Consider the following 61,656-nt stretch of genomic DNA (forward strand, 5'->3'; position numbering starts at 1 on the left):
TCATTATGTATTATTTTGCTTTTAAAAGGCATTTTCATTCTTTTTTCTCAAAAAACAGCCTCAAATAACAACAGCAACACATGTTTTAACATTCAACAATACACTACGTAGAATGCCATCTATCCAACAAATCCCAACACAAAACACATAAAAGGGTGAACTTTGAAAGTTTCTCGATAGCAAATACTGAATAAATCTGCATGGTTAATCGTTTTTGTGTAGCAAATTTCTAAGAAATTGGACAAGCCCTTTCAGAGAATACAGATTTTTTGACCATAAATGGCATAATTGCCCCAAAAGATAAATATTGAAATTTCAACACATCTATACACATCCAATCAATTTGGACATGCTGCTACAGAGAAATAGATGTTTTGATCAAAAAAGGGCAACAATTGCTCTAAAAACACAAATATGCAAATTTCACTATATTATTAGCTTATTTAGCTTCTCAGCTTGTCAAAATCAATTGTAATCATGAGATATGCATGATGTTTGGTGGGTGAATGTAGGCATTTCACCACGCAGTAGAAAGGGAAGCCAGGAAACCAAAATAGTCAATTTTCAAAACTATACGAAGCTACTGAGGAGCAAGAAGACCATTTTCAGAGGAAGATTGTAATCCTAAAAAAATGCTCCCAAAGTGCCACCAAATAACACCATTTTTATCTCTGTTTTTCAAAAGCTCCAACAGCAGGAGGGGGGACACCCCGCTCCTGACCTCCCCCCGCAAAAATACTCCCCAAGTGCCACCAATAACACCATTTAATCTCTATTTTCAAAAGCTCCAACAGCAGGAGGGGGGACACCCCCTCCTTACCTCCCCCAGCAAAAAACTCCCCAAGTGCCACCAAATAACACCATTTTAATCTCTATTTTTCAAAAGCTCCAACGGCAGGAGGGGGACACCCCCTCCTGACCACCCCCGCAAAAATACTCCCCAAGTGCCACCAAATAACACCATTTTAATCTCTATTTTTCACAAGCTCCAACAGCAGCAGGGGACACCCCTCTCCTGACCTCTTCCCAGTGACCGCTTGCGTGGCCGCTTGTGAAAAAAAAAATTTGCACAGCTAATCTCAATTGGAAAAAACAAATTTCAGAAATTTACGATAGTAAAAAAAAATGTCACAATTTCATTGTGACCATCCCCCTCCCAAGGTCTAATGGTCCATCCCTAATGGCTCTTTACCGCGGCCCCATGTCATATGATGATGCACACATTCCGTCTATTGGAGTCTAGTTATCAGTGAGAAATAACAATCCTTTTGTTGCTAATTCTTTAAGTCGGCAAAGAACAATGTGCTGTAAATTTTATACCTCAAAATCATTAGGGGTCGCTAAAGATGTCGTGGTAAATTCAGATAATTTAAATTAAAATCTTCGTAAAAGTGTTTAGTAAAAATAGATCATATTGTTTTACAAGGAAACTAAGAGAATACAAATTACGGTACAGTTAAATGCTTAAAGCAGCAAAATGGTGAAATTAAATCCCCGATAAATGTAATGCATGTACAATATCACACTCAATACAATTGCAATGTCCAAATGAAATTTAGTTGCGCCACAATTTTGGAATCCTGCCACAGTAAATATCTTAACCGTTGGAGTTCGACCTTTAAATCTGTATTGCAGGTTGCTTCTAGGCGCATAATGAAGATATTTATTATAGCTTTATTACTGAGTTTCTACGGAACAAGATGTCGAGAAGTATTTGCTTCATTCTCACATGATTCTCAAACCCCGGGTAAGTAAGTACGAGCTCATATGCTTAAAAAACAAGGAATTTTCCTCTGCTATTGTATCCCAAGGGCTTTTAAGTACCTTTGTTGCTATTCTGCGTTTTTTTAGATAGTGAGAGTTAATAGTGTGTCCCAATGATATGAAATGAAATGAACTTAATGTAAGATGTCTGTTGATGCTTGTATATATCCTTATATTGTGAAAATCTCGTTAAGATACCGTGTCTTGTCACATCATAATAATTCCTAAAGTTTACCTAACTATCATTGGGATTCACACGAGTAGTGTAAACAGTGCAATGCCCTCCACTTATCGTAGATATCGGTTATCTTTGCCTTGTGGGATAACACCAGTTTGAGTTGTCAACTTTTAATGATCGACAGGGCTAAGCCTTCCGTTTTCAATTTCAGTGGTCTGAGTTGTTGGAAAGTCTGTCAAGCTACCATGTAACTGTCTAACATCTATAGAGGATGATTTGTTTCCTGTTGGAGTACGATGGATCAGGGATGGATGGATGCAATCCTTCATTTTATCACGTCACAATAGCGGTAGAGAAATTAGTATTGATAACGAGAAGTACAAAATATTTGGAGAATCAACGCTTCTCATCAATAACGTTGGCCATGGAGATGAGGGAGTTTATCAATGTTCAGCATTTTTACAAACCATGCCTGCACTACAAGAAAACATGATGATTAAATGTGTCACAAACCTAAAGATATACGGTAATGATACAGCGCTGTAACTATTGAAATTGGGATCAATTTTATAAAAATGCATTAGTCTTATCAAAATGTTTTTAAGATAAACATGACACTCAAAACGCTTGTTCGAGCCTATTTTTCATTTGCGATGACTTCAGTAATGGGCATGCTTGAAGTTGTCAGATAGGATATTGTCATTCTTCTGATACCAACAAATGTCTGCTTTGATTTATTCTGACAATAAAAGCAAATAGACAAAGAGGGAGTTCCTGTACAACTTCTTAAGTCCTAAAGTATCCTTTCCCGACGTTTTTCCTACTATATACTAAAGATATGTATATATGCTGTGTTTAATATACAGTGATTAGACAACAATAAATTATGAGAAAGAGTAGTGTTCCATCTTGCTTTATGGGATACACTTTATAGCACTATACCATACTCTTTGATTTTATACAGTTTCCTCTGTTTAAGACAAATGTAAGCCCCTAAACATACAGGGGACGTGATAAAGACTGAAGCATATATATATATATATATATATATATATATATATATATATATATATATATATATATAATATATATATATATATATATATAATATAATATATATATATATATATATATAATATATATATATCACTTTGCATATAATATATATATATATATATATATATATATAATAATATATATATATATATATTATATATATATATATATATATATATATATATATATATATATATATCACTTTGCATATACTAGTAAGCTGTCCTAAGTAAGGTTTGTTCAAATCTTGCTGGAATTAGCATATTTGTTGGGAGGGGGAGGGACAATTTTCCGTTTTTTAAACCCATCTCTGAAACTGCTCATTGGATTGCTTTGAATTTGATATAAAGTCCGTGGAGATGATTTTTGTCAAGTCGCGAAACCTACAAATCTGTATATTTCGGACAATGTTTGTCGTCTCAGGTCAAATAATTCTTTAAATCATTTGAGTCTCCTTGTCCGATTATTTTTGTATGCAGGTATGTGTGGATGACCAGATTCAAATTTGTTGAAATTATGATAAATCTTGTATACTTCTATTTTTTTGGATTTTTGCCGGTTTGGATCAAACAAAACGTTTGTTTAGACAGTTGAGCTACATGTATGATGGTTAAATATTAGTATTCTGAGAAAGTGCGCCAGTAGTTAAAACCAGCACTGATGTGCGATTACAGGTTGGACTTTCACATCCCCCAAAATAACTAAAGCATATTCAGAATTAAAATATGTCCTATGTTCATCCATCATCCCTTAATTCACAAACCTGCAACAGTAATACCTTAATCATCTTGAATATTATAGCGGCACTATGTCAGCCGCTTGTGAAATTTTGAAACATTGCATATCAGTATGTAATATAGAAATAATGGACGACGTCCTTACCACTGTTTACTTGTAGGCATTACAAAACTATTACTTTGCATATGTGCTAAGTCACGTGGTTCAGGTTGGAGAAATAAATGCGACAGACAGGGTCATATATGGTGATATAATACTTTATTCAAGATTTCCTGTAACACGTGACTAAAACCACGATGTTAGTCATTGGTATCTTTGGCATACAACACACAATCATAAAACGTTCTTAACTCAAGCAAATATAGAACTAAGAACGTAAGAAATTAAAGAAATTAAAATTTACTTCAACAAGACCAGACTTTACTAACTATTATCATTGTATATTTTTAATACGTTGCCATAGACACCGAAAATCAAATTTCCCAACTTCATCAGTAAAATTACTACCTCTGAGTGGAAAGTTAACCTCAACAGCAAACAATTTAGATGTTAAAAAGGGACAGTTTCCAACATCTCCGGTGAATAAACCTTTAACTCAGGTAAGAGAATGAAGGTAAACGAATGTCCAACGATAGAACGTCCAATATAATTGGGCAGTTCGGATTTACTGATCGTGTGGATATAATGTACAGTAAAGTTCGAAGTGTGATTCGCATGATGCAGTGCAATGTAAGCAAGATGACATATTTATAAGTAGAAAATTATGTAATAGGTTGTCTGTAATATGTGAAGAACAAAACAAATGGAATTTCCTTTACAAAATTTGCTAATAGAAATTACTTCATGATGATGATGATGATGATGTCTTTTCTCTGTTGTTGTTTTAAGAAACGAGTAGAAGACGCACACGATATCGCAATTTAGACGCGTGAATAGGATTGTTGGATCGGATGTTATTTTTAAGTGTGATGGAAGTGCCACAAAAATGCGATGGTATCATAAAGGCAAAAGGATTCGAAAAAGTGACAATGTTTCGATTAGGCGACCTGCGAAAGGAAGACGGGATATGTTTGAGCTCATCATCCGTAATTTGGAATACAAACACGCTGGAACATATAAGTGTATTTCAAGAAACAAAAATGGCAAATCTTTGAATAAAGCTGAAAAGAAACATTTTAGGTTGATTGTTACTTGAAAGAGGAAGCTATACAAAACATTGATCACCGTGTCCGTCGCCATCGTCTACCATACCCCTTGAACTTTACCAAGAAACTTACTCGCTGGTGCATTTGAATAAAATTGAAAACCTGATGCAAAATGTTCGTAAATATAGCAAGTTGAAGTGATTTCTTTATCGTTGAAACTGTCAGACAAATATTGATCACCTTATTGGATATGCAGAACTTGGAGTGTTTGATTTATCGTAATATAAATATAAAGACGGATTGATTTCTAATTTCTTCAAGCGAAGCCTTGCCTTTTTTCAAAGATAATTAATCTGTACGCGTATTGACTCTTATTATTTTATGAGTTGCTTTATAATCTTATTAAGAGAGTTATGAAATGAACAATAAAAGAAGAAACCAATAATCGTCTGTCAAATTTTAAGTGCGAGAAAAACAGAAAGAAAGCATGCAGATGTTGGTCTAGATGTTTAAATGTTTATTCAAATGCGATTTAGGTACCACTTTTAGCACATGTATACAAAGTTTTTACCGCACAAAGAACGAATTTGATAAATTTAGTTGACAAACACAGCTTGCATGTATCTATCTTTTTAATTAATACCACATCTTTTGGTCAGGTAAAGGTATTACCCTTCATGGCAAGATAGCTATTTACTGGTGCTTATAGAAGGTGGCTTGAATTTTTGTTGTTCGTCGCAGAAAATCTTGTGCATTTTGTAGTCCATGTATTGAATAAGTAAGGTCCACTTCAAACTATTCTAAAAAGCTATCTCTGGCGTACATTGAATAATGAAGCACAACCATGATTTAACATTACAATCATATAACTATGACGTGTTTGATAGTTGATCCTAGCGAAATTAGTTGTAGGAATTGACGGTTTTTGACATTTGAGTTTTGTTACAGGTATGAACGTTATCGTCATTTTGCTATTAAATTATCAACTGTTTGTTGTGTCTCAAAATATTGTTAAGTTGAAAACTACAGTACTGAATTTACAAGGAATGTTTGTTCGTTATCACTAAATACTTATATATATTACAGTCAAAGTAAAATACAGTAACATACATATTCTGCACGCAGTCGATGGCAATTATATTGCTCTGAGACTCATGGAATTTCGTACATTATCTTATAGCTGGATTCATGTGCCTGTGTAAGCTACGGGAGCAAGCGCCCTCACATCCTTGCTTTTTTTAATTATTACACCCCGAGTGCCCATATTTAGATGAACTTTTCGAATTCCGGACCAACTGTTGTATGTAGAAATTGTACTGTAAACATATGTGCGGGAGATTCGGGTAACGCAGCCTTAACTGGGTGACTACCCGCCGCTGTTCTTTGATGGAAACATGATAGAACAGTAAACCAGGCACCACAAATCGTTAGGGTATGGGGCTGTATTCACAAACACATCAAAGGGGGAATCCAAAAACGTACTATGATTTTTTTCAAATGCTTCCGAAACAACCTCAAATCGCGTTTAAATGCCCTCTTTGTGACTTGCAATAACACCTCTTCAAACTAAAACTGGCCTGATTTAGAAATGAACAGATTTTATCGTAGTATGTGTGTGGGTCTCTCTGTGTTTCTCTTTTCTAGGGAAGAGGGACGTTGTTTTGACATATTTTCTTTTACAGGAAAACAATCTGGTAAAACTGAAAATCAGCGATCAAATGAAAAAGGTTTGGAAACTGGATGACTATCCTCACCTGTCAGGGAAACTGACCATAATTAACATAACATTAACATAACTTCGTTAAACTATAAATGTCCACCAACATACTTCTGATATTTTCAAATCTATCGTCAATTCCACCACCGCTGGTCCCCTTAGAGGTGTTTGTGAATGCAGCCTCACGGTGTATCAATATATGGTCTTATCCTTTGACATTTTATTAAACCGAAATGGTTGTGAAACGAAGGAGTGCAATGGAATGTACACAACATAAGACTGTTATATCTAGCTCGTGCGTTCGTTGTTGACTTTGTCAAAATTAATCCGGTGATAATCTGGTTACAAGCGTCCACAGATTAGTAATTTATCCTTGCTTGCTTTGGCGCTTCAGGCAATCAAAGGCATCAGATAATAGATGCAACAAAGTGACAAAACTTCAGTGAGGTAATATTGTCAAAGGGCAAATACATGACACAGCGAAGGAGAAAGGAAATTGTTAAAATAAGATCAAGACACCAAAGGTTGGCAGTATTCTTTATTGGCAATACATAGTCAAATGTATTAAAATAAAATAAACCATAGCAAGAGAAAACTTGTGCTGAGCCTAAGACATCCCTACCCGCCCCTGCCCCAAGAAACGGACATTTTGTGCAGGCCCTATGTTTCGAACCAATGTTTTCTCTTTTCGCAGGCGTTCATCTCTCCAATGTGAAAATCGAGATAACGTCACTCGAGTGATTGTAGAGGCCATTCGCCTCTTTGTTTCTGTGACCTTTCAAACATTTTGTGGCAATAGCATTTTTGTATCGTATTGTGCGGGGCACCGTAAATAAACAGTACACCCCCTGGCATATCTCCAGAGCAAAGACACAGTAGATATTCAATGTAAACAAATATCTGCAGTGATATCGTATCACGTACCGAAACTGAGAATTGCATCCGCCTCACTCGTTTTCGCTGGGACTGGGTTCACAAATTTCCACACAGTTTGGGGTTCGAGGAAGATTGAAAGTTGTTTCAGATGACTTTTTAAATGATGAATACGTCAATATTTTTGTTCTTTCAAAAAATCGACTCCATTAATGATACAATCCATTAATGAATTAGAAGATTGGGGATTTTTGTAACCCATCTTACTGGTAAGAAAAAAGCCTGTCAAAATATATAGCCAACCGATGAGCGTAGTCGATTTTAGCAGCTTTGTGAAATCCAGAAATATGAATTAACAAAACGCACATGGACGGAAACATTTGGAATAACAATCATTTATATCAAAATTTGCCTAACGGTTTCGGCTGCCTTAATCTTCAATGCCTTTTGAACTTGTATGACAACATGGCCTTCTATATCAGATTATACGTCAATAAGTAGATGATATCGATGAGCCTTAAACACTAGACTGACACGTCTCCAGTAGATGACTACTGGGACAAAGTTCGGTATAGACCTACTAAACGGTCATTTGTTCAAAATACAGTCACAGATGGGCCTTACCGTGACAGGGAACATGGGCTTTGTACGTCACCATTTATAAGCAGCTTAGTAGTAATACAGCATCGACTGAGAGAGAGAGAGAGAGAGAGAGAGAGAGAGAGAGAGAGAGAGAGAGAGAGAGAGAGAGAGAGAGAGAGAGAGACTTGCAAGCTGTCAAGGCCAGACATAGACTCAGAGACAGGGACAGAGATACAGCGACAACAGAGACAAAAACAGGGGAGACAGAGAAGTGGACAGATAAGATATGGAGACAAAAACAGTGAGACAAAGACAAAAGCGACAGACTAACAAATGCGCGGAAGTCATACAACATGGCGGAAACTAACTGGCAGAAGCAACGGATATTGGACATCAATGAAGGGATTAATAAACAACGTCAGAGACCGAGGTAGTCACAGGGACTCAGATTTAGGGAAGCATACATGTACGTCACTGTGAACTGATTTATAGAATCAGCTAAAAGAGAAACACAGCCTTTATATAATAGCCGAAGTGAACTTAGAACGAAACGTACAATTTATTTAGCTCGGAGACACTTGCTCAAAGAATATTCTGTAGTCTATCGACATCGACATTGAAACGTTTGTAGAATACTGTCATCGACATTTTTTTCAAAGTAACTGTTAAATTCCGTTGACACATGGTTTCATTATCGTAAAGCATCAATTGAATACAACAATCATACCTTCACCAGCTTGCACTAATAATATATACCCTTTCTTTAAAAGGCGAAATGTAATGAAATTATGATGTTACTTTCATCAAAACTGTTTGAAATTGGGACATTTGCAAAAGTTTATTCTAGCTGGCCACCCCTCGCAATGCCTATTATCGGCAAGGTGGCATAATAATGTATTTACAGTGTCAATTAATCACTTGCTGTACTTGTGTTTATACAGCTGTCAGTAAACAAAGAATCCGGCCCTTGCATGATGGGAAATGGTGTTATTATGTATATTCAGGTATGCAGCTTACTTGACAATACCCGATCAAAGTGTCAGAGTACAATGTATTCTGCACTCTGGTCGCCGTGTGTAGAGGTCAAAAGGCACTTTGCGGCTGTTTCAACCAGTTCACACCGCCACTTATCTCGTGTGTTGTTTATAAACATTGTCGGCTTTGTTTTAGTCCAGATCGTTGGGGACAACGTAACAGATCACACACTGTAGCCCAAGAAAACTTTGGCTGGAAGATACACGTGCGGTAAGAAATCTTATTCAGCGATTTGATATATGATGAGACAAGAATGAATTTCATAATTTCTCCCTGAAATGTGCTCCACGATTTCGCTCGATTACAGTCGTGTAGCAGTAAATGAACGCCTTTATAAAACATAGTAGACATGATAAGACGGAATGTCACTCCAACAGCAGATTTGACAAACTTTATATTTTGCCTTTTCCTTCTTTCTCTCTGCACCTCGGGCGAACACATGATAATTTTCGTCAATTTCATTGGTTGTATGAATAAACCCTACATCAAAAAACAATATTAATTTTCTTGGAAGACGAAAGTGCAACTGTCTTACGTGAATTGATACAATCAAACCTTCTGAAAAAGGCAATAGCGTAGGTGCCCTTTTCAAGTATTAATAGAGTGCAAATGCTTAGTCATCTTAATCATCTTGTGTCTACCGAATATGATTAGTTTTATAAGTGCAGTGTAGAAACAGCCTGTCATAAGTCAAGCTTCTAATGTTTCCATCTGCATCTTTGTCTTAAGTTCATGAAAAGAAATAACAGGCATACATGACAAGAACACCGTAGAAGTGTTACAGCACTTAAGTGATTTAAGTATCTAGTAAACTACACTTCAGGACTGGCATTTTAAAGTGCAGAGAATTTGTGATTTTATTGTATCCTGCAATGCGAAATAAATATGATCGCTGATAAACGCAGGTGACGGACGTTTGGAGGCTTTTGTACATACTTAAGCCATCTAGCACACTATCTCTGTGTGTGGGAGACTTCCTTCGATAAAATCGCCTTAAGTAACATGACTTAGTGTTTACAGTTGGAATTCGGATTCTTTGACGCTGTTTTTCGATACAGCTATTAACACATAAGATTTATCGTAAAATTCTTAAAAATATTGTGTATTATGTTACAATTTAATGATGACAAGCCCTGTGCATCCATCCAAAAAGATTTGGTTCCTTTCTGCCTTCCGCTGCTGTTTCGCTAGTTGCCATTCTCGGTATGTAATTTGTGGAATTCTGACAAAAAATAAGAAAAGAAAATCCTTTGTAAGTATTGTATTTTACAGTAAACAACAAACCAAAATAAATAATGATCAAGCAATTTTATCACATGTTACCTTCTAAAACTTAACTGCGCCACTATTTTGGAATCTTGCCACAACCAATCTCTTAACCTGTGAAGTCTGACATTTGGATTTGTATTGCAGGTATACACTTTGTGTATGATGAATATATTTTTCACAGCTTTATTATTGAGTTTGTGCGGAATAGTATGTCAAGAAGTGTTGGCTTTATCTCCCTGTGATTTTGAATTCAATGGTAAGTAAACATCTCAGATCGCAAAATCTTTGTGACGTGCTACCCTAGGAGTCGATCTCTTTCTGCCCCTTACACGCCCATTTGAGCAAATGTGACATCTTGAGCTAGGGAATACTTCATATACCTTCATACTGTGGACATTTCTCCCGTTACTGGTTATACTTGAATGTTAGGTGATTGTCGTGTTATTCTGATATTTAGCGTTACCAGCGAATTTCAGATGATGCTATATTCAAGTGAAATTATCAACGACAGATAATGTACATTGATACTTTTTGTAGATCTGTAGTTATTCATTAGATATAACGAAATATTCACTGCGTAAATGAGGCTGAATATGAAAAATGTATACATCATCAGAACTTACATAAGAAATGCAATCAACAGACAGTAAGAAATACTGCTATCTGTGCACAATCATGGCAACAGTAAGGAAGGCAACTTGTATAAATCTTTCTGTCAAATTCTTGGTTGTGATCGCATTAAAGCTTTTAACTCAGCACGAACTGGCCCGAATCGCCACCTGTGTGACGTAGAACAGGACGGATAAGAAATCCGAATTACTGTTCTACGTCATCAACACGGAATTATTTTTCCTGCACTTCGCCGTGACGCGTTCATGCACAGACCGATCATTACGAAAAGGTGATGCGATAAATTCAGAAATGTCATACCCAACGAAATTTCGAGTCGGTAAAGCCTTTGTAGCTATTCCAAAGAATAGAAATTAGAATGAAGGTGCCGTCTCGGCTAGCGCTCCAGTCTAGTCGTACGAACGACTAAATATGGAACCTTGAACGTTGCGATAAACCCGAAAGCTACACCTCAACTGAATTCAACTGAATAAATAAGTACTGTATGCTCTTCGGAAAGCGACATAGAAGGCAAAAAACATCAGATCATTCAACGAACAACAAAAAGTTCCTTCATCACATAAAAATTCCGTAAATTCTCGATCGGAATCGAACCTGCAGCATAGCGCTGTAGTGAAGACATCAGCTGTCAGCTATAGCAAAACTCTGCAGTGCAGCTCTATGGATGTATTATCGAAAGCTGACTCGGACAACAGAACAGAGTTTCCGTCAAGTGACAAAATTTGGAGGTATCTAAGGGCGAGATATGTGTCACTGCAAACATCAAAATTTGTTGGACATAGACATTGTCGACCATGATCGGGACTGACGAGTTGACACCGGCGGAGACTGGTGTTGACAGCCCGTTGTGGCTACGTACTTAGTCTTGGTCACAGTGGATGCCATCGAACTGAACTTCTCGGGCTCGCAAATATCTGAAGCTCCTGATATTTTGAAAGCTACGACACCTACTACAAGAAGATCTACTGTTACGATCTTGTTGTTTCTTCCCTTCATAAACACATTTGAAAATGTTCTAAATAGCTCAGGTATATTACAATGGCTGTCAGGCGCAAGTGCAGTGAAGCCCCCCCCCCCCCCCCCCCCCCGCCAGCCGATTGCAGACTTCCTTTGGCGTCGGGACAGCGCGAGACAATTATTAAAAAGTTCACGTGACCGAATCGTATGTGTTATTGGTTAATATGGCATCCGGCGTATCACGATTTCAACTTGATCGGATTTAATGAAAGTACTCAGTAACATTTGCATATCTCTAGGGCGTTGGGCCGTTTACTCATTGAAAGAAAGTAATCCCTGGAAATAAAACCTAAATCATTTATTTTGATCCATCCACATCAAACGAAAAGTAAGACTGTTCATTTTATAAATATATAATCCCATGAAAATTTTTTCTCTGTTTGTCATCATCGTGTACCCGTGTTTTTCGCGAAAATACTCGTATATGATGACGTCAAACAGAGAAAAATTTCATGGATTATAAAGGAAACACAAATAGTCATTATCTATGAAGTATGAACTAAAGTTAAGTGAATTATACTAATAAAGATCTCAATATCACCTTAAACATCTAGGATCTCGTGCTATTGGAAACAACGTTCTGTCAATACCAGTCGATTATGATGTGACTGTTCAGAATGGAAAGGACTTGATTTTGATTTCTGGCATCGATGTCATGGAAGATAGAGAAATATGTGTTACACGAAAAAGATTGGGTAGGTAGTAATTTTGTATGATATAATCAGTCAACAGATATCTGTTTTATCAACCACATCGAAGCACTAGTTAAGAAGATACTGTATAGAATTTGATTTCGAGGATGGTTTAGACATACTTTAAATACTCGTCTATATCAAATATGAGTGATAGAAATGTTTCAAGAAAGATTAATCTAGATAATGTTATCTCTTTACTGTTTTTGTCCAACCTGCTTCTGAACAGATGACGTCATTGTTATTGGTTGTACCAGTGGATCTTCGAACGCAATTGACTACACAGTTGCCGGCCACAGTCTCACAGAATACAAAGGATCCTGGAGTCTTAACATTTACAACTTACAGAGCAAACACAGCGAATCAACATACACATGGAAATATAGTGACAACGATGACGTCATTGGAGAAACTCGTATTCGTGTTTTTGGTAGTGTATGAACCTTATTCTCAAGATATATAATTATAGCTATTTATCTCTTATTGTGCAAATACCCACCAATGGCCATCGGACACGTGAACAACACTTACAGAACTGCTATGGGAGTGACCATAGCAAGATACGGAAAAGTCAATTTGCAAAAGAAAAAAATATATACATCGAGAATTCAAACTAATAGCAACGATGTCATTAAGGACATGGGATGAATTATATAAGAAAACGTATATGAAAAAGTAATGAGAAAAACAAAGGAAAATAAAAGATTTTTTAGTTCTGATTCAAAAGTCAGCAAGCTGGCTAGAGACGAAGTTCGAGAAAAACGTTCCGGGTATATAAAGGGTGCAGTATCGACTGAAGAGGGATTCAATTTGTCAACCCTACGACTGCTTTACACTTACAATCACGTGATCTGTTTTGGGTATCATAAAACTGTCAGTTTGCTATTATTAATTTATCTGATAATTTGTGTTCAGTTCGGTACTAGAGGTACACATATAAAGATGCCTAAACGAAATGTGACATACCCAATAGCGTATTTTACTCATTGTTGTTTATTTATTTGTAGATAAGAAATCTTCGAATATTCAGGTGACATCCTATGGTGGAAGGAATATGTCTGTCATATTGGAACTCAACGCATTGAATGCAGTTGACATCGGGTTTGAGAGCACTGAGAAAGTTGTCTTCTTTTTCACGAACATTAATGGATCTGCCGCTGACTGTCACGTCTCTGAGGGTCGTCCATCTATCTACCCTATACACTGCCACAATATTCTATCTATAAACTACATAAATGTCTCTAAAAGTGATATGCAGGATATTTACCATTTGACGGTGACGACAAATGCAACAAGCGAACCCCGAAGAACTGCCATAGACTTTCAAGTTCAAGGTAATGATTTCAAATCATCTAAAAGAATGACACAAATTGAATAATGTTTGTTTTTCTTCACAGAACGAAGCATTACGATTGTTTGATTGTCTTCCTTTTTACATATGATACGATATGCTCGAACTGACGAAGTAAATTATGTTAAAATGTAACCTGGCAAACATGGCACGCTGCATTATGCACACCTTCATCTCATCATATATTTCTTTCGTGAACTTAGAACCCCAAATATAGTAATGATCAGTGAATTACAGATTATTTCAATGCTGTGGTAAATGTTTCTTTTATTTAGTTTTCTTTTCTGGTATCATTAACTGCCATCAGGGGTATCGGACTGTGTCTGATATGGATTGAAACAAGTGGTTAAATATAACGAAAGCCATAGACGAACTTTCACACGTTAACCCAGCTTTACATACAGGATGAATTAAATTTTTGTCAAAGCATGCATGACTGTCTTTGCGCGTCCTAACATGTTGATGCTTGGTTGAGGATAAACACTATTATTCATCTCAATTCCTCTTCAGGGACACAGCAACCTGAAGCTTTATTTCCTGTGGTTTTGAATTCATTGGTGAGTAAAAACGCAGATCGCCAAATCTGTATTACGTTCAATTATATGAAATATACTGCCCTCTTCCTACCCTTCCCTCATTTTCAATGTCACTTCTCCCAGAATTCTCAAAACACCTTCATATTAAGGACATTTCCTCTGCTACTGTATCTACTTGGATGTTAAGTGACTGTCTTGTAATCCTGAGACTGCGCATAACAACGAGTTTCAGATTGTATTATTGCCTCGTGAAATTCATCGGCAAAAGAAATTGTCAGTCGATATATATTCGTAGACATGTCGTCAACACATTAGATTTCCCTAAATATGTCTTCCGTGTGGATGGGCCCTGAATATGAAACACTGGTACTTCATCAAGACCCACACAAGAAATACAATAAACAGGCAGTGATAAATACATGCTTCCTCTAGAAATTATAGAAAGTAAGAAAACATGTCAGTAATATTTTATCTCATCTTGCATATTGAACCAGAGTCTCAAAAGGAACATGCACAAATGTAATTCTATACACATTTTTGTATTGAAATCTTGGCCGTAAACTTTAAAACGTAACGGTCATAGTTGATGAAAAATGAACTAAATGTATATGGGAATTATCCTAATAAAATCTCAATATCACCTTACATATTTAGGATCTCGTGCTATTGGAAACAACGTTCTGTCAATACCCGTTGATTATGATGTGACTGTTCAGGATGGAAAGGACTTGATTTTGAATTCTGGCATCGATGTCATGGAAGATAGAGAAATATGTGTTACACGAAAAAGATTGGGTAGGTGTTACATGTCAGATAAAACCTGGTAACAATTGTCCCTCTTTATCACCTACATTAAAGCACTAATTTATGGAGATGCAATTCTAAGATCTTGATTTACTGGTCATCTTAAAACGAAACTTTCAATAATCGTCCACACCAAACATGAACGATAAAATGTTTGAAAGAAGATGAATCTACCGTTCTATTATTGTCCAACTTGCTTCTGAACAGATGACGTCATTGTTATTGGCTGTACCAGTGGATCTTCGAACACAATTGACTACACAGTTACCGGTCACAGTCTCACAGAATACAAAGGATCCTGGAGTCTTAACATTTACAACTTACAGAGCAAACACAATGAATCCACTTACACATGGAAATACAGTGACGACGGTGACGTCATTGGAGAAACTCGTATCCGTGTTTTCGGTAGTGTATCAAATCTTATTCTAAAGATACATAATTGTAGTAATTTACTTATGAGGCATATACCAACCGACGGTAGACGCGGGTGAAACTTACACAATCACTATAGAAATAAACATAACAAGAAATACAAACTCCAATTAGTTAAATAAAAAGGAACGATACAATGATAGCTAAATTTATGACCAAAATAAATAAGAAAATATACATTGCAAAGTCAAAGTAGTGGTAAAAATGTCATTAAACATGTGAAATCTTATAAAAAAGAAAATGGATATTAAAAGTAAAAGAAAAAGACAGGAAAATGAAAAAGTATATTGAGTCGGCAGGCTAGGTACAGACGGTAGTAGAGAAGAATATTCCAGGTAAGGGGAGCAGTCACGATAGAAGAGAAATCCCATATGTCTAACTTACGACTGCTTTACTCTGATAATCATAAAATCTAATTTGATTGCAAGTTTTTTTCATTATTGTATACAACGATCAGTGGTCAGTTCAGTAGGCCTACTACTTAGTACACCGATTCAGCACTTGAAGTACGCACATAAAGTTTCCGATTTATAACGTCGAAATACGGGATATTTCCTAATTGAGTTTTCAAACAGTATTTAATACATTCGTTTTTATTTGCAGATAAGAAATCTTCGAATATTCAGGTGACATCCTATGATGGAAGGAATATGTCAGTCATATTGGAACTCAACGCATTGAATGCAATTGACGTCGGGTTTGAGAACACTGAGAAAATTGTCTTCTTTTTCACGAACATTAATGGATCTGCCGCTGACTGTCACGTCTCTGAGGGTCGTCCATCTATCTACCCTATACACTGCCACAATATTCTATCAATAAACTACATCAATGTCTCTAAACGTGATATGCAGGATATTTACCATTTGACGGTGACGACAAATGCAACAAACGAACCTCGAAGAATTGCCATAGACTTTCAAGTTGAAGGTAATGATTTCAAGTCATCTTAAAAAAGAGTGAACTCGTTTGAATAATGTTTGTTCTGTTTACAGACCGAAGTATTTCAATTACTCTTGTTTTATTATCTTAATTTTTACACGTGATACGATGTGATCGAACTAACGAAAAAAATTATTAAAATGTAACCTGGGAAACATAGCCCGCTTCATTATGTATTCTTTTATCCCTTCATTTTTATTTCGTGAACTTCCAAGCCCAAAAGTAGTAAAGCTAACGGTCATTGTACTGCTGTTCATTTCAATATTGTGCCAATTTCGCATTCGTTTTGTCTTTTCAGAAGAGAATTACGCAAATCTGAACATTATTCGTCATCCATCATTCCATGGTGACATTGCTATTCTACAATGGAGCATAGAATATATTATTTTGACTTCAACATGGTTTTTCAACAATTCCAAAATCGAGGTAGGGTTTTACAGTAAGCACTGTTCTCCAGTGCGCAGGAGAGAAGACATTTTGAAAAAAAAAATTGTTAAATTTTCATACCATTTCAACGCTTTTTATCTGGACTGATCGGGAACGTACTTACTCATATTTTTCCCGATTATACGTTCAGTGCGTTCAACGCGCGAAGAATTCCTAGTATTTTGACGAACAGAAAAGATGCACATACAAATGGAATCACTAAACAAACTGAACAAAGAAAATTGTGAGACAGCTCGTTTTATCTGGTGGCAGTCAACACGAGTAAATGTCGTGATAATTTTTGTACAAAGGGTACAAAATTATGAACCATCTTACGATAAGTTTTTGTAGTGCTAATGGTATAACACTGAGAGCACGATTGTAAAAATTCTGTGACGTCTAGGTATGCATTTCTCTTCATTTTCCAGGCTGATGAGAGACATTCAACCGTGGACAATGGTACTTCAGGTACTTTAACAATTCATAATGCCAGCGAAATTGATAATGGTGTCTATCACTGCCAACTTAGAGTTCGCTTCGGCATCATTAACTGCCCCGTGGCAGATCTGACAGTGCCTGGTAAGTATTGAAACAAGTGGTTACATATAACTCAAGCCAAAGACTACTTTTTACCAGTTGACCAAGCTTTAGACATACTATAGGGTGAATTAAATTTTGATCAAAAAATGCACGACTGTCTATGCGTTTTGATGTTTGGTTGAGGTTAAACACTATTATTTGTTTCATTTCCTCTTCAGTGACACAACTTGAAGCACGTGATTGCAAATATCGATTTGCCGAGTTAATTTCCGTTGTTGTGTTGTTGATTGTATCTATGACTGTAAACGTGTTCCTAGGATATCGTTGCTGCGTGAGCAGAAAAGAAATGAAAACAGGTTTGAAATTTTGTGAATTGTCTAGACCACACACACACACTCTCTCTGTCTCTCGCTCTCTTTCAATATCCATCTTTCTAAGTATCTATCTAATTATCTAAGTATCTATCTATCTATCTATCTATCTATCTATCTATCTATCTATCTATCTATCTATCTATCTATCTATCTATCTATCTATCTATCTATCTATCTATCTATCTATCTATCTATCTATCTATCTATCTATCTATCTATCTATCTATCTATCTACCTACCTACCTACCTATCTATCTACTATCTATCTATCTATCTATCTATCTATCTATCTATCTATCTATCTATCTATCTATCTATCTATCTATCTATCTATCTATCTATCTATCTATCTATCTATCTATCTATCTATCTATCTCTATTTCTATAGATCTATAGATCTATAGATCTATAGATCTATCTATAGATCTATAGATCTAAAGATCTTTCATATTACATATATCTATATACACAATGGCATACAATTTAGAAATGTTGAACAAGAAATAATTTGATTTTGTTGCAATATAATGTACGAATAATAAACACATTTACAAACTTGCGATCAGTTTAATACTTTGAAATTAATTAACAGCTGCTCTCTCTCTCTCTCTCTCTCTCTCTCTCTCTCTCTCTCTCTCTCTCTCTCTCTCTCTCTCCTCTCTCTCTCTCTCTCTCTCTCTCTCTCTCTCTCTCTCTCTCTCTCATCTGTAGGATATGTATCATCTGTGATAGTTCACATTCACAGCTTAGTCGACTATGTTGTCGATAGAAATACTATATTTTAATATTCAGTTTTTCATTTGACACTTCTCTGACAGATGTATACGCTTGGTAGTTTGTTTTCCTTTGTATTTACTTTACGTTTGTTGTATGTTATCTCTCTATAAGACATTTAGTATTTCGTGAGAATTACATTTTTGATGTCAATTGGCATCAAAGGAACATCAAACTGTCCCTGTGTTTTGCAGTGGTTCAATTCTTTCTATTTGATTCACTTATCAAGCATTGTTATCATTTGAGAATTGAAAGTACTTCTAAAGCATGTTTATTATAATTTTCAAAACAGCAAACGTGACATTTCAATAACTTTCTATGGATAATGCATTTTTGTAAAGAAGTGGTGGATGAACAATTACAAATGCATTTTAATATGCATAGTATGACTTGCTAATTTTAATATTTTGTGCAAATTCCGAAGAAAATGTAAATTAAACTAATAGAAAATTACAGATTATATTTTTTTCAGATTTTATCGAAATAAAGTATTAACATCATATTGAAACATTGCCATTTCCCTGTTGTGTTTTTAGAAACAAAGTATCCAATTTTCTTCTCAATTGCAATGTAAGAATAGGACAGGAATCCTGACCCAAGGTTGCTAAAGTTTCACACTGCCTCAAAAGAGGGATAAAACTGCAGCAAGTGTAAATGGGGTGGCCGACTAGCGTGAAATACAATACTCGTTAAGATAAAAACTGCAAAGTTAAAACAAATACAGTAAAATACTAACCGACCAGCAGGAAATAAAACACTTGCAAGGCAGAGACTAAAATGCGCAGACGTTTCGGCTGCAACCTTTCCTCAGTACTAAAACTCGCTAGAAAAACGTGAAAACGTATATTTGACGCGTTTGATCGTTCTCTTGTTTTTCTAGCGAGTTTTAGTACTGGGTATGTGCCGCCCGAATGAGTTTCTTGATTGGGTCGATTTTTCATCCAGAAAAAACCTTAACAAGGGTCGATAACAAAGCAAATGTCCCATGCTTTAGGAAAACCTCCACGTGCAACAGAATAAAAGTGAAAAATTAAGCAAATCATAGACCCTAATGAGCAAATCCCTAATAATGCATCGTATTTTTGGAATGAACATGGGCAGATGTTTTCAAATTGGGCGGCAAACCCCCGTGTGAAAATATCAAGAGTACCCCCCCCCGCGGTGGCTAATGTACCAACAAGATAAACTTTAACTCGTTTGATACATGTAGATATTGTAAACACGTGCACGCATATCGGGAAATGCTGACAATAGCAACATTTTGTGAACTATGAACTCTTTATCCTTATTGTTGCGAACAACAAACTTCGTACATTCGGACTACTCAGCGTTGAAACAATAAAGAAAGGTCAAAGAACTAGGTTTCCATTCTTGGCTGTATGGTTAGCGCATGCACAGTGAGTGTATTTCTAATCACGCCACGTCTAAACGAGGTTTTGTGATAGGTGTAACATTTTTCAAGGTTGTTAACGTGATCACCGTGCTTTTCTGATATTTTCTATTTTAAATCAAAAGTCAAAGATACTAGTGACACTGAAGTACTTGAATTAATATCAATCATTTTCATTTCTTTTAAACGTGCTTTTCATTGTAAAGCTGTTGTAGTTTTGTCTCTTTACTCTAATAAAATGAAATATATACAATTCAGTAATGTTCCACATCTGTTTTCTTGGTCAACTCTTTGCAGGCAAAAAACTCTTTATGCAGCCAATCTCATCCCCCGGATAATGAAGATATGTTCCAAATTAGGGCAGAGTAAGTCGAAGGAAGACGGTATTCCCGTATAATGAATCTGCATCTACACCGGCAGTGTATACAGTATTTTATCAAAGGTCTTATGGATATTTTATACCAATCTCATGGGCGTACACTTCCTAAGCACTACCATACGCAGTTTTAGGAATGGTCAATTGTACATGTACATTTTAAATATTTCCACTTAGTCCAGATTATTTCCTTTCATAACGTAGCACAGATTATCAGAATAATATGGGTTTAAATGTAAGGAAACAAATTTTGAAGTTTTACTGAGTTAGAACTGTACTCAAAGGCGACTCTTTGCTTATCAACGGAACCCAATTGAGTAGATGATCAACGACTGGTATGGCCTTATTAAAATTAACGAACAAGTCACCGGTATCGAGATTGGGCAACGTGACGGACATTTATCTCGATGACATTGCGAAAAGAGAGAACAAACAGCACGCCTATACACAATATTAATAGAAAATTCACTTACGTTCACATAATGGATGTGAAAATATTACCCGTACATATCATATTTTAATATTTCAAATCATACGTCTCATTGGACAATATGAAAAAATGCCGACAGCACTGAAAATTATATGCTGGCAGTCTGGTCATGAGGATCTGTAAAATTTCCGGTGCTCTTAAAGTCAGTCTTTTCACACTCAAAGTGACACGTGATTTGATATGACGTGATGAAAAAGGTTTAAAGTTCATGGCACAGACATACCTTGTGCCTTACAAAGTGCCAGTACAAACTACAGCAGCATTTTTCCGCCAAAAGCTTCGAAACTCCACCCAAACCGCTCATACCCGGAGAAACAGAATCAGTAAGTAGGGCATCAATTCTTATCACCTAAAATTATAAGTTACTTCATGTAGGCTGAAAATGTCACCAGACTATTTTTCTCAGCCCGCAAAATAGGATTAGTTCACATGAAATATGGTATATAAAATCAGCAAGCGGCTTTTCGAATAGATAATTACAGTAAAGCATATCACCAACTTCGTCGTTGTTACAAGTTGGTGACAAGTTGTTTGACAGAAAAACGACTATATCCGATATCACTGATTTTACCGAAGATCTCAAAACAAATCGGACCCAAGACTCCATTTTTTCCAGAATAAGGTATTTTACCAAGAGGTACGTGTAAACATGTGACAGAGACAATGAAGAACCAAAACAAAATCGAGCGATTTTTGAGAGAGTTTGTCTAATATATCGCTTCCATTGAATTCCATACTTTTACCTTTCGTTGGTATTAAAACGTCATCAATACAGATTTTCATGTTTTAATGTGAAGAACAACGGTAACGCCCAATTATTATTGTGGTCGCAACGAATCAATACATCCAATGACAGAAAAAACATTATTAAATGTTTCGTTTCTATCTTCACCAACTTTACCAGGAAATGACATTAGTGTGTTGTTGTGTAAAGTGAATGTCTGCATCTTGCTTCATATATTCTATAATCGTGTATTATAGAAATTTTCTGCTAAGGCTCATAAATCAGGCTTGTTATTTAGCAATTCCTGCAATGTGCAGTGTATGAAAATCTTACTACGTGGATGACTTCAGTTTGAGTTCCACATTCGATTTTTAACACAACGTTTTAGGAGTTATCAGCTGGCGTGATAGTGTCTCATCTCTGTGGTACTATAGGCCTTGGTGACGTCGTGTAAAGCATCACAAATTTCCTAAATTGGGGTTTTGGACAATTACGATTACTGTCAAAGCAAAATGTGCTAAAACATTATTTATGATTTGTTTACAGATATGTTGGAAAAAGTTTATGTTGTACTGGCAGTCATCGTCATGACAAAGCTAAACATTTCGAAGGCTCTGTCTCCCTGCCCGAACAACTTAGGTAAGCAACATATTTCTGTTGAAGAACAGATTCGTTAGTGTTTACAATTTCGATCGTGTTTTCTGGATGCTTTAATTGATCTTCGTAATTTCTACTTTAAAATATTACACATGTTATCTGTTTGTAATGAAAAATGGCTCAAACAATTTGTGCATACTACTATTTGTTAGGAAATATACTAAACAATGTTGGCATTCGATTGGAACATTCCAGAGTTCAGAAGAATGAATGTGATTTAAGTGACACGATGAAAATTGTATGAACAATTATTTAAATTATTTATCACCAATTTTACAGGTGCTGAAGTCGGAGAAAGCGGCGAAATTATAGTTGATCGAGATGTAGACATATATACGGCAAGTGGGACATCAATATTCTTAAAAAGTGGTATTAGTGAAGAGTTGGAGAATGATGAAAATTTGTGTGTTAATGTATCGATGACTAGTGAGTATGTGTTAGACGTCATAACCTGAGCTACAGGCAAATATCAGCAACAAAAGATTACTGACACTTTAGTCCGATTCATGATTTTCAGATTCATGATATATTCCTCCGAACTGTTCGATATTAGTTGTTTTTCTATTTGCTACATAGAAACGCATGTTCTTTCAAGTTGACTTATTTTAGTTATTTATCTATTTGTTGATAGCAGTATAAAACGTACTGATCTCTATTGTATCGCCTGTCAGCATTTCAAGAAATACATCTTCATGAAGAAAGACTTTGCGTAATTGACTACAACGATAACAACAGAAACTTCGAGAAGAGAGACGGTGTTTGGCAGCTTCGAGTTAACGTGATGAAGCCTTTCTTCCAATCAACATACAGATGGTGGTTGTCTTCCAAAAGTTCACAAATTATAGCTCAAACTACCATCTATGTGCACGGTAAGTAAAACACCTAGGCCACATTTTATTTGAGTACCACTGACAGTCTGGCGACCTTTAATCTGCCTCGCTTTCAAAACATAGATAGATAGATAGATAGATAGATAGATAGATAGATAGATAGATAGATAGATAGATAGATAGATAGATAGATAGATAGATAGATAGATAGATAGATAGATAGATAGATAGTATATATAGACACAGACTCATACATAGATACATAGATACATAGATACATAGATAGATACATACATACATACATACATACATACGTACGTACGTACGTACGTACGTACGTACGTACGTACGTACGTACATACATACATACATACATACATACATACATACATACATACATACATACATACATACATACATACATACATACATACATACATACATACATACATACATACATACAAAACAATGTAGCCTATTATGCAAGTATGATGCTGTTCCTCCTCTTTCTTTGTATCAATATACATGATAAATGTATGTTCAGTGACAGAACTACATATTACCTAAACTTTTTATCATGCTTTTAGAAAGAGAGTGGCTTTCCTAAACTATCTGTACTGGTATTACAGTGTACATTAATAAATTAATCATGTCATTTATATGTGATATTGTTACCGTTTAGATAGCCTTCAAAGTGACTTTGAAAATAATCAGCAAATGATGGTCAGGTATGGCAGAGAAGTCGTTGTAGTCATGCCTATGTCATACGATAATGCCATTGACGTCGGATTTGCGGATGTTAATGGTCGTTATTACTTCGATTTGAAAAACGTCAACGGTGAAGGGCGAGAGTGTCATACTTCAACACGAACATATTCCCATCTTGAAGAATAACTCTCTCATTATAAATTTCAAGAATATCACACGTGAAGACCAGAACAATTATGTTTTGACTGAGACAATCGGACAAGGATCGATTGAGAGATATAGCAGAAGTATATCCCTCTATGTCATTGGTATGTGGAATTGAAATCATTATCTTCAACCTGCATAGAATGGTTTGCATTGTGGTGAATTTACCAAATTCAAAAGGACAAGCCTGCAGCTCATGCATATACGAATTCATAGGACAATGAAGGGTAAAATGATGCGATTTCAATCAGATGAAGATGACGTGTCTGTAATATGTTTACCTATCAGGCTGTCCTACAATGAATTGATGAAGGGAATTTCCGATACTGAAAGTCTATTCAGAACATAAAGTTAGTCAACAAAACATTATCTCTGTATAATATGATTACAAACTTTTTTGGCAAAAAATTCAGATCGAAGGGTGAGCAGGGGTGATAGAAGAATAAAAGGTTTTTTGTCTTCCCATTGAAGACATTTACTTCAAAAGTTTTCGTTATTTCCAGGAACGAAATCCAAGATTAGTATCGATGCAAGTAAGGCGTTTGAATCGACATCTTCTGGTAAGTAATAACTAATATTCGCGAGGTAATCATTGCTCTACTAAGATCCAGTACAGAATGGTAGTGTCCGTTGCTTTGAGATATAGCGCTTATCATAACTTAAACAGGTACCGTTAACTACTAACTGCATTCATCGCTCACTATTTTATAGGTTATATCATCTGCCTTTGATAATCGAAACACAATACAACCAGGCATTAAAAGACCGGGACATTTAGCAACTTATCGTGATAACACAATCGACGGAATGCATGTAAACTTTGAACCTCCGTCCTTTTGTTCTCATTTCAAGTACTATTTAATTATTACAATAAAGATGACATATACTTTTCGTGTCATTTCTTTAACATATTTTCTTAGAACACATGTTTTATTCTGTCAAACTGCAAAATTTGATTTGAATCAGAAATCTACATTGTAAAACATTTTCTTCGCTTTTTTCGGAGCCAACAACTAGATTACTGTAACATTTTATTTCACTGAAAAATATTTCTGGATTTCTATTCGTAAATTGCAACATATTTGATTTATTGACAATTTCCGTACACCATTATCATAGCTTCATTTGCGACGTCGGTAACACAAACCATTGTGACCACAGCTCGAGAAACTCTTGAAGAAAACACAGCAAGATGATGAAGTCAAGATAAACAAAGCCTACATAGTTCTTCTGTCAGGATTGGTTGTGAGCACCATGATTGTAGTCATTGCGATAGTAGCGGGGACATGGAAAATTCGTCGACAGAGGAAACAACCAGTAAATATATGGATTGGTCGGGGTTTTTTTTAATTAAGGACATGCTTATTATGAACTCATTCACAAAAAAAATTACGGCAATTGTGATCATAATGTGGATGCCCGTCTAGACGTATTTGACATATCCTTCTAACTGTAATTTATGAAAATGAATTGACAAGAAAAACTTATGCGGTAATTTTAACTATAGTTTTTACTTACGAAAATTTTGTTTAATTTTTGCTTGACAGTAATTACCTTTAACTGCTTAGCAAACGTTCCTTTCAATAACGTATAAGCTGATAGTGGAAACAGTGTATTGACAGTGACCAATTCTCCTTTTTAACATCTATTAGCACGTCTACACCGAAATTGCCACACTGCCTCAAAACGATCATTATCAGACACCGCTACCACAAGTTCACCATTATTGCACACCTGTACAACCGCCAGTAAGAATCGAAGCTACGCATTTTACAGTTGATATCAACTCCAATGTTGCCGTGGAAGTCTGCCGCCTGTCAGTGATGATAAATGGGAATTTCCCAGAGAAAATCTGACGCTGACTCGAAAATTCTGGGTGAGGGCGCTTTTGGAGAAGTTCGCTAAGCCAGAGCTCTTAATATCCATGGTAATCCGGGCGATCTTGAGGTTGCGGTGAAGACTTTGAAAGGTAATACATAAATTCACAAAATTCTCAGAATAATAATGGAAGGTTCTGATAATATTAGGTAATTATTCTCGAACAGTAATTCCGATTTCCGAAGCCAAAGCGTTATTATTTTATAATCTTGTAATAAGCATCACAGTCGAAAACGAATGTACAATAAACAAACTTTCACCAATTGACTGTTACAGCTAAATGTTCGTCCGAAGAAAAGGAGAATTTCATGCGTGAAATTTCAATTATGAAGTCTTTGTTGTGCAATCATCCAAATATCATAGCCTTATTAGGATGCTGCACGGAAAGAGGTATGTATTGTTCAAATAATATGACAATTTTAATTTAATGTTAATTTGATATTCAATCTATCAAGTTTTTTTACAAGAAAAATAGGAATGACTTTAACTCAAGGAAACACCGTAAGATGTATGCATGATTGACAGATACTTTTCGTTTTTGCTGATGTGGAAGAACCAATATATATCATTTTGGAGTTGGCAAAATATGGAAGTTTACTGAAAACCTTAGAGATTATCGTCAAGATTACGCTTATGTCAACATCGATGGGATTTACCGAACTGTTCCACAGAAGGAATTGCTTCAGTATATTTTACAAGTTGCGAAAGGAATGAGTTTTCTTGAGAGGGAAGAGGTAAGAATAGTATGTTATGTGCATGTCATTTATTAACGATAAGGGATTACGATCAGTCTTAATAAGACAAAGAACCTCACGATTTAGTCAATACGACAAACTAAGATTATCACTAGTTTTGATATGAGGGGTTAATGCAATTCCGTTAAAGTATGAACGTTGCGCGAATAAAAAATTTGTTCTTAAAAATCGACACTTTTCCGTTTGGATTACTTTATCTGGTGGTTATAAGGCTTTTAAAGATAATGCCTGTTGTATATTGTATGACAGGTAGAGTAAATTATGTGACATTGTGATATGATTGACGTTGATTTCTGTTGAAATTACAAGTTGGATTTTAAGAAAAATATTTTTATTGAGGCACACAGTGATTTGCATGTCTGTACATTTAGTGCATCCACCGTGATCTGGCGACCAGAAATATTCTTCTTGGTGAAACAGAATCTGTAAGATATCAGATTTTGGCTTTGCAAGAGACGTCAACGGAATTTCTGTTTATCACAGAAGTTCAAAGGTAACAAGTATCATTTGTTTTTGTGCGGCAAAGCCCACATAAAAACTAATTTGACCGCAGTCATGACGTGGTTGTTGAGTTTACGAAATCTTATTGCCCGAAAACAAGAGAAGACAAAGTTTCATATCACGATTTAAAACGAACAGAATTACCTATTGCTGCATTGCTTGTCATGGCGTTCATATATTTTGAGTGATGTAGACAGAGTCAGCAGCTGTATTTTCGTAAATGTCAGTATCGCGCCTAACTGAAACTCTGTCAATCAGTAACCTACCATGAATTACTGAATTATCGATTGAGACGACGCTTTCAACATCTTTGAGATATGCTCAAGAGTATTGGTGAACCGTCTTAGTGAATTAAATAAAGCGGGAAATGAAGTGTATAATAAAACATTCTCTTGATAAAGGAAATTTTCGCAGTCACTTGAAGTGTCACATCAGTTGTTTAAAGGACAAAATCTAGGAGAAAAGACAATAAGAATTAATGAAATAATGAAATAAAATCGCTACCTCACACTGTATGTGGTAGGCATTTAAGACGTATTAAAGTTAGGTTCATGTAACATGCTGAATAATCTTTTTGCAGGGTCCTATTCCAATTCGATGGATGGCTCCAGAATCCCTACGCGATTCAATCCATACGACCAAAAGTGATGTGTGGTCATACGGTATCCTAGTGTGGGAAATCATAACACTCGGTACGCACAGCTTTGACCCAGTATTAAACCACTAAATAGAACTTGTTTTACCATAATCGGGTATTTGTAGACATGCAAATCATAACGCTTTTCTAACCGTCCTCGAGATACATTGTGTTGAAGACTTTGAAAACCCGGTTAAGATCAAGTAAATTTTCCAAAGTCTGAATAAAAGTGATTATAGACTGTGGACCTTGGCACGTCTGTATACCCTGCTTTCACTATTTTTCAAACTTTAATCTGGCAAGACAGAATCAGTGTGACTACACATATTAAACCACGCACTGACTGTGTAAAACGCCAGAGCACTAATCAGCATCGATCTCTTTGACGAATAAGTCCCTTTCTACTTCCAACCCTAGGGTCGACTCCCTACTTCGACATGGTGACTGAAAAAGTAATAAATAAAGTAATCCGTGGATACAGAATGCAAAAACCAAAACACTGTAGCGAAGCAATGTAAGTAGACTGACCACTATAATAACATACTTGTTCAAGTGCATTCTGATAATATGGTAGTGGATAGATGAGTGGGTTGATGAATGGACGGGTTGAGTTGTGGTATGTGATGGACGGACGCATGTTATAATATATGACTGTTAGTTAACGGTATGACGTGACATTTTTTGTTTCTCCCATACAGATACAATGTAATGTCAAATTGCAGGGGTGTTAATCCTGAAGAAAGACCTTCGTTTTCTAATTTGTGTGACCTGATTAGTGACATGATTAATGATAAGACGAAGGTACGTTTTTTTAGATCTCGGACTTAAGTGCACAGAGCACCTTTGTAATTAAATAATGTTCTTTTTAGTTGGAACAGCAGTCGAATGTAAATGAATACATTTTGTCAAGGACGTTAAAGCCTAATTACACCCATCAAAGTTTTTAAACTTTCCATACAAAGTTAGTATTGGCTATGTAAAATTCCATGCTCAAGTTATTTTGTACATGCTGGTATGTAAGTGACATCTTTCATTACATGCATACTTTTAACTTTTACAGGATTTTCTACGAATGAATGACTTCGAACATCACATTTACATGAACATTTCACAAACTGAATGTCCCTCAGGAGAACTGTTGTGAGGCTTATATACTGACAGATTTATTGCACGACGAGGAATCGGAACAGTTGACGTCCTTTAAAGGTTGCCCCATCGATAACAACTTGGCTTTAAGCCACAGTATTTAGGAGATTTTCGATCAACTACTATATACCTAGCCTATTCGAATTGCCGAACTTTTCACTCCATTGATTCCTATCGTAATTGATATGAATACATTAAATCTTGATTTTTTCGTCGAGTTTACTTTTTACTTTTATTTTCCGTGCTATTCAATTTTCTAAGTTTCTTTCATTCTTATGTAGTTTATTTTAGAGTTAGTTTCATTCGGGCACAAAGGTGAGATGTATAAGCTGTTCCAGCACTGTTCTTGCACGTTTATTTGTTATATATTGGGCTGTTACTATAGTATCAATAGGTATGCACATTGTATGCAAAATTAAGTTTACCCAGTTAGCTGCTGTGTAATCTCTTGTGATGTTATGTTGGACACATTCGGTCCAAAGTTTGTAAGGTAAGTGGCACACTACTGTTAATAAATAAATGCAAAATGAGCTAGTTATGTTGCAACCGTACCGGTCGTCTTTCGTCCCGGTTACACCTACTGCGATTGAATAGTGAATAAGCCGTCAACTGTCGCTCGGAAACTTAAACTGTTAAGGCGGAATATAATGTGAATTCTCGGGACGTGTTTTGTGTACCGTGAATCGAGGAATCACTCATTGTGCTGTATTGTGCTGCCTCCTATAGCATTGATCATGTAAGTCAGTAATACTCTTTGAATTGCCTTTGCTTCCATATGACTAGTTACATTGATTTCAAAACGTTTGGACTAGAGGTTCATGCCTATATTGGTCATGTTGTACAGTTTGTACGCTATATATATTTCCCTGTGCTTTTTGCGTAGCGTGCATAAGAATATTGTGACCCTCAAAATGTCAGCTGTTAACGTTATTTCTTGAGCATTAATAACATTACACTTTATTAAGGGGGAGCTGCACCCAACACACTTTATTTTGCTCAAAATCACTTTTTGGCAAATATTCATTCGATTTTAATCAATTGTTAATCCAAGATTAAAATATTGGTCGGGTCACCTTTAAGCTTGTCAAGCAGTTGCAAGTTGCGTGATAAAGAAGTGTTGTATTATGCATTTGTGCAAATAATCAGATTTCCTGGCTTCTCTTTTCTCCCCAATTTCAAGATTTCCAAAGAATTTAATTCCATTCTGGCTATGTCAAATTTGCTGACATTTTAACACTATGTCCTTTAAATACTAAACAACAAAACGACTATTTTATTTGGCAATAAAGCTTTTACATTTTGAATAAGAGACATTTTCATTTAGCTAATCATGTTTTAATCACTTTTTTGAGTGTCAGTCTTTCAACCCATGCCATTTTAGAATAAGGATAGATAATGCAAAATATAATGGTCGTTTCTTTCTACATATACTATTTCAGAAAATGGTATAATTGTTTTTATTTAAATGAATTTTATCGTTAATACCCAAATTGAGTTTTTTTACCCCGAATATACACCCATTCATCCTTCGAATAAAATACTGCTACTACGGTAATTGAAGTTTAGATATTCTGCTTTTTGAAAATATATAGAATGAAGGGGTTTTCTTGTCATCCTTGATGAGAAAAATTCCTTTAAAAAAACTGTAAGCAACATGCAGCTCCTTCTTAAACCCTGAATTATTGTCTTGATTTTTTCTGTAAAATACATAGTATTTCTTAGACAAGTACGCATGATTATTGTATAAAAATTCGTGAGATAAATTACAATGCTACCAATAGGTTTGTAGAATATATATTCTTTGCATTGAAATATCCATCAGAGTTCAGTGTATCCCAAATACACCGAGCATTATGTTTTTTTTATGAAACTATACTTTTTACATTCATTTAGCAGTGGCTTAGGAAAGTGCTGTAAATATACACACATGACAAAGCTCAAACTTACGGAAATAAATTCTACATCCGTATATCCCTCAAATCAACTATAAAACACAGCTCTATTGTATGGTTCATAGGTCATCTTACCAGTATGTACAAACAATTGTAAGAAAATACATGCGCCTTTGAGGGCGTCGTGAACTCAATTTACAAACTACACAAATTCGGAAAAGATTCGTTCAGGGAAAAAGAGAATGTCAGCTTGAAATACTAGTAAATGTTAACGAGTGAATATAAACAGTCTGCTTCGAATGGCATTATGGTCTGTAATCTATTAATAATTTAAATTACATGCACTTAAATGATAAGATAACACAGCAGTGTCGTCTAGGTGTAAAATATACTTAAAATAAGAATGGGTTGACTGATAGAAGATTCACTATTCATACTCTGTCCTTAGAATGAGTCAGACTCTGCAAACTTTTTGTGTTACATTTTCAAGCACTTTACATGTTCTGAAAATGATGTCTTAATGTATATGGATAATTATTCGAACACCTAAACAAAAGGTGTATGCTCTAATCAACAAACTGTGTACTCTGTTTTTTTCTTACACTTATATGTTATTGTGAGTTCAAATCAAATCGAGAATTTACTAAATTTAAATAACGAATAAAAGAAGTGTCAATCCACATACTGCCTTCTAATTGTGTTTAGTTCGTGAATCTCGGAAAAACAACCAATGAAGACAATCTTAAAAATACAAAATGCGGAAATCAACTACTTTTTTAATATATGGGAAGAAATATAGGAAGAAATGTCAAATCACTCACCATATCGGCAAAGACCTCGATAGAGATTTATCTATCGTTATTGTCTGTTTTCAAAGAGCTGATCGGGTTCTTTGTCTCTGACTGCTTCCATGATGGAGAAATCACTACGACTGGCTGCATGCTGTATAACTTTATCATTCAAGGAGTAGTGTTGCATCAGATTTTCTACTATTCAAATCCGATACGTTGCATCAGCCAGCCGGTGAAAGGTCAAAGGTTATGGAAGCGACAATTGCACTGAACAATAGGTGATCAATACATATATCTCCTACACACAAAGAAACAAATTTAATCAGAGAGATGGTCTATAATTCATGAAGCTTCCCCTGTCGATTAACAATCAACTTGAAAGATTTCATTTTATCTTTATTCAAATGTTTTTCATTCTGAGACTTATATCTTGGAATGCAGTTATACAATCCTGAGTCACTATATTGCAATTACGAATGACAAGTTTAAATACATTCGGTCTTTCTTTCGAAGGACGCCTAATCGATACATTCTCGCTCTTCCAGATCCTCGTGCCATTATGATACCATCGCATTTTATCTGCACTTCCAATACACTTGAATGTGACACGTGATCCAACGTTTCTACTTATCTCTCTAATTGTGCCGATGTGGTGAGCGTCTTCGGACTTTTCCTGAAATAGTAACACGCAGCAAAACAAATTTCATCATCATCATCATCATCATCATCATCATCATCATCATCAATTCTTGTCATAATTTGTGATTTTGTTCTTTTAACCTTGCATGATTTTGAAAGAGGCTGGTACATGTTTGTTGATGTACATAATTAAGACTGGTGTATCCCCGTTAAAACTGTTTTATCTTGGTCGCTTGATGTTCGTATCGTCCTCATTGTAATTTTGTACTACATCGTACATTTTGCTGATTAGTTTACACTAACTAAAATTGCTAGTAGACAAACTTTGAACTGTTAAATCAAGGTTACACCAGAGCAAAACTTGTCTCTACATTCAAACGCTTTATGGCAGGTTTCGCAAGCTGGTAGATAAATACAATATCTCTCTTCGACAAATGATCGCTGATGGCATCGTGACATTTGGCCTTAGTTAGTGACCACTACCTATCTGACTTACATGGCGGGTGCCACATGTGGGGCAGGATGCGCTTACTATTTTCGAAACACCTGACATCACATCTTGGTCTTTTGGCCAGAGGTCCATATATCTTTCTTTCATGAATTTGACTTTGTTTGTGTACCGTCTATTTACTGTCTGTTCTGTGCTGTTTTGTGTCTATGTTTACAACTATTGTCTTACGAATTCTGACCTAGTGTTATTTGATTATGGATTGGTATAATTGCGATTATTTTTCTTTAACAGGCCATGTAACTTACCTAAAGCTATACGATTGTTCCATGAGCTCAGTGAGAGTTTCCTCTGTCCACCATCTACATGTTTTGGTGGTACGACCATCTGTCTGTTCTCTACAGCATGTACGTTTGCTGGTGAAGTGGTTATTTTGTCATCTTCGAGGTCTATGATTATAGCAGTTAAAAAGAGTTCTATCATGTTAAATGTAAATTTCACTATTTTAAGGGAAAGCTTTTCATTTCAATTTATTTTGCAATTTCTGACTAGTGTTAGTCAGGCGCAAAGAGTTTTAAAGAAAATAATCGCTTTTATCGTAATTTTTATTAGATTTATCACAATAACGTACTACATTTAGGTTGGTAATGCTAATATTATAACAGAAAAAAGTGTTGATCTACAAAAAAGAACTTTCACCAAGTTGTCTTTGAAAAAAGTAAACCTTGTTTTCATAGAATACTCATTCTCTCTTGGTGGGCTGGTATAGCGCTGTCCACTGAGATAAATGATATATTTCCATCCCATCAGTTAAATGTTATCAGTTATAAAGTAGCCGTCTTCGTCATAGATGTTTGTTGTGACATGTGAAAAATCTTCCTTTTGATAGGGGTTATTACACGAATTTGGTCGATACCGTGTCGTATTCGAGTGATGTGTCCGTATTTTGACGAGTTGCGCAGCATCGAGTCAAAACACATCACGGGAATACGACGCGGTATCGCCCAAACTTCGTGCAATAACCCATTTATCATACATGCATGCTTGTCGTATAGCGGTTCTATCATAATGCACTGTCAAACGGGGACCAAAATCTTCATCAGCGTAGACGACATGAAAACACTGCACCGTATGGGACCGGCCGCGAACGATGACAGGTGTCGGCAAAACATACAAATTCGTTTGTATGATTTTGGTACAACTATTCTTGTACCTAAGTGCAATGCCCGTGAACTGACTGCAAACAACAAAATTTTGACGATGATCACAATGACGTTAGTTTAACAAGTCTTATTCGCTCAGCTGTTTTACATATATGTGAACGTACAACGAAGGTCACGCATACCAGCGAAAGGTCACGCGCACGCGTCACTGTAAGTAGTTCGGTTACAGTGAAAATATAATTCGTATTTTAACATGTTACAATACAGGATCATATTAGTACCGTCTAAACAATAGGAGAATGGCAATACAGGCGTAGCATGTATGATAATAGTCATTCAAAAATACGGTAACGTAAGAGTTAGTGACGGGTATTAGGGTATTCAAATACAAATTTAATAAGACAACGTTGGTGTAGGAATGACTTCACGATTCAGTCGTGAAAAAAAAATCACTTACCATGGATTTTTAGGTTTGCTCTCCATTTTTCCTGTCTGTCAACTTTTAATGGTGGTGTCTTTTGCAGAAATGTAATACAAGGTAAGCTCCTTCGTCCTTGGGGTCAGCATTATTAATGTGGAGCGTGGAATTCACTAAACTGTACTTTTCGTCATCTACACATTTTTCTGTGACCCCCATAGTACGTGAAATGATAAAGGCTCTTTGCTGTTCACCCTCATCCATCGAATTGCAACAGGATACAAAACTTCTCCACTTGAATTTGGATATTTACATGGTAGCTGGACTGACTCTCCAATCACTGCATTGATCGTCACATTTCCCGCCGATACAACACTGACGACTGTAAATTTAAACGGAAACAGGAGTACCGTCGTGAGGGATCACAAAAAACAAAAATTTAAAGTGATATTAAAGAGATAGAATAGGGTAAATTATATTTAACTGATATAAGCAACTGATCGTCCACATTTATAAAACATTGAAACAATAACAACCAATCACTTTTAATCTTACTACGACTTATAGGCCAGCTATAAGTAAGCAATAGATTGCACACCGTTTCATGGAATTATATCGGACTGTGCTCTTTAAGCTCTCCTTGATACCATACCATTTTTATGACACGCGATGTTAACGTTGCATACTGTCGCGTAATTTAATGAGAAAACATAAGAAAATTTCCCATTCTTCAAGAATTACCCCGCTCATAGTTTATTGGAAAATATTTTAATATAATCATATGCATACTCTAGAAGACTGCAGTTCACATTACGGATAGTCACCTTGGCAGCACACCAAAAGAGTGTATAACGAAAGATTCACAAAATAAATAGATTCCCGTGATAAATGTGACATATTCTTTTAAATTGAAGTGTCGATGAATATCATTTCTCTATACAGGTCTTATATTCTTTCGAAGTCAATATCTTTGAGAAAAGACAGCAGACTCTAGTTATAAACATTGATTATTGTGTAATTTTCTTTGCCGTATTGAAGTCTTACAACCAAGCAGTTTTTTTTGAACTTTCGGTCAAAATGATAATATTACCATGCAAGCCAGTCAGCAACGAAATAAACACGGATGCATGCAGGCTTTTTCGTAAAGTAGCAACGGTGAGACACAACAAAATAGTCAGCATAGACGAGGCTTGATGTGCTGAACTTCCACTTGCTGGAACCGACGTCGTTGCATGTTTCCTTGAATTAATACGGCCGTCGTGGTATCGATAGTTTCTGATGACAGGTGCATCGACTTTGACTACAAAGACTAAGAACAAACAATATGCTTGTTGTATATTCTGTTAAGGTCACCAAAAGTATCATAAAAATTGTGAAATTAGTTACATTGTCGTTTAAGATCAGAACCCTCGAATGCGTAATGATGTATATACAGCCATCCAACTGATCCGATAAAGGTTAATCTTTGAATAATCTTGGCAAAGTGTCTTAAAAGGATATAGTCGTCGGAACTGGGCTCAAAGGTCGTATGGGACCCATACGATCCATGGCAACACTGTATCCAAGGTACGATGGTGATCGATGAAAGTTAAAACATGAATGTCATAATCTACATTGTATAATTCAAATGTTGCAGCTATGATGATGAGGTGCATCTAGACATCGTGCACGAAATACATTGTTTGTAAACAAGTAAACTCGCACAGGCACAGTTCTGACGACTACATCCCTTTAAAATATTGTAGATATACTTTGGTTTCGCTGGTGCAATTTACATCCGTAAATGTTCTATTCGATTCCTAATACTGGCAAAACACATCGAGGTCTTTGATCCTAGGAAGTATTGCAGAAAAGCCTTTTTTAGTCTATAAAGGGAGATTGTTCACGAAATTGTCTAGAAACTGAAAGGACGTTCGCTCTAACTTGTCTCATAGTATAGTTTGATTAAGTTTGTGACATGGACTTTACTCCTAAACAAACAACTTAGCTTGCTCTCATTAACATAGATAAGCGTCAACTTCAAATGTTTTGTATCACTGTTATCGTCAACAATTGCTGTATTTTATCTTGCATTATACACTTACATGAGTATTTTTACAGAACGTGTTACAGAATTCTATATTGACCCAACGTACTGAATGGTTGTTTCACGTGCCATCCATTTTAACTTACACCCGTGGCCACTTTACTGTTGATTATTCCCACTTGATAGAGTCAGAAATTCAGCTTGTATAAAGAAAAAACCGACCCTGCCAAGCGTTGTAAATGAGTGTTTACAATTGACACCCTGTATACAAATTTGAGATTAAAGATACCACTTTCGTACATTAGAGCCTGTACTCTATTGAAACAACTCTATTTTTGGATCCCTGCTTTTAGCATCATACACATGTAGAACATGTTCCATGCAGACAGCGTGTCTTGAGGAATTGAAATCCGCTGCACTGATTCTCATCAACCTACAAAGACACTTGACAAGAAGAAAAACATATTCAAGAAAGTTTATTTTTGTCTACAGGCAATAGTCTGTAAGTACAATGATACCAGTTTTTCCCAGTTATCGAGTAGATAGTGCAAAGAAGTTGTCTGAACTAGACAGTTGTTTATGGGCAATTGTTTAACGCATGGTAATATTATCTCAATCTTGAACACAATGTGCCAATCATAAATTTTCATTTACAACCCTTGGTAGAACTAGTTTTGCCTCCTCGGTATATAAACGGAATTTCTGGCTGCATCGAGTGGGCTCAATCACCAGTAAGGTGGCCATGGGTTTATTTGATTCTACGTGACTATTCATTCGACCTGATATGAAATTCTCCCCTAGAGCACCTAAATAAGTTGGTGGTATAGTTTTCTGTCTATCTTCAGCACACACATTGGCTGTTGAACAGGCAAAATTTTCATTCCCCTGGATTTGCGAGAGTTGATAAACATGTCATGCTTATTGAAAGTGAATTTTAGAGTCATAAAAGCTAACTCTCTGAATATTCCTATTCCGTCCAACAAGATAATAAATTTTCATATTTCATGGCACAATTACACCTTAGCTTGATGGACTTACTAACCGTTATATTAGTGCTCACATTGTCAGTCACAGCAAGTGCGACGATTGAACATAAAAAAATAAAACAACCAACATTTATGAAATATTATAGAAAAATCAATACAGTTTCACTGTTATTATAAAAAACGCTATCAAGCCATAAGTAATGGATGTCTTTCACATCATCGCATTATTTATATATGCCTAGTACCCTCTAAAAACCTAAAATTTTACACATACATCGGGCGATTTAACATTTTGAGTACGAAAGAGCTCTTAAAAACTCTTAATTGTAGAGGTAAAATAATTAAAAATTGGTTTTCATTTATAAATCATTTTATCATTGATCCTAATATCTGCAAAGAGTGACTTTCATATGATTTGTATTTTCCTTTGAGCCATCGAATGCAACTATAAGCAAATCATCGCTTTTCTTCAAACAAAACTTCAGATTCAATTTGGTGGAAGTTCCAGCATGTACATATGCAACCAATATTCAGTCAATACCTTCGATCACAATCGCATCACTACAAGTAGCAAGAGGAAATTTTCATTTTCTTCGTGATGATTATCTTGTAGACGAATAATATAATATTGTATTCAATAGCATTACATGACAGCAAGGTCTAAGTTAGTGCATATCAACAAAAGTGGAACACCACATGCTAAAATGCTACAATTGACATTAAATGCAATCTCTGCTATTCAGTGTATAGCGTGACGTCATCGTATCTTATTCGCCTTTGGACACTTACCTATTATTAAGGTCAACCTTTCTAAAATGGAAAACATAAGTGCTTTGTGTTGAAAGTCACATAAACGTCAAACGAATCCGAATCATCACAGAGAAGTCAAAGGGAGCATACAAGCGGTCCTGGTGGATGTTTGATTCTGTTCAAGATTCCTTAACTTCGTCACAGATTCTTTCAGAGGTTGCATCAGAAATTTCGTTGGGATTGCATCAGATGAGTTCAAAGGTTAGCATTAATTTTAGCGGCGAGTTGAAAAAGCTTTAAAGAATTTGCAGAGAGAAAACAAGGGGACTCTTCTTTTTTCTTTTTTAACAGGACAGTAAATCGTTTCCCATTCACAACGACCTTTTCCAATAATCATGACCATGGTCATCAAACAAATCCCATGTTTCGGAAAACGGCATAAGGTAAAATTTCAAACTGTTCAACACAGGATCAAAGGTTAAGAAGACAGTTGAAAGGTTGCACGCCCACGTTATGTCTTGAATATACCAGGTCACATGCCTGGGATGTAGAGTACAAAACAATCACATGATATACTCACGTTAATTGCCAACTGGGTATTTTTTCAAATTGACTTTGGGCACATTAACTTTTCTAATATTGCATTATGTAGCACGGAAGGCACTTTCAGATATGCACTTTAGCTAAATAGCAAAAAGTCTTGAAATTGAGAGTAAGTCTTGGCAAATCATTACTAATGTCACTTAACAAATATCAATAAAATAACTTTTAAATTCTCAATTAAAATATAAAGCAACTTCTGTTTCTTAGTGCCATTTCTCCAGCAAAAGACTAAATATGATCGACTTGGAAACTTCCATGACAACACACATAGAGAAATCTAAAAAGGCTGAACTTTTAAAGACCTGACCTTATTTAACACGATTTGAACTAATTAGGGATAATTGGATAGTGAAGTATTGTCTGTTTAGTCTGTAAATATAACCTCATCTGCTTAACTTTTTAACTTATACACTTGTTTGTATGAGTAATTTGCAATATTGCAACATTCAGCTATAAGGCACCTAACACTGAAGAAACGTTTGAACAACATGAAGATGAAATTCATTCAAATTAGTTCCAATGGTGTTACTTTTTTAGAGTGAATATCTCTGACATTACTCCGGGTATTATTGCATCAGAAAATCCTATTGTTACAAAATATTTCCTTCAACGCAGCTATTGTTCCGCTTGACAAGGGGGCAGCATAATTGCTGAAAAGGGTTAATTATAAACTTTTCAATCGATGATCCGGAATTTACTGTACCTATATCTCACGTTCGAAGTTTGCTTGTTTACAAAAGCCATGTAACTTTAAAAGCATAACGAGCAATGTCAATTTACTCGCACAATGGCACACCATCAGTCTATCGTGTTATGAGGAGCACTATCTGTAACTTTTAGTGATATTTTGTATATCAGCAACAGTTTCCTGTTTTACTCCCCAAAACATTTTGAAATTCACAGTACTCAGCCTGTACATGTGTAGACTGCATTGTTATTGTTGACAAGTGAATTCCGGTCCTGACTAGAATTTAAATGTAAACAATAACACTGCATTGTACACGTATCTAGACGCTGTGTTGACAAACTAATTGGTATGTGTTTCAACATGCTTTCGGGAGTAGAACAAGAACTTGCAATTGACAAACACCTTAACTTGTAAATAATTGACAGAGGTTTCTGTTCACCAGGTGGATTAACAATGTTATGCATGATTACTTTCAAGAGTTTTTAGACATTTCCAAAAACCTCGGCACGGTGTTCTGTAGATTCACTGACTACGACGTCAAGGCAGACGAACATAATTGTATTCGAATTCTGATGTACTTGATGATTTTAATAAATAAAATAAGTCTTATCCAAATCTTTGCATGTATATAGTAAGAATACTGCCCAATGTTTCATACTAACAATTCTACGACAAAACTAGTCGGGTTAAAATGCAAGAAAGGCATACAAAACTTGCTAAAAAGAATACAGGCATTGGAAACAGGCGCCAAAGAAGGAGAGAAATGTTCGTCTGTTATGGAATGTGCTAGTTTTAAGTTTTCCAGATTTTTAGGCGAGGATACAGTATTGGATATTGTCGACTCCTCGTGTACATCTGTGTACATATATCTGCTTACATTCTCGAGTCACCAAGCAAACAAAATATATCGGTCATGCCCTGTACCTGCGTACCCAGTACTATTTATCTGTAAAGATTTAAACCCGGATTTTCGTCACATCACTGTTACATCCATTTAACCTCTTTCATGTTGCAGACAGGAACTGCACCGTAACAAGTGGACCTCGCTAAATTTCCGCTTTGCTGGTCATTGTAATACATAAAATATCTTTAACTAATATCGTTATTTATTCAACAGGTTTCCCTTGGGCATGTTTTTTTCAATAAATCATGTTGCCCAAACGATTGCCATAAGCATCCGGTAGTCACGCTGTATGAAAACATTTTGTTGCAATTAAGGTAGTATGCCCCTCGAAAGTGAAAGACAAACTTTTGCTCAAACTTTCCTCAAGGAATTTTCAGCTCTTCTCTTTCGAAATAAAGATAAAAATTGGAGGCCACCGTACAAATTTTGGAACTACAGAAACACATTAAATGACCCAAGATTTACCGATATTTGGCATTCAAAATGGCCGCCATCCCTGTGATCACTCTATTGGAAAAATAAAATGTTTGATTTCAAAAAACAAGATGGTAAAAGTTTTTTACCAAGGCTCCCGCTTCAAAATGAGCCGCAACAAGTGGTAGATCAGAAAAGCTTTGGAAAAGTTTGAGAGTCCAAATACTTCTACCTTAAAATAGTTGCATTGGCAGTAACAACAATCTCGTCTATTTTGACTGAGAAACAATCTAATCTTGTACATATAACACTGTACTCGAGCAAAGTTCGGGAATCGGTAAACACAAGGGATGTTTATGAGGGATCAACTCAATAGGGCCGGGACTCAGCATCTTTGTGTTACCAGCCATCAAATTAAATGTCAAAAGTCAAAGGTTGGCAAGGTCATTTACCACAAAGATTGTCAGCATACCTTGACTAATTCTATCGTGGTCCATTACATCATATGGTGTACGATCCGAAGTTATCTACATTCAATACACAAGTATTAAATTGCACTCCTGAATTGTACCACTTTGTACTAACAGAAAATGCCATTGTGTCACACTTCTAGTTTTACGGCTAAACAATTACAGCCAACAGGTGAAAAAGACAGATGTTGATCTCCTGAATGGTTGTAGCCAACAGGAAAAGGGTGGGAGCTATCGACATGATACAAGTATTAAAGGACCAATAATATTATTAAACATTTTAAGATATCATAACGGTGTTGGGTTATGGGTTGGGTTTTATTTCTTCGGTTGTCTAGCCTTATACACAACATGCCGGTTCGCGTACTGATCCTGAGCTACAATCGTGACTTGTTACATGTAGGAAACAAGTAAATAACAAAATTGCCGCGGCTTGCGATATGATATTGCCCGATGTCTGACTATGAAGGACTTTGCTAAACACGGCCATTCTGGGTGGCTAAATACTGTGATTACTGTGTTAAATCCTATCCCGTGAAGCCCTTATCATTTTTTGTATAAGCTAAAGCAAACATTGAAGGCCATAAAACACGGTCTACCTGCACAAAGGTCTTTGGTTGGCATATAGCGTAACAGTGTGACGTCGTGCGCATAGCATTTATTGATATGGCGACTTTCAAAATATACAGACAAAATAGTCACCGCTCTCGTCGCCCAGGAGCGCTCGAAATCGGAATGCTTTAAAGTTAATGAAAATTGTTGAGTATATGACTCTTGTAGATCATATTTGACCATAACTAGAAGTAGTTCTTCCCTTGCGATTTCGATTGCATTTATATATATTTGGAGGGGTTAACTCTGCTTCTGATCGGGTATTGTTCAAAAAATCCGCACTAATTGAATTCCACGGTTACGCCTTAGAAACCGCGTTTTTACGCGATACTCAAAAACTATCGTTTACATTTTATTCTGAAATGTTTCTTGTTGTTGTAGGCGGTCTAAAATTCCAATGATCTATATGAGCACTTTAGCCTTGCTTAAAGGAAATTCAGACATAATACCACCCATGAAATCAGAAATAATATGAGCTGTCAAAGTAAAAACATAATTTATTTCATCACACATGCAAACGTTGCTCAAAACAATATGTGGGTGAAACTAAGACTTCACTTAGACTACGTTTCAACCATCATCTCTCGACTACTCGCCACAATAAGACACCCCTGTAGCCACCCATTTCAACTCTGATCAGCATGACATCAACGACATTACAGTTTTCGCTATAGTGCAAATATATCAGTCAGATGATAAGCTGCGTAAACAAATCGAATCACTATGGATCCACGCGTGCTATGGATCCAGAAACTCAATACTCTTTCACCTGTTGGCTTAAACATCCGCCCAATATTCAAATAAGTTCCCACAGCGCCCTCTCAGTCCATTTCCCGGAGGTATAAATAGCCATTCACCTGCATATGCGCACGCAAGATTCCAACCTTGGGCGTCGGACTACAAGGTGGTACATCATTTCCAATCGATCGACTTTCTCAGACAATTCCACAGTTTAAAGTTTCTTAAAGCAATGTGTTCTTAATGTACAACATTTATTTATAAGCACGATCTTTGTATTTTCCGTTATACAGTACACCTGAAGAAGCTCCAGTTTTGGAGCGAAACGTTGTGTCACAAGTTCATTAAAATACGTTCGGACCAAACAACTGGTGTGGTAGTGTGTATCAATCAAGTTATTATATATATATATATATATATATATATATATATATATATATATATATATATATATATATATATATATATATATATATATATATATATATGTGTGTGTGTGTGTGTGTGTCTGTGTCTGTGTCTGTGTCTGTGTCTGTGTGTCTGTGTGTGTGTGTGTGTGTGTGTGTGTGTGTGTGTACATGTATTATATATACTTTAACAACTGATAAATACAGCACAAAAATCAAACATGAACAAATCATAATTCTATATCATAATTTTTTAATTTCAGGTTCTTGACATAGTCACAAGTAACTCCACAGCCTCTAAGAAGTCACCATATAAAGTTTCTGTGTCCCATATGATTACCAGAAAGATCAAGAGCAACTGTTTTAGTTTTTCTGTTTTTAGAAAAGATGATTGTTGATTTCTGTCGAAAAGTGAACAGAACGCTATGGTTCAGAGGTTTTACAGGATAATTAAAATGTGAAGTGTGCGATGTCATAGCCTTGTTGCGATACGATGGCACGACGAACGCCACCTATCGAGCACTTCGTCGAATAACAAGGGTTTTCGTTCGATAATCGGATATATCGAATTTTGCTGTGTTAAGTTATACGTGAATAGTAGCTTGGGTCAAATTTCACCCACAGGTTGCCTGTGAATTGCCTTTGATAGTGTGACAGAATGCACGGAAGGGGGAATCTTAAACAAGAATTGCTAATGTTTCTTTTTTGAAATATTACAGTTGATCTTGTTGAAACCCATATAATTGGATTGTGAGGTATTTCAGAGTAATCAGTCCAGTTTTCAAATAACTTGGTATGTGATCGAAACTACAATTTTGCATATCAGTAGAACTGACGTCAGCAATGTTTACTCTGCCACCGGTGGTGGCAGCAGATCCAGTGTGCTTGGCCTGCACTTGTAATTAATGGTCTTGTAGAATTCTGGTGGTACTCTCTTCATTTCTTCCTCTGTAAGTGGCCTGAAGACAGTTGGTTTTCTATCCTTTGACAGCAAGAAGTAATCATTGAACTTTTCACCGGGATTGAGATTCGTCTGTGAGAAAAATAGAACGACTTAGCGAATGCGGTTTTGAATTTTCATTGACAAAAGCAATGATTTTTACAATTCCACCCCCTCCCTCCCCCATGCACACACAAATTTTCGATTTTCGAAAAACCAAGACGGTGAAAATGTTCTTACTTCAAGAGCTATACCTTGAGACCAGATAAATGATAGACCAGAAAAGTTTCGAACATATTAAGAGTCTGAATAATTACCCTGGGAGAATGGAATATGTTGAATTTGATTTAAACATTGTATCAACATTTAAAGAACTACAATTTAATTTATATCAGATTTGCTTAGCAATACCGCCCACCCTCAAATGGTGAAGATGCGATAAATGCAACATTTGGCATGTCCTGTGATATGTGCAATGTCTGTTACACAAAATTTATTCGAAGCTTATTGGTTTTGCAACCACGCTTAGACGCTAATGGAATTTTTCTTATTATATAGAAGCACATAGAATAGAGAGACAACCGTAGACAATAAGGGAAAGAACCGTGCTTACATGTTTGTTGATGAAGTTTTTGAACAAGTTTCTGTTCTTGTCGATGTTATCAGCCGAGTGATCTTCGGTGTCGAATCTTAGAACCAGGTTTTCTGTACCACTGATTTCTTCCACGAACTCTCCGTTGCTATAGTAACACACGGTTGGTCTCAGGAAAGCCTGGCAGTGCTCATCCTCGGGATTTGGCCAGTGATCGAAAACGATGGCGTCCTTTGCGTATTCTTCAAACCTGTACGTTGGAGAAATTAAACAACCTTGAAATATCAGACACTGGACCTCGTAATATCTCCTAACATTGCCGCTCGATTAAATGCTTTTTGTAGGGTAATGCTGAACATTTGGTTGCCTTTTAAAAATAATCAAGAAATCTTGATTACAACAGTCATACTGAAAGCACAATACAATAAAACACTATCCCCAAACCTTTCAAATTTTAATCCCTAGCTCCTAGGTCCACCACTTTTAGAACGTCAACCTTTCATGTCTTATTTACCGTTGAGGGCGCCGCATTATAGGGCTTGTTAACTTTTTGAAACTGTTTTTAAAACTACCCCAGTATCCCTGCCTATAAATATAGATGATTAGGGTTGAAGCCACGTAGACTGTTTTAAAGTAGAGAGCGCATGATGTGAATAATGTGACAGAAAAAGAAAAGTTACTCTTGGTACGAACCTGTCAAAGTAATACTTGAGGAACATGGTGTAGGCAAACTTGGCTTTCTTAAACCATTCTTGTTCTAAAGCGTAGACCATAGGAAGATCTGGATAGTAGCGGACCTGTTCGTTGGGGTCTTCAGGAATGATGACAACATCTCCCATGAAGGTATTCAGCTGATAAATACCAGCCTCGATACTTGAACGCTCTGAAGATCAGAAGAAACTCAGCGGTAAACATGAACTGCATGACCTTATATGAAAGCGATCGATACAGTTTTATATAATCACCCGACATCGTTCAAGAAATTGGGAAACGGGTTTCAGAAACAGTCAAATTTAGAGACAATGTGTCGGGGTCAAATAGAGAGTTTTTACCGTTACTGCGATATCTTTTAATTTACGTCATCAAAAAATATTGTTTTTTTGAAAGTAGTACTCTATTTTAACTTGATATCTCAGAGCTGTTGTACTTATGATAAAAGGGAAGTACGGAGATTACTACAATCTGGTCCGGTGACTCACGGTAACCTTATTTAAGTTCAAATACACTTCGTTCTGTACAGTGGACACATAAAGCACTGTACACAATAATTGATCATATCTCATAACTTACCAATCATGAGATCAGCAATAGGGGACACGTTACGTGGCAGCAGTTTGACTGGGTAAGGAACGCCTTGATACCTCTCTTCCATTTGACGATGCATGGTTCTCACGTTGTATCTGAAACCGTGGATGAATCCGGATGCGGCCTGGCGATCGATGGCCTGCATAGATGTTCCCATGAAAAAGAGGTTTTCAACATTTTCTGATTCCCAGTTTGTTTTCAGAACTGGGAATTTGCCCCGTTTCTTGGTCGCTGAAACGCAAACAAACGACTTTAAAACCCTTGGCGTATGAGTTTTGGAGACAAGTTTTTGACCTTCGCATTATAATAAACCGTATCAACGTCATTCACTACTACTAACAGAATGTAATGAGAAATGCTGGACAGTAGAGCATCGTTTTCACAAGCTTTCATATCAAAACCACGGTACCTTAACCATGATAAGAAAAACAAGCAATTGGCCTCGTTGTTTTTATGTTTCCTTCTCATGTACAAATTTCAAAAGTTAAAGTCGGATGAAAAATTGTATGCATCAAAAATATGTCCGACTTACCTGGTTTACAATTATCAGCGAACAGGGAAGGGTCAACGTACTTCCATCCAGTGCATACGATGACATGGTCGTAGGGTTTGGTGTCGTGGAACCAGCCTGGTGTGGTCCAGTGCAGAACCAAGTCTCGGAAGTGAAGTATAATTTGGTCGCCTTCCTTTGAAAATCCCAGGCATTCAATACCCAAATATGAATGGAGGGACTTCAACATATACATGTCCAAAATTGTATTGTTTATAGCACGCAGGTCACCTGTACATTAGTAAAAGATGTAGTATTTAGATGGTAATCGAAGTTTAATAAACAATTGACAAGTGCTGAATGAAGTGTACAAGTCTGTATATTTGAGACAAAAGGTGAAATCTTTGCCAAGTTCATGACATTTCTAGAATGGCTGAATATAAAGTATTTCCTTAGACTTGGTTCATGTCGGTTAATTAAAAAGTAAAACAAAAATCACTTGCATCGGTTTCTCTTGTGTCTCTTCGAATTCATAGAAACCTATTTGAAATTTGGCAGCCCTGTCAGGTTTTCCAAGCGATCGAATCAAACGCATTGCCTTTGAGTCTGCGCAGTAGATTATAAGATTCTTAGTGCAAGATTCCGGGTGAAACTCTCCTGTATGGCGTTTACTCTGCACTCACACGTTTTGAAGTGAAAAGAGAACACAAACCCTCGCATCTACCAAAGTCGCACATTCACAAATCACAGACTTGAACCAAGGCTAGCATTTCGTAATATGCACCCTTACGTTTGGCGACCTAGTAACGTTCTTGTATTGAGTGGATCGGTCAGAACAGAGAGCACGTAATAATTTGACAAGAAGGTTCACTTTCAAGAAATTTTGAAAATTTGAGTGAGAAAGCAGGTTTGTATATTTCATTATTTACTGCTTTCAATTATATTTAAACCCCCTCAATAAAGTCCAAGGTGTAACGGTGCCTTCCTTCATTCGTTTAATTCGAGGAGCGTATGAGAAACGATATTCAAGCAAGGTGGACTTCCAAGCTCAAGTCAAACTCCCTCTTTTAAACCAGTCTCATTGAAGACCCTCGTTAGTTACAATTTTAAGTGGCTTGATATGACTCAAGAATTCAAAACTTACCGACAAAATGTGTATTCCAGGCATGTTTCAGGGCCCTTCCTCCGAAAATGTGCACAAAGGCAGCGTAAGGTGCAAGGTGATTAGCCGCTTCAAAGGCACTGTTTCCTCGACCAATGATAGCGACAAGTTTGCCCTTGTACTTCTCCGGGTCGATGTCGTGACTTGCGTAGGTATCGACATACTCGAGACCTGGCATATCGGGGAGATGTTCTGCCACTGCACCTGTGGCCATTATCAGAACCTTACAGCTATATTCACCGCCGCCTTCGGTCTTAAGATAAAACAACCCCTTGGCAGCTCCGCGTCGGTTCTCCTTGCTGATGTGGACCACGCGGGTGTTGTATTGAATTTTGATTTCGTGTTTCTGCGCGTAGTCGTTCATGTATCGAACAAGGTCGTCTGCCGCCGGGAAGAGCTTGTCTGTGTACTTTGTGAAGAGCAGAGAGCGATCATCCGAGAGCAAAGAGTTCCAGTCGTGCCTCATGTTATACTCGAAGTCTGGAAACGGGTTGAACCTTTTGTTGATGGAAATGAGCAGACGATGACGGGGCTCATGGGTGAAGAAGTGGCCAGCTTTGTTTGCAGCTTCAAGGATGATATGGTCCCGCTCGGCATTGTTCATGTAGTAACCCATCTGGAGACCGGCTGGACCGGCTCCGATGATAATGGTTTCGTGATAGGCTGCAAGTAGGATCAAATGATTGAAATGTAGACGGATTGCAATGATAGATAGAAAATTGAGATTGCGAAATAAAATCGCAATCCTATACATCACACAATAAAATAATTCCACTGTCGATGAACGCTGACAATGTGATATTTCTGAATGTACGGAATGGTCGATCACAAGTCGATTTGTCTTTGATAAAGAACTTTTCTGTTAAAATGAGAGCAAATTGGTACTGATAGAGTTTATATCGAAATCTGAACTTTAACTTCACACGCATCATGCAATTTTATGACATTGGTATAATGGCCGTTGTTTTTCTTCGAAAATTTGCAAATTCTACACATAGCGACAGTAGCAGCTCTGCACTTGTGGTTTTTGCTCATTATTGTTACTAGCAAGCTACAAGCATTGCCAAAACTAAATAAAAATAATCTCGACTGCGTACATGTACACAGCGCCTAACCAGACCATCTGAAAAGGCAGGACACTCGATTATCAAAAATCCCTGCTTCACAATATCTACATTTGTTTATTATATCAGATAAATAAAACAATTATAGTAGTATGTACGAAAGCGGCGCCCAAATATGGATATCCACGTTGTCAGCGTCAAATGCAATGTAACTTAATGGAAAATTTCGAATATACCGAGGAAGCTGAACATGTTTAGTAATATATTCGACGTCATGACGATCGCTACACATAAGCGAAGATGACGAACACGACGGTGTAAATACCTACAATATGCGATTGCAGTCATATAAAAATATTGATGAATGGCATTAGAATCAGGCTTACTTGGCATTTTTGATGACCAAACGAAGCTGTAGGATTAATACTCCGCCGATTGTATGCAGCTGTCTTGAGAGACTGACTCCTGTCTGACCCACGACACGCAGGGGACGAGATGTTTATATACCTTCGACTTGAGAGTCGGCAAAGACAGGCACGTGCACGGAAGGGTCGTATCAGTGAACCAGATAACAAGACACTGCAGAGCAGGTTAGGTACGGTCGCTGTCTTCGGAAAACAAGACAGGGTGAAATATATTTCTTCACGTGCATGGCCGAGCTATAGTGACATGCGAGACACGGGGACAGAGTACTAATGGACGAGTTCGTTTATTTTGTGTGCACTCGGGGTTATATGTGTACAGGTATCAAAGAAACGAGGGCAAAGCAGCCTATTGAAGCAAAATGAAAATTTCCGAGCAAACTAAATAACATTTGGATGGTCATGTTTTCGGAATGTCAATGTATATTGGGCCAAATCTGGTCAACCAGGTAAATAGGTATTCGGAATTGTATATCTAGGCTCGATAATATGATTCAAAATCGACTTTACAGATATGCAAGATTTTAAATGACGATAACATGTTTTCTTGTCACTCTGTTTATACAGAAAAACACAGAATTTATTCATACCACCCGACGGTTAGAATCTTGAAGGCCGAAGCTTTTCCTTAATATTTGTTTCTCAAATGTGTCATGTGACTCATGTATTAGTTAGGTTAACTTTATATCTGTTTATCTTCAGTTTATTGCGATTTATACATAAGTTTTAATTTGTAAACTCGGAGTCCCGTCACTGTGAAGGTTGGCTTTCGATAATTATGAAGTGTTAAAGAATGAAAGTAGTGTATACGCCCTTACTTCATCAAGTGTGAGTGCGGGAAGTTTGTTGTTCATTGGGGAAGGGTGCCAGATTGGTATCTCTCCACTAGCTAGCAGGCAAAGTAACCGCAATCATTATATTAGGTGTTCACTGCACCAGTTTTCTTAGTTCAACAAGTACTTCAACTTTATTTACATTTTAAAGTGCAGCTCTCTAGCTCTTCGCACAACTTCCAAGTGGGATCCGCCATCGCTTTCGGTAAAGCGCAATCCAGTCGTTGACTTCCCAGTTCCCATACTGTTTCGATGACTCTCCTCACTAGTTGGTTTCCCAATGCCCGTTCCCTTACCCAATGCTGCTTTCTACTGTAGTACAAAATTCTATTCACCCTCCACCAAATCCCATAATACTCTCCATAGGAAACCTTGTGAATGTAATTAGAACCATAATCCTGCGAGGGTATGAATAAGTTAAAGGTTAAGACATATCTGCCCTTTTCAATATTTTTTCCGGGTCGTTACACCTGTTATAGCTAACATTGATACCTGTGGTCCCTCTCCATGCCAGTATAACTTTTCTCTGCGGAAAAAACGGAAAAAATGCAACCCAAATCCGACGAAAATTGCTTTAAAACATTTTGCCGGGATGAGGGGGAGGTTGCCAACGTTTGGGGTCGCACTTGAAGTTCGTGTAATGCAAACAGCTCTATTCATTTACCTGTGTACCTGACCTCGGCAGCCAGTTGTTGTCCTGTATAAAGGCCTACTTACACAAAACAATTCATTCTGCAACCTGTCGCCGGAACTCAGCGTCTATGCTCCCGTAAAAGTATGTGCATTGTACAAAAAGCCAGCCACGTTTATGGGTCAAAGGTTACCGTACCACCTGATCGTTCGATCGACTATGTAAGAGATAATATTTTTTCATTTTTAAAATTTCCTTTCTAGTTTTTGTAGGTTTGTTTGACTTTTTGTCACTTTTTTGTAATACTACAAATGTAATTACGATCGATGATTGGACTTCGGCCTGGGGTCGTGTTATGGACATAACATTGTGTCAAATTTTTCCCAGGCGACGCTACACAGTGTGTACACGAAGTACATGTACTTCGTCCAAACGCCAGTTGACCAGTCGCCTAACCACTCTGGCGACGCGACGATACCATACAAACCAGGCAACGCGGCAAGCAACTCGAGTTGCCTGTTGTGTTGATCATCGACTTTCTCAACGGGTTTACTCGTGTTAACCGGTCCACTGAAACACGCCGAAGAGGGTCGAGAAAAGCGTTTCAAGTCTTACGGTTTAGTTGTTAGAAGATTAGTCTTTCAATGACATGCTTAAAAAGACGAAAAATGAAAGGAAAATGCTGGATAAAGAACATCATCAATGTTTTCACGCGTCTCGGTATTTCAGACGATTGAATTTGCACAATTTCAAACAGCGTGCACGGGTTGTACAGGCCTGCATCACACTACGATCTGTCCTAGATTTGAAAATTTTGAATTATTTTTTGCTATGTCAAAAGAAAATCCATAATATTCAACTCAAAGGCAAGACTTCAGTGTAATACTCAGAAAAGTGAATTGTATAAATTTGCATATGTCGACGAAGTTAAGTCATATGATTAAAGACAACTCTCGGGAAGATATTCTCACTCTCAAATTTCTACAATGCACAACTTGTTGGGGCTCATTTTAAACCTCTTGCAGAAAGCAAAACTTCACAGTCTTAGGGTGTTTTGAAAATCGTAAACTTTATTTTTACTCCACACAGGGATGGCGTTCATTTTGAATTTCAAATATCGCAAAATGTTGAGTAGTTTGTATCGCTAGTTCCAAACTTTGCACGGTGGCCCCTGATTTTTATCGTTGATTTAGTAAGAGAATGGTTGAAAGTTTCATTTAGGGAGCCTTAAGTAATTGCATTTGGGTTGTCCGGGCCCGGCGGAATTCGGTTCACACCTGTACTGTAAATTGTAACCCTCCCCTATCCTCGTGTATAAAGTGTGACCCTCCCCACTAGACTTATAACATGGTGACCTTCCTAATATTTATTTCAGTTGAAATTCAAATAAAACAAGATATTTGAGTGATTTAGTTCTCGACTATCATGATCACTAATAACCCATGAATATCTATAGTCTATTTTCAGTGACACTGCGCGCGCCCACGACGCACACTCATCACTGTGAATTTTGATATCAAAGTAGATAACCTCTCATGCAGATTTCAAGTTTTTATTCACAATATGCAGAAAATTCTTTGAAGCATCTTTCCTACTACATCCCTATTGTCGAAATTTGCTATCTTATAAAGGTCTACACAAACTCTCGTCTGACAATGAACGCAAACACAAAGGTTCCCAAAGAGAGGTTAATATTGAAAGTTTATAGCATTTAGGCCAATGCTGAAAAACCAGGTTGAAAACACCGTATCAATCGTGTTAAACTACTTTGAATTATTAGCTTCTTCACCTTCATTGAAAAACTTACATCGTGATTCTATAATTTTCAAACCAGAGAAAGCATCGAATCATATAATGACAGGCTGGGGGTCTGTAATAGGCAGACATGAAATCTCACGATTTCACTGTTCTGTAAGGTCAAAAGCTGCATGAGTCTTCGGACTTTTGCGATCAGATCACAAAAAGTTGGCACGTACATATCTCACGTAACGTATGATGTCATTTAGATAAATTCCCTTGTCACGTGCAGATATTTACATGCAATAGTTACGTCTGTAACTGAGATAGCTATACATAGAACACTTATACAGACAGCATGTCATCCCTTCCACGGTGTTACAGGAGTTCAACTATCCACTATGTGCAAATATTCTCTGAGCAGCTATAAAGGTTGGAAGCGAATTCACGTCAAGCAAGTTCGTGTGCAACCAAGGCACATTAAAGGTCCTCAATCAGAACAGTACATAACGACAGAAATGACAGATGACCCCTTCCAAATGACTAAGGTCTTTAGTGCATACAATCGTATAAATCAGCAAAGTGGTCTACCTTGCACCCTCTGTTTAATATCTCTATTTGACTCCTAGTGAGACATGTTGATACAATTGTCCGTAATTGTATACCAACGGTCCTAATTTTCCATTGTCCATTTGGGACTTTAATATCACTCGCTAACGTTCGTTGAAATTTTGTATGAGAATAGGGGATCTAATCATGGGTGTCCTCATCGTCGGAAATGTACTCAGTAAAATAAGAAAAACTTGAAACTGGCAAGACTTGGAACTGACATCGAACACTCGCGCTTTCCGTTGACGATACATATCACTTGACACTGATGATGACCTGTTTTGTTCACTTTTACCGCAGCAAAGGATCATCTGATGCTTCCGATGCACTTATAAAAAGCAAAATCATACTGTTCCAGGCTTGATCGACTACTTTTCGCCTTTCGCAGATGCATCAGTGAAATCAATATTCATGCGCACGCTACAAACAGACACGAAAACGGAGCATGTAAACCCCCTAATTTACGCGCGTCTGACTATACTTTTTGATACTTTCTGTGTCTGTCTAAAGCATAAAAGAAAGGAAAGTTATCTTGCCACTATAAAACCAACTATGACAAAGTGTGTCTATTACTCGCGGATAATAAGTACAGTTCAACAATGTAAGGCGTTATCCAAACTGCTAAATGCTATACCCTCTTTCGACCACAGATGTACAGCTTTGTACTTTCATTCACGAGCATTGTCTCGTTGGTAAGTGTAAGAGCGTAAAGTCAACTTTAAACTATTGACTTCCAAACACATCTTTAAGACGTACACTCTATGAGATCTTACTGTAATTTTCTTTGCAGACCGTCTCAGAAGCTTGCAGCTTATTGGTTGGCTGAATATCATTATCAATATCAGCTGCACATATCCTTTGTTTGATACTCCTTAACTCGCTGTAAATAATCGCTATCTATTAAAGCTTCCGAGCTGCTGCACACTGCCCCCAATTTTGCGGCACTCAGGGTCTAAGGCAATTCACTGGAAATTTCCAACATTCAAGATTGTCAAAGGGTTTCAATTTATTTACTTTGCCTTCTGCGTCTATTTGGAATCGATGTCGGACACTGTGCGTAAACTGAGGACTCCTTAGTTTAGTATGTTTATTTTCGTGACAGATATAAATCAGCATTCATGTTTCTACACTTTTGAAAAGGGGTTAACAACCAATTAATGACCTAGTCTTTCGATTATATTGTTGTTGAATCACGCGACACTCGTTTAATCTGAATGACTTTTCCAAAATCAAACAAGTTTTATCCGTCACATGAGAAGAATACTAGACGTAGGAAGCCGTTGAACTATTTGCTGAATGCGACAAGAAATTGTAGACCAGAGTCACAAATTGAACGACCATGGATCATGGGCTACCTTGAGATAGCTTTAGAGTGAGAAAGAAGACTCTTACCGATATAAGCCATTCTCCGTATCGACGTCGGATGAAGGATATCAGTGATCGTTACGACCCAGGTCAATAATGCAATAGCAGGTGCACGTGATCGTCATTCGTCACGTCTGAAGCGAAGGTATTTAAAGATCTTGGAGATACATCATCGTCTGCATTCAGATACCATCTGAACGGCACCACTCAGCGCTTTCTCATCATCTCGAAGTTTCCACTCCACAGGAAAAGTCTTCACCAGAAAACATGTCACGTAAGGGAGGTTTTAACATGTGTTCAATTTATTTTTCATCGGATGATATCCCTGACACTGTATTTTATGATTTTGGGTCCATATTTATGGAGTAGCTCCTATGTGTATCATTGACTTGTAAGGTTCAATCAAAAGAGAGAGAGAGAGAGAGAGAGAGAGAGAGAGAGAGAGAGAGAGAGAGAGAGAGAGAGAGAGAGAGAGAGAGAGAGAGAGAGAGAGAGAGAGAGAGAGAATTGACGCAGGGAAAGATGAAACTAGCAAAGCAGAGATAGACAAGTAGTCATGACCTGGCCGATTTCATACTTTGAATGGTTATTCAGCAAAACATCAATGACGCAAACTCATCACCTGTATGTGTCAAATCGTTACTTAAATTGCTTCAGTGACCAATAAGATATACGTTCTTCGTCGTTTTCAGGATACCATGAAACCATCATCATCGGAGCCGGTCCAGCCGGCCTTCAGATGGGCTACTTCATGAAGAAATCCAACCGTGATTACGTGATCCTTGAAGGAAGTATCAGGGCAGGGAATTTCTTCACGCAGCAGCCTCGCCATCGTGTCCTGCTATCCATCAACAAGAAGCACAACCCATTCCCAGAATTCGAATACAACATGCGGCATGACTGGAACTCGTTGCTGTCGGACGATCGCTCCTTGCTTTTCACCAACTACTCCGAAGATCTCTACCCACATGCCGACGACCTTGTCCGGTATCTCGGTGATTACGCCAGGGAAACAGATGTCAAGATCGTATATAACACCCGAGTGACCAACATCAGTAAAGAAAATCGACCCGGCAAGGCTGAAGGGCTGTTTTATTTGAAGACAGGAGAAGGCAGAGAATACAGTTGTAAGGTTTTGATAATGGCTACTGGTGCAGTGTCCGAGCGACTCGCCGATATTCCGGGAATCGAACACGCTGACACCTATGCAACTCACGATATTGACCCGAAGAAATACGAGGGTAAACTCGTCGCAGTCATCGGTCGGGGAAACAGCGCCTTTGAAGTTGCCGATCACGTGTCACCGTATGCTGCTTACGTCCATATCTTCGGAGCCAGGGCGGTGAAACATGCTTGGAATACTCATTTTGTAGGTGAGTACACATCTGTTGTGTTTGAAAATATGCGAGAATATTGCCGGCATTCGTAACATATAATACGTAACCAATAACTAACAAGTGAGTACATACATACATACATACATACATACATACATACATACATACATACATACATACATACATACATATACGTGCCTATGCTGTCTTTAGAATTACAATTCACGCCTGTCAGCTAGAAGTTGAATCTTCCTTTGCTTATGGTGTACATTACTATTTCTGAACATGTATGTATGTATGTATGTATGTATGTATGTATGTATGTATGTATGTATGTATGTATGTATGTATGTATGTATGTATGTATGTATGTATGTATGTATGTATGTATGTATGTATGTATGTATGTATGTATGTATGTATGTATGTATGTATGTATGTATGTATGTATGTATGTATGTATGTATGTATGTATGTGTGTGTATCAATTATAAATTTGTATGTGTGCCACTCTGTCTATTTCCAGGCAAATGCCTTTGTTCACATATGGAGTGTATGTAATGTGTAATATTGACTTTACAGGTGATCTGCGTGCTATTAACAACAACGTTTTGGATATGTATCAATTGAAGTCTCTTCATTCGTACTTCGGTATCGAATGTGTTAAGCTTAGCAAGAAGCCGGGCGATGAGTTCGTTACTCTTCACTTCCAAGATATTGTCCTTCACTGGAACACTCCGGGCTATTTCTTCGACACAAAGCCTTATGATTACGTCATTTCGTGTGCTGGATGGAACTATGTGGATCTGTCACTTTTCGCTGACAACTGTAAACCAGGTGGGTCCACTTTATTCAGGAGATTCCATGATGATCTTCCCGAACTTCTGTCAACTTCAGAAGTATGATAACGTTGTGAACCGGCATTGAGTATTATAATATGGAAATTTTTGCATGCATGTGTGTAGATGTAAATCTGGCACCTTGAACATTCCAACATTGAAAGCATATATGACTTCTAACTTAAGCCCTTGTATTGCAGCAACAAAGTTGAAAGGTCAGTACCCTCGACTTAAGACGAACTGGGAATCTGACAATGTAGAAAATCTATACTTTATTGGAACTGTCATGCAGGCCAACGACCAGCAAGCAGCGTCTGGATTCATACACGGGTTCAGATACAACATTCGGACAATGCATCGAATGATGGAACAGAAATTTCACAACGTTCCTTACCCGGTTAAGCTGATTTCACGTGACTGCGCTGCCCTTGCTGACCATGTAATAGGTGCGTGAATGAAAGATCTTGTTATCAAAGGCACTGAATTGACTCTGACGTTTTAACTATGAACACGGTATGAGAAGGATTCATAGTTTTTCACATCAAAGAATTCGTTCGGTCGTTGATCGCAATGCCAATTCTGCTACCTTAAAAAGCATTTTTCTTGTGCTAAGGGGTCACACAGCATGATATTGAAATGCATTGTGAGTAAAAAGTCAACTTCTCGTCACTGCAAGAGTTGGAGATATTGATCTGATAAATACTGCAATCGTTTTTCATGGCAAAAATTCCATCTGTTTGTGAAACAAGCAAAACAAGTGTATCTTTTCATCTTTTGGGGCATTTCTGGTATGAAATTCCTATATGATCGAAAACTTTACTTTAACTTCTGTAATCTTTTGTGTTTTTAGATACAGAAAATCCACCATGTTGCAAATATGGTCGACCGCAGAGACAATATGACTCACTTAGATGGAAAATTGAATTTGAAATACCGATAATTTACCTACTGCTGACTTTACGCATTTTTTCTCCTAAGAGCGTGCTAGTATTGATGCGGCGATATACCAACTTCATACTGTCATGGGTGACGTAATCATCGTTCCTGAAAACAAAAAAGAGGAGATTCGCTATTACACTGATTTGCCGCTGGACTATGTCAAAGAGCAAGACTGGTTTAAGGAGGCTAAACATGCCTTCACCATGCGTCTCACTTATAACTATGATAGGTAAGTATCTTCTTTATGCCTTTCTTATGGGTTTCCCTATCACTAGAAAGATACCATGCTACGAGAGAAGATAGTGGAAAGATACCTGTGACTGTACGAATCGAAGGATTTTTTGAGGTTCGATGGCTATGTACTAAGCTTAACGACCCCCTAAGTTACTGTCTATGTCTACTTATCTCTTGGCACTAAAATCTCCCCATTGCAAAATTCATTAAGAAGGGCATCAACTCATATTTTTGTTAATGTTAGTACTTCTGATATTGAATTTTCGACCGCCGTGTAATAATATACTTACTGTGAGGGGGTCCAAAGAATTTTGGCCCGGCCACTGATTTTGAAAGACATCGACTGTGGTAATGGCAAAAACGTTGCACGTCTTAAGTTCAGAAGCGGAAAGGTCACTAAAGTTAGTCAAACAATATATACTGATTATATATACTTTTACACTAAAACCGACTTGCGTTGTCTGCTACTGATAGGAACTTTTTAATTTCAAAATCTCGCGCAGTCTCGCGACAAGTGAGAAAATGTGTATTTCTGACGATGTTGCCTGAGCACCCCAAGCCACCTCAGTAAGCTTAGGGCTTTTGAAATAATGTTGTCACATACTTCTTATTACTAGGGCTTGTGAAATAATGTTGTCAAATACTTATGGCGACTGCATAGTGTCAACATCTCTCACGTTTTTCTCTGTCTTTTTTCCTTTCTTTCCTTCTTAATTTCGCCCAGGTTCGGTGAGCATGCGCGGTACCCTATTACATTCAGCCACTGGCCGCAATCAGAAGACGAGCACTGTCAAGCTGCTCTGAGACCTTACCTTACGTACTACAACAACGGGGAATTCGTCGACGAGATTGGCTGTGTTGAATCATTGAGTATCCGGTTTGACATCAAGGAATTCAAGTCTGACAATCCCGACAAGAACAGAAACATCCTGAAAAATTTCATCAACAAACACGTAAGTGTGAAATTATAGAAATCGCTCAATATTAAAAGACTTAAACTTTGTCTAAACTTTCGATAAGAGAACTTTAAATAATATCCTTTCGAAATCATAATTTTAAAATCAGGGATCAGCATACAAGAGGAAGAAAATGCTCAACATTTCCCTACATTTGGAATTCAAAGTGGCAACATCCATTTTGACTCCATGGAAAAAATTAAAATTTTATTCCTTGAGCTTCTTAATGAACCCTGCAAGTGGTAAACCAAAACGTATTTTAAAATCTGTATCTGTCCTCGAAGCGCATTCTACCGTTACAGAGGACTTTTTTTGGAGTCTTGCAAATATAAATATCTATGCTCTATGTTTCGGTGAGAAATCTGAAACAAAATGCAACATAACTTTCCTCTCGGTGAAACATTGATCAGGGCCAAAGTGAATCGCCTTCATAGTATGTGAACTTTCCATGGCTGCGGCACATGCACAAGTGTGCGAAGTTGTTTTCCTAAAGAAAGAGATTGCTGCAAATTAGCGTTGTCATCACCACAACACGTCACCCTATGGGTACATTCGTTAGCATTCCTGCCTTTCTACCGATTTAAATCGATGTGAAAATGACTTTCAAGAACAACCTTTGCAACAAACTAGGGTTAACAGTCGGTTAGATTTAGGATCGTGAAAGGCATATTACCCTTTGAAGACCGAGAGTATATTTTAAGTGCAATGTACGAGCAGCACATGAGCTTTTATGAGATGATTTAATATCTAAATACGTCTTGTGCAGTAGAGAAAGAGCATAATATTGCAAAACAACGCTCATTGCTAAAACATGTACATGTTACTTTCTTGCAGATGAACTTCAATCCCGGCAAAAAATACTACGACTTCTTCCTGGTTTCCAGAGAAACGTACAAGACCAACGTGAAGCCTCTTACAGAAGAAGAGAAGGCTAGGATACCGCCAGAATTTTTTGAAATGAAGGGGATTCGCTGCAAACCTCAAAATCTTGACCTGAAGCCGGTGATGTAAGCCTCTTACTCGAGCCATGGTAGTGGCAGTCTATAGATAATGTTGAGAGACATATTGCCATATGCAAACCCAGAGTAACATAGGGAGCTGTGCTAGCTGCGGTAATAGATTGATTTCAGGTCTTGAGACACGGAAAAACTAGTGCAAATGTTCATATTCTGCAGAACTACTAAGCATATACATCATTAGACATACATGTTGGCAGATCGTAAGTTCCATTATTAAGAATATAGCAATTTTGTTTAAGAGAGCCCTTTGCACTGTAATTGTGTTCTACAACCAGAATGATCAATACTAACAATTTAAATACCCCACACAGGTTGTGCGGCAGAGTTGATTGCCAGTAAAGATCACTGAATCAAGCTGTTGAGCTAATCAATAAATGTTTTAAAGTGACACCTACAGTGGGAATTTCAAGGCAAAATATTATCCTTTTGGTTGTGTGTTTCATTGTAATGAGTTCTGGATAAAAGGCCGGGCAGAAACGCTTTCAGTGCAAAGCTTTTGTCGTAAAAAGCACCAGAAAGTAGCAATACATCGACGTATATATATGCTCCGCCGAGGTTAAAAAATATTACGACTGACTTATTACTGAAATAAAAGAGCCTCGAATATTGACACCAAATGTTTGCTTATGTCTAAAATTAATAATCTGAGTGCATTTCTGTCATTAGAAGTCTTCTTGCCGTTGTCAGCGTACATTGCCATGCTACTGTTACTTCGTCATTTTAACTTTCTCTACTTTCTCTGGTCATAATCTAATTCTCATGGGCTAAATACTTCTTTCTTTTTCGCATTGTAGGTTAATATATCGAAAATTAATTTTAATCCATAGTATTACCAAAAGCGATTACTGCCATTAGGCCCTAAAGCATTCTTCCATTATACAGAAATGTGTACGGTGACCTCTAATTTTTATTCTTGATTATGATGAAGAATGGTTGAAAGTTTCCTCGGGTAAAGTTTGAGCAATAGTTTAAGAAATTTTAATTTCGAGGTGCATATTACATGTATCTTAAAGCCCCAGTGCTGCTAACTTTCGATGTTTTTTTTTCATTATTTTTAAAAATCAATTGCAACTTCTTATTCTACTCCCCAAAGAATGTTGAAACACCCACTATTTAGCTTGCCAACTTATCATCTATATATGTAAAATTCATGGTTATTGTTTACATTTGAATTCTAGTCCAGACCAGAAGTCAGTTTTCAAGAATAACAATGCAGTTTACAACCATAGGGGCTGAGTTTACAAGCTGGATACTGTGTATATCAACATTCTTTGGGAAGAAGAACAATGGTTCACATTCAAAATAAAAATGATAAAATTAGCAGCACTGGGGCTTTAACATATCATTCTCTCAACTGAAGAATCACGTCGCAATTTTCTAAAATTGTATTCCTTCAAGCTATTGGCCTGAAACATAAATGAGGCAAGAGACCTGGAACAAGAGAGATTACATTCTCATTGGACTATCGCGCAAGAACTTTTTTCCATAACCCCCTCTCTCTCTCTCTCTCTCTCTCTCTCTCTCTCTCTCTCTCTCTCTCTCTCTCTCTCTCTCTCTCTCTCTCTCTCTCTCTCTCTCTCTCTCTCTCTCTGAGATTTGTCGCATTTCCTATTACAAATTAAAAGACTCATTTAACAAGTACATAATTGCGTGAGCGTTATGTGTAAGAGCGGTTTTAAATCTCACCGATAGGAGCTAAGAAACCTTTTACTCTGTGTGAGGTCGACGATTAGTTACGATAATAGCAGGGATGTCAGTCAGATTTATCCCGTCTTCCCTTTGGTCGAGAAATAATCTCTGTCCTAGGAGAATGGCCGTATTCAATTTTGATCAACAGCTGAGTCGTCAACTCTGAATGCACGTGAGGAAGTAATACCCAACAAACAAACACAGGTATCACGTGCATGCAGGTTATATGAAATGTCGTGATCGCTGACCCCAGTTTCTGTGATGTCTGCGTTATAACGTTAAGTGGGACTCATGTAAAAACGCCTTTCCTGAATTTATATGACATAATACTCTCTGACTATTCACTGAGAGTCCATGTACCGGTATTTCT

The 61,656-nt window shown here is 37.0% G+C and overlaps 3 protein-coding genes and 2 long non-coding RNA genes across 6 annotated transcripts; 3 read left to right on the forward strand and 2 right to left on the reverse strand.

Moving 5' to 3' along the window:
• Positions 1–9,072: 9,072 nt before the first annotated feature.
• LOC139133727 (uncharacterized) lies at positions 9,073–20,524 on the forward strand. Of its 2 annotated transcripts, XM_070700494.1 has the most exons (13): positions 9,073–9,298; positions 10,502–10,613; positions 12,559–12,699; positions 12,926–13,126; positions 13,704–14,030; positions 14,558–14,604; positions 15,238–15,378; positions 15,595–15,795; positions 16,426–16,752; positions 17,063–17,190; positions 17,619–17,769; positions 17,949–18,086; positions 18,816–20,524. In XM_070700494.1, the coding sequence occupies exons 7-13, from the start codon at positions 15,339–15,341 to the stop codon at positions 18,887–18,889; spliced, it is 1,059 nt and encodes a 352-aa protein (XP_070556595.1). In that variant the 5' UTR covers positions 9,073–9,298; positions 10,502–10,613; positions 12,559–12,699; positions 12,926–13,126; positions 13,704–14,030; positions 14,558–14,604; positions 15,238–15,338; the 3' UTR covers positions 18,890–20,524. The 2 variants fall into 2 exon arrangements, with proteins under 2 accessions (XP_070556595.1, XP_070556594.1); XM_070700493.1 differs by lacking the exons at positions 12,559–12,699; positions 12,926–13,126; positions 13,704–14,030; positions 14,558–14,604 and having other exon boundaries at positions 9,227–9,298; positions 18,816–19,383.
• A 5,385-nt stretch (positions 20,525–25,909) lies between these two features.
• Positions 25,910–26,869, forward strand: LOC139133729 (uncharacterized). Its single transcript, XR_011552633.1, has 3 exons — positions 25,910–26,226; positions 26,412–26,525; positions 26,689–26,869. It is a non-coding gene; the product is annotated as an uncharacterized lncRNA (long non-coding RNA).
• A 4,985-nt stretch (positions 26,870–31,854) lies between these two features.
• LOC139133728 (uncharacterized) lies at positions 31,855–38,475 on the reverse strand. Its single transcript, XR_011552632.1, has 5 exons — positions 38,327–38,475; positions 35,616–35,834; positions 34,565–34,907; positions 33,253–33,393; positions 31,855–32,530 (listed from the first exon to the last, which is right to left on the reverse strand). It is a non-coding gene; the product is annotated as an uncharacterized lncRNA (long non-coding RNA).
• Positions 38,476–43,359: 4,884 nt separating this feature from the next.
• Positions 43,360–50,653, reverse strand: LOC139133730 (FAD-dependent oxidoreductase domain-containing protein 2-like). The gene is made up of 8 exons (XM_070700496.1): positions 50,596–50,653; positions 49,063–49,284; positions 47,595–48,275; positions 46,493–46,741; positions 45,946–46,191; positions 45,349–45,538; positions 44,677–44,905; positions 43,360–44,156 (listed from the first exon to the last, which is right to left on the reverse strand). Exons 2-8 carry the CDS (start codon positions 49,067–49,069, stop codon positions 43,971–43,973), a joined length of 1,788 nt encoding a protein of 595 aa, XP_070556597.1. The 5' UTR covers positions 49,070–49,284; positions 50,596–50,653; the 3' UTR covers positions 43,360–43,970.
• A 3,493-nt stretch (positions 50,654–54,146) lies between these two features.
• On the forward strand, positions 54,147–60,413 carry LOC139133731 (FAD-dependent oxidoreductase domain-containing protein 2-like). The gene is made up of 7 exons (XM_070700497.1): positions 54,147–54,547; positions 54,966–55,646; positions 56,193–56,447; positions 56,650–56,895; positions 57,428–57,617; positions 58,347–58,575; positions 59,413–60,413. Exons 1-7 carry the CDS (start codon positions 54,541–54,543, stop codon positions 59,587–59,589), a joined length of 1,785 nt encoding a protein of 594 aa, XP_070556598.1. The 5' UTR covers positions 54,147–54,540; the 3' UTR covers positions 59,590–60,413.
• Positions 60,414–61,656: the final 1,243 nt, after the last annotated feature.

Source organism: Ptychodera flava, chromosome 5 (genome assembly GCF_041260155.1).
Source record: "Ptychodera flava strain L36383 chromosome 5, AS_Pfla_20210202, whole genome shotgun sequence".
NCBI lineage: Eukaryota > Metazoa > Hemichordata > Enteropneusta > Ptychoderidae > Ptychodera > Ptychodera flava.

What these genes read in the sequence shown, in the direction of transcription:
- LOC139133727 (XM_070700493.1), top strand. Translation starts at nt 10,517, where the DNA reads ATGATGAATATATTTTTCACAGCTTTATTATTGAGTTTGTGCGGAATA. An exon ending in CTGTGATTTTGAATTCAATG is followed by an intron (nt 10,614 to 15,237) that starts GTAAGTAAACAT and finishes TTACATATTTAG; the next exon opens with GATCTCGTGCTATTGGAAAC. An exon ending in CATAGACTTTCAAGTTGAAG is followed by an intron (nt 16,753 to 17,062) that starts GTAATGATTTCA and finishes TTGTCTTTTCAG; the next exon opens with AAGAGAATTACGCAAATCTG.
- LOC139133730 (XM_070700496.1), bottom strand. An exon ending in CGCTGATAATTGTAAACCAG is followed by an intron (nt 46,192 to 46,492) that starts GTAAGTCGGACA and finishes TTTGCGTTTCAG; the next exon opens with CGACCAAGAAACGGGGCAAA. An exon ending in TATTGCTGATCTCATGATTG is followed by an intron (nt 45,539 to 45,945) that starts GTAAGTTATGAG and finishes TCTGATCTTCAG; the next exon opens with AGCGTTCAAGTATCGAGGCT.
- LOC139133731 (XM_070700497.1), top strand. An exon ending in TTGGAATACTCATTTTGTAG is followed by an intron (nt 55,647 to 56,192) that starts GTGAGTACACAT and finishes TTGACTTTACAG; the next exon opens with GTGATCTGCGTGCTATTAAC. An exon ending in CTCACTTATAACTATGATAG is followed by an intron (nt 57,618 to 58,346) that starts GTAAGTATCTTC and finishes AATTTCGCCCAG; the next exon opens with GTTCGGTGAGCATGCGCGGT.